Below are 72,089 nucleotides of genomic sequence, written 5' to 3'. Positions count from 1 at the left end.
CCAATTTGAGGCCCATAGACACTCCTGTTTGCAGGAAATGCAGGAATCGACCGAGTTGAAATTTCTTCGTGGGGCCTTCCTGGCCTCACACCACGCAACATATTTTCGCCACATGTGGTGATAATGTTGTGCGGTCACCTCCTTTCTGGCTTTGACCAGGGTAGGAATGACCTCTTCCTGAATGCCTTTTCCCTTAGGATCCGGCGTTCCACCGCCATGCCGTCAAACGCAGCTGCGGTAAGTCTTGGAACAGACATGGTACTTGCTGAAACAAGTCCCTTCTTAGCGGCAGAGGCCATAAGTCCTCTGTAAGCATCTCTTGAAGTTCCGGGTACCAAGTCCTTCTTGGCCAATCCGGAGCCATGAGTATAGTTCTTACTCCTCTACGTCTTATAATTCTCAGTACCTTAGGTATGAAAAGCAGAGGATGGAACACATACACCGACTGGTACACCCACGGTGTTACCAGAACGTCCACAGCTATTGCCTGAGGGTCTCTTAACCTGGCGCAATACCTGTCCCGTTTTTTGTTCAGACGGGACGCCATCATGTCCACCTTTGGTAATTCCCAACGGTTTACAATCATGTGGAAAACTTCCCCATGAAGTTCCCACTCTGCCGGGCGGAGGTCGTGCCTACTGAGGAAGTCTGCTTTCCAGTTTCCATTCCCGGAATGAAACACTGCTGACAGTGCTATCACATGATTCTCCGCCCAGCGAAAAGTCCTTGCAGTTTTTGCCACTGCCCTCCTGCTTCTTGTGCCGCCCTGTCTATTTACGTGGGCGACTGCCGTGATGTTTTATCCCACTGGATCAATACCGGCTGACCTTGAAGCAGAGGTCTTGCTAAGCTTAGAGCATTATAAATTTACCCTTAGCTATATTTATGTGGAGAAAAGTCTCCAGACTTGATCACACTCCCTGGAAATTTTTTCCTTGTGTGACTGCTCCCCAGCCTCTCGGGCTGGCCTCCGTGGTCACCAACATCCAAAACTGAATGCCGAATCTGCGGCCCTCTAGAAGATGAGCACTCTGTAACCACCACAGGAGAGACACCCTTGTCCTTGGATATAGGGTTATCCGCTGATGCATCTGAAGATGCGATCCGGACCATTTGTCCAGCAGATCCCACTGAAAAGTTCTTGCATGAAATCTGCCGACTGGAATTGCTTCGAAGGAAGTCACCATTTTTTTACCATGGCCCTTGTGCAATGATGCACTGATTTTAGGAGGTTCCTGACTAGCTCGGATAACTCCCTGGCTTTCTCTTCCGGGAGAAACACCTTTTTCTGGACTGTGTCCAGAATCATCCCTAAGCACAGGAGACTTGTTGTCAGGATCAGCTGCGATTTTGGAATATTTAGAATCCACCCCTGCTGTTGTAACAGTATCCGAGATAGTGCTACTCCGACCTCCAACTGTTCCCTGGACTTTGCCCTTATCAGGAGATCGTCCAAGTAAGGGATAATTAAGACGCCTTTTCTTCGAAGAAGAACCATCATTTCGGCCATTACCTTGGTAAAGACCCGGGGTGCCGTGGACAATCCAAACGGCAGCGTCTGAAACTGATAGTGACAGTTCTGTACCACGAACCTGAGGTACCCTTAGTGATAAGGGCAAATTTGGGACATGGAGGTAAGCATCCCTGATGTCTCGGGACACCATATAGTCCCCTTCTTCCCGGTTCGTTATCACTGCTCTTAGTGACTCCATCTTGATTTGAACCTTTGTAAGTGTTCAAATTTTTTTAGATTTAGAATAGGTCTCACCTAGCCTTCTGGCTTCAGTACCACAATATAGTGTGGAATAATACCCCTTTTCTTGTTGTAGGAGGGGTAATTTAAATATCACCTGCTGGGAATACAGCTCGTGAATTGTTTCCCATACTGCCTCCTTGTCGGAGGGAGACCTTGGTAAAGCAGACTTCAGGAGCCTGCGCAGGGGAAACGTCTCGACATTCCAATCTGTACCCCTGGGATACTACTTGTAGGATCCAGGGGTCCTGTACGGTCTCAGCGTCATGCTGAGAGCTTGTCAGAAGCGGTGGAACGCTTCTGTTCCTGGGAATGGGCTGCCTGCTGCAGTCTTCTTCCCTTTCCTCTATCCCTGGGCAGATATGACTCTTATAGGGACGAAAGGACTGAAGCTGAAAAGACGGTGTCTTTTTCTGCAGAGATGTGACTTAGGGTAAAAACGGTGGATTTTCCAGCAGTTGCCGTGGCCACCAGGTCCGATGGACCGACCCCAAATAACTCCTCTTCCTTTATACGGCAATACACCTTTGTGCCGTTTGGAATCTGCATCACCTGACCACTGTCGTGTCCATAAACAATCTTCTGGCAGATATGGACATCGCACTTACTCTTGATGCCAGAGTGCAAATATCCCTCTGTGCATCTCGCATATATAGAAATGCATCCTTTAAATGCTCTATAGTCAATAAAATAAGATTTTACTTACCGATAAATCTATTTCTCGGAGTCCGTAGTGGATGCTGGGGTTCCTGAAAGGACCATGGGGAATAGCGGCTCCGCAGGAGACAGGGCACAAAAAGTAAAGCTTTTCCAGATCAGGTGGTGTGCACTGGCTCCTCCCCCTATGACCCTCCTCCAGACTCCAGTTAGGTACTGTGCCCGGACGAGCGTACACAATAAGGGAGGATTTTGAATCCCGGGTAAGACTCATACCAGCCACACCAATCACACCGTACAACCTGTGATCTAAACCCAGTTAACAGTATGATAACAGCGGAGCCTCTGAAAGATGGCTTCCTTCAACAATAACCCGAATTAGTTAACAATAACTATGTACAAATTATGCAGATAATCCGCACTTGGGATGGGCGCCCAGCATCCACTACGGACTCCGAGAAATAGATTTATCGGTAAGTAAAATCTTATTTTCTCTATCGTCCTAGTGGATGCTGGGGTTCCTGAAAGGACCATGGGGATTATACCAAAGCTCCCAAACGGGCGGGAGAGTGCGGATGACTCTGCAGCACCGAATGAGAGAACTCCAGGTCCTCCTTAGCCAGAGTATCAAATTTGTAAAATTTTACAAACGTGTTCTCCCCTGACCACGTAGCTGCTCGGCAAAGTTGTAATGCCGAGACCCCTCGGGCAGCCGCCCAAGATGAGCCCACCTTCCTTGTGGAGTGGGCCTTTACAGATTTAGGCTGTGGCAGGCCTGCCACAGAATGTGCAAGTTGGATTGTGCTACAGATCCAACGAGCAATCGTCTGCTTAGACGCAGGAGCACCCATCTTGTTGGGTGCATACAATATAAACAACGAGTCAGATTTTCTGACTCCAGCTGTCCTTGCAATATATATTTTTAATGCTCTGACAACGTCCAGTAACTTGGAGTCCTCCAAGTCACTTGTAGCCGCAGGCACTACAATAGGCTGGTTCAGATGAAAGGCTGACACCACCTTAGGGAGAAAATGCGGACGAGTCCGCAGTTCTGCCCTGTCCGAATGGAAAATCAGATATGGGCTTTTGTAAGATAAAGCTGCCAATTCTGATACTCTCCTGGCAGAAGCCAGGGCTAGAAGCATGGTCACTTTCCAAGTGAGATATTTCAAATCCACCTTTTTTAGTGGTTCAAACCAATGAGATTTTAGAAAGTCCAAAACCACATTGAGATCCCACGGTGCCACTGGAGGCACCACAGGAGGCTGTATATGCAGCACTCCCTTAACAAAGGTCTGGACTTCAGGGACTGAAGCCAATTCTTTTTGAAAGAAAATCGACAGGGCCGAAATTTGAACCTTAATAGATCCCAATTTGAGACCCATAGACAATCCTGATTGCAGGAAATGTAGGAATCGACCCAGTTGAAATTCCTCCGTCGGAGCACTCCGATCTTCGCACCACGCAACATATTTTCGCCAAATTCGGTGATAATGTTGCACGGTTACTTCCTTCCTTGCTTTAATCAAAGTAGGAATGACTTCTTCCGGCATGCCTTTTTCCTTTAGGATCCGGCGTTCAACCGCCATGCCGTCAAACGCAGCCGCGGTAAGTCTTGAAACAGACAGGGACCCTGCTGAAGCAAGTCCCTCCTTAGAGGTAGAGGCCACGGATCTTCCGTGATCATCTCTTGAAGTTCCGGGTACCAAGTCCTTCTTGGCCAATCCGGAACCACTAGTATCGTTCTTACGCCTCTTTGCCGTATAATTCTCAATACTTTTGGTATGAGAGGCAGAGGAGGAAACACATACACCGACTGGTACACCCAAGGCGTTACCAGCGCGTCCACAGCTATTGCCTGCGGATCTCTTGACCTGGCGCAATACCTGTCCAGTTTTTTGTTGAGGCGAGACGCCATCATGTCCACCATTGGTCTTTCCCAACGGGTTACCAGCATGTGGAAGACTTCTGGATGAAGTCCCCACTCTCCCGGGTGAAGATCGTGTCTGCTGAGGAAGTCTGCTTCCCAGTTGTCCACTCCCGGGATGAACACTGCTGACAGTGCTATCACATGATTCTCTGCCCAGCGAAGAATCCTTGCAGCTTCTGCCATTGCACTCCTGCTTCTTGTGCCGCCCTGTCTGTTCACATGGGCGACTGCCGTGATGTTGTCCGACTGGATCAACACCGGTTTTCCCTGAAGCAGAGGTTCTGCCTGGCTTAGAGCATTGTATATTGCTCTTAGTTCCAGAATGTTTATGTGAAGAGACGTTTCCAGGCTCGTCCATACTCCCTGGAAGTTTCTTCCTTGTGTGACTGCTCCCCAGCCTCTCAGGCTGGCGTCCGTGGTCACCAGGATCCAATCCTGTATGCCGAATCTGCGGCCCTCCAATAGATGAGGACTCTGCAACCACCACAGAAGAGACACCCTTGTCCTTGGAGACAGGGTTATCCGTAGGTGCATCTGAAGATGCGACCCTGACCATTTGTCCAACAGATCCCTTTGGAAAATTCTTGCGTGGAATCTGCCGAATGGAATTGCTTCGTAAGAAGCCACCATTTTTCCCAGGACTCTTGTGCATTGATGTACAGACACCTTTCCTGGTTTTAGGAGGTTCCTGACAAGCTCGGATAACTCCTTGGCTTTTTCTTCCGGGAGAAAAACCTTTTTCTGAACCGTGTCCAGAATCATCCCTAGGAACAGCAGGCGAGTTGTCGGCATTAACTGGGATTTTGGAATATTCAGAATCCACCCGTGCTGTTTTAGCACTTCTTGAGACAGTGCTAATCCCATCTCCAGCTGTTCTCTGGACCTTGCCCTTATTAGGAGATCGTCCAAGTATGGGATAATTAATATGCCTTTTCTTCGAAGAAGAATCATCATCTCGGCCATTACCTTTGTAAAGACCCGAGGTGCCGTGGACAATCCGAACGGCAGCGTCTGAAACTGATAGTGACAGTTTTGTACAACGAACCTGAGGTACCCCTGGTGTGAGTGGTAAATTGGAACGTGGAGATACGCATCCTTGATGTCCAAGGATACCATAAAGTCCCCCTCTTCCAGGTTCGCTATCACTGCTCTGAGTGACTCCATCTTGAACTTGAACTTCTTTATGTACAGGTTCAAGGACTTCAGATTTAGAATAGGCCTTACCGAGCCATCCGGCTTCGGTACCACAAAAAGAGTGGAATAATACCCCTTCCCTTGTTGTAGAAGAGGTACCTTGACTATCACCTGCTGAGAGTACAGCTTGTGAATGGCTTCCAAAACCGTCTCCCTTTCGGAGGGGGACGTTGGTAAAGCAGACTTCAGGAAACGGCGAGGTGGATCTGTCTCTAATTCCAACCTGTACCCTTGAGATATTATCTGCAGGATCCAGGGATCTACCTGCGAGTGAGCCCACTGCGCGCTGTAATTTTTGAGACGACCGCCCACCGTCCCCGAGTCTGCTTGAGAAGCCCCAGCGTCATGCTGAGGCTTTTGTAGAAGCCGGGGAGGGCTTCTGTTCCTGGGAAGGAGCTGCGTGTTGCTGTCTCTTCCCTCGACCTCTGCCTCGTGGCAGATATGAATAGCCCTTTGCTCTCTTATTTTTAAAGGAACGAAAGGGCTGCGGTTGAAAAGTCGGTGCCTTTTTCTGTTGGGGAGTGACTTGAGGTAGAAAAGTGGATTTCCCGGCTGTAGCCGTGGCCACCAAATCTGATAGACCGACTCCAAATAACTCCTCCCCTTTATACGGCAAAACTTCCATATGCCGTTTTGAATCCGCATCGCCTGTCCACTGTCGCGTCCATAAAGCTCTTCTGGCCGAAATGGACATAGCACTTACCCGTGATGCCAGTGTGCAGATATCCCTCTGTGCATCACGCATATAAAGAAATGCATCCTTTATTTGTTCTAACGACAGTAAAATATTGTCCCTGTCCAGGGTATCAATATTTTCAATCAGGGACTCTGACCAAACTACCCCAGCACTGCACATCCAGGCAGTCGCTACAGCTGGTCGTAGTATAACACCTGCATGTGTGTATATACTTTTTTGGATATTTTCCATCCTCCTATCTGATGGATCTTTAAGTGCGGCCGTCTCAGGAGAGGGTAACGCCACTTGTTTAGATAAGCGTGTTAGCGCCTTGTCCACCCTAGGAGGTGTTTCCCAGCGCTCCCTAACCTCTGGCGGGAAAGGGTATAATGCCAATAATTTCTTTGAAATTATCAGCTTTTTATCAGGGGCAACCCACGCTTCATTACACACGTCATTTAATTCTTCTGATTCAGGAAAAACTATAGGTAGTTTTTTCACACCCCACATAATACCCTGTTTAGTGGTACCTGTAGTATCAGCTAAATGTAACGCCTCCTTCATTGCCAAAATCATATAACGTGTGGCCCTACTGGAAAATACGGTTGATTCGTCACCGTCACCACTGGAGTCAGTGCCTGTGTCTGTGTCGACCGACTGAGGCAAAGGGCGTTTCACAGCCCCTGACGGTGTTTGAGTCGCCTGGACAGGCACTAATTGATTGTCCGGCCGCCTCATGACGTCAAACGACTGCTTTAGCGTGTTGACACTATCCCGTAGTTCCATAAATAAAGGCATCCATTCTGGTGTCGACTCCCTAGGGGGTGACATCCTCATATTTGGCAATTGCTCCGCCTCCACACCAATATCGTCCTCATACATGTCGACACACACGTACCGACACACAGGGAATGCTCCTAACGAAGACAGGACCCACTAGCCCTTTGGGGAGACAGAGGGAGAGTTTGCCAGCACACACCAAAAGCGCTATATATATATCAGGGATAGCCTTATAATAAGTGCTCCCTTATAGCTGCTTTGTTATATCAAAATATCGCCATAAATTTGCCCCCCCCTCTCTGTTTTACCCTGTTTCTGTAGTGCAGTGCAGGGGAGAGACTTGGGAGCCGTCCTGACCAGCGGAGCTGTGAGAGGAAATGGCGCCGTGTGCTGAGGAGATAGGCCCCGCCCCTTTTCCGGCGGGCTCGTCTCCCGCTATTTAGAGAAATCAGGCAGGGGTTAAATATCTCCATATAGCCTCTGGGGGCTATATGTGAGGTATTTTTAGCCTTTATATAGGTTACATTTGCCTCCCAGGGCGCCCCCCCCCAGCGCCCTGCACCCTCAGTGACCGCGTGTGAAGTGTGCTGAGAGGAAAATGGCGCACAGCTGCAGTGCTGTGCGCTACCTTTAGAAGACTGCAGGAGTCTTCAGCCGCCGATTCTGGACCTCTTCTGACTTCAGCATCTGCAAGGGGGCCGGCGGCGCGGCTCCGGTGACCATCCAGGCTGTACCTGTGATCGTCCCTCTGGAGCTTGATGTCCAGTAGCCAAGAAGCCAATCCATCCTGCACGCAGGTGAGTTGACTCCTTCTCCCCTCAGTCCCTCGCTGCAGTGATCCTGTTGCCAGCAGGAATCACTGTAAAATAAAAAACCTAGCTAAACTTTTTCTAAGCAGCTCTTTAGGAGAGCCACCTAGATTGCACCCTTCTCGGCCGGGCACAAAAATCTAACTGGAGTCTGGAGGAGGGTCATAGGGGGAGGAGCCAGTGCACACCACCTGATCTGGAAAAGCTTTACTTTTTGTGCCCTGTCTCCTGCGGAGCCGCTATTCCCCATGGTCCTTTCAGGAACCCCAGCATCCACTAGGACGATAGAGAAAATACTGTCCCTGTCAAGGGTATCAATATTTTTAGTCAGGGAATCCGACCAAGCCACCCCAGCTCTGCACATCCAGGCTGAGGCGATCGCTGGTCGCAGTATAACACCAGTATGTGTGTATATACTTTTTATGATATTTTCCAGCCTCCTGTCAGCTGGCTCCTTGAGGACGGCCCTATCTATAGACGGTACCGCCACTTGTTTTGATAAGCGTGTGAGCGCCTTATCCACCCTAAGGGGTGTTTCCCAACGCGCCCTAACTTCTGGCGGGAAAGGGTATACCGCCCATATTTTCTATCGGGGGGAACCCACGCATCATCACACACTTCATTTAATTTATCTGATTCAGGAAAAACTACGGTAGTTTTTTCACATCCCACATAATACCCTCTTTTGTGGTACTTGTAGTATCAGAAATATGTAACACCTCCTTCATTGCCCTTAACGTGTGGCCCTAATAAGGAATACGTTTGTTTATTCACCGTCGACACTGGATTCAGTGTCCCTGTCTGTGTCGACCGACTAAAGTAAACGGGCGTTTTAAAACCCCTGACGGTGTTTTTGAGACGTCTGGACCGGTACTAATTGTTTGTCGGCCGTCTCATGTCGTCAACCGACCTTGGCGCGTGTTGACATTATCACGTAATTCCCTAAATAAGCCATCCATTCCGGTGTCGACTCCCTAGAGAGTGACATCACCATTACAGGCAATTGCTCCGCCTCCTCACCAACATCGTCCTCATACATGTCGACACACACGTACCGACACACAGCACACACACAGGGAATGCTCTGATAGAGGACAGGACCTACTAGCCCTTTGGAGAGACAGAGGGAGAGTTTGCCAGCACACACCAAAAACGCTATAATTATATAGGGACAACCTTATATAAGTGTTTTCCCTTATAGCATCTTTTTTATATATTTCTAACGCCAAATTAGTGCCCCCCCCTCTCTGTTTTAACCCTGTTTCTGTAGTGCAGTGCAGGGGAGAGCCTGGGAGCCTTCCCTCCAGCCTTTCTGTGAGGGAAAATGGCGCTGTGTGCTGAGGAGATAGGCCCCGCCCCTTTTTCGGCGGCCTCGTCTCCCGCTCTTAACGGATTCTGGCAGGGGTTAAATATCTCCATATAGCCCCCGGAGGCTATATGTGAGGTATTTTTAGCCAAAAATAGGTTTTCATTGCCTCCCAGGGCGCCCCCCTCCCAGCGCCCTGCACCCTCAGTGACTGCCGTGTGAAGTGTGCTGAGAGGAAATGGCGCACAGCTGCAGTGCTGTGCGCTACCTTAAGAAGACTGAGGAGTCTTCATGCCGCCGATTCTGGACCTTCTTCTTGTTTCAGCATCTGCAAGGGGGCCGGCGGCGAGGCTCCGGTGACCATCCAGGCTGTACCTGTGATCGTCCCTCTGGAGCTAATGTCCAGTAGCCAAAGAAGCCAATCCATCCTGCACGCAGGTGAGTTCACTTCTTCTCCCCTAAGTCCCTCGTAGCAGTGATCCTGTTGCCAGCAGGACTCACTGTAAAATAAAAAAACCTAAGCTAAACTTTTCTAAGCAGCTCTTTAGGAGAGCCACCTAGATTGCACCCTTCTCGGCCGGGCACAAAAATCTAACTGAGGCTTGGAGGAGGGTCATAGGGGGAGGAGCCAGTGCACACCACCTGATCCTAAAGCTTTACTTTTTGTGCCCTGTCTCCTGCGGAGCCGCTATTCCCCATGGTCCTTTCAGGAACCCCAGCATCCACTAGGACGATAGAGAAATGTGTAAAACATTTTTCATTGCCTCAATCATATAACGAGTGGCCCTATTGGACATTACATTAGTCTCTTCGTCGTCGACACTGGTATCAGTATCCATGTCGACATCTGTGTCTGCCATCTGAGGTAGCGGGCGTTTTAGAGCCCCTGATGACTTTTGAGACATCTGGGCAGGCACGGGCTGAGAAGCCGGCTGCCCCGCATTTGGCATGTCGTCAAATTTTTTATGTAAGGAATCGACACTTTCGCGTAATTCCTTCCACAAGTCCATCCACTCCGGTGTCTGCCCCGCAGGGGGTGACAACACATTTATAGGCACCTGCTCCTCCTTCACATAAGTCTCCTCATCAAACATGTCGACACAGCCGTACCGACACACCGCACGCACACACACAGGGAATGCTCTGACAGAAGACAGGACCCCACAAAGCCCTTTGGGGAGAGAGAGTATGCCAACACACACCAGAGCGCTATATAAATCAGGGATTAACTAAATGATATCCCCTTATAGCTGCTATATGTATATTGCGCCTAAATTTAGTGTCCCCCCTCTCTTTTTTACCCTTTTCTGTAGTGTAGACTGCAGGGGAGAGCCAGGGAGCTTCCTTCCAGCGGAGCTGTGAGGGAGAAATGGCGCCAGTGTGCTGAGGGAGATAGCTCCGCCCCTTTTTCAGCAGACTTTTCTCCCGCTTTTTTATGGATTCTGGCAGGGGTATTTATCACATATATAGCCTCTGGGGCTATATATTGTGATATATTTGCCAGCCAAGGTGTATTTATTGCTTCTTAGGGCGCCCCCCAGCGCCCTGCACCCTCAGTGACTGGAGTGTGAAGTGTGTATGAGGAGCAATGGCGCACAGCTGCAGTGCTGTGCGCTACCTTGGTGAAGACTGATGTCTTCTGCCGCCGATTTTCCGGATTCTTCTGGCTCTGTAAGGGGGCCGGCGGCGCGGCTCCGGGACCGAACACCAATGGCCGGTTCCATGCGGTCGATCCCTCTGGCGCTAATGGTGTCCAGTAGCCTGAGAAGCCCAAGCTACCACCAGTTAGGTAGGTTCGCTTCTTCTCCCCTTAGTCCCTCGCTGCAGTGAGTCTGTTGCCAGCAGATCTCACTGTAAAATAAAAAACCTAAAATATACTCTCTCTAGGAGCTCAGGAGAGCCCCTAGTGTGCATCCAGCTCAGCCGGGCACAGGATTCTAACTGAAGTCTGGAGGAGGGTCATAGTGGGAGGAGCCAGTGCACACCAGGTAGTCCTAAATCTTTCTTAGCTGTGCCCAGTCTCCTGCGGAGCCGCTATTCCCCATGGTCCTTACGGAGTCCCCAGCATCCACTAGGACGTCAGAGAAAATGATATGCGGCATGCCTATATTCTGTGTGTAGCATTTCATATGCAGATACAGCCACAGCCTCACACAGTATATAGGCATGCTGCATATCATTTTAATCAGCAGAAGCTGCTTGTGCATCCTAGCCACATAGCAATGCAAATAAGATGAATTTTCATTAAAAAAAAAAATGTGCCTGACGTTAGCATGGAGGCAAGATTTATGAGGACACATCTGTATCCAAGCAGAGGCAGAGGTCACAGTGTTAGTAGCAGTGCGAGTGCTGTGTGCATGCGAGTGGGCTGGTTGTGCAGTAGTGTTCAGAATATGTGTAAGGAGCATTATGTGTGTCATGTAAAAATGCATTAATGTGCAACATATGTGTAAGGGGCACTGTGTGTGTCATTATGTGTATAAGGGCATTAATAATGTGCGGCATATGTGTTACAGAATACTACTGTATGTGTCATTATGTGTAAAGGGGCACTAATAATGTGCAGCAAATGTGTAGGTGGCACTATGTGTATAAGGGCATTAATAAAGTGCAGCATATGTGTAAGGGACATTATGTGTAAAAGGGCATTCATAAAGGTTGTCATAATGTGTAAAGGTGCATTATGTTTATAAGGACACTAATAAGGTGTCTCATGTGTAAGGGGGCATTACTGTGTGGAATTATGTGTATAAATGCATTACTAATGTCTGGCATTATGTGTATAAGGTGCTCTATGTGGCGTTGCGTATAGAAAGGGCACTACTGTGTTGTCTAATGTGAATAAAGAGCAATAGGGTGTGGTGTAATGTGAATAACGAGCAATTCAGTGTGATGTAATGTGAATAAGGGGCTCTACTGTGGAGGAGTAACGTTTATAAGGTAAAGTGATACTACTGTGGGATGTAATATGAATTATGGACACTATCACACGATAAAATGTGAATAAAGTTGCAGTACTGTGTGGCGGAATTGGGGTTACTATTGTGTGGCCATGCCCATTGCCAGCAAAAACACACCCCTTTTTGGGCTGTGCACCAAATGTGCGAGCTGTTCCTATTTAAAATATAGGGGGTATAAACACCAAAATAAAGGACAGCTATGGGTGAGGGGTGAAGGTGCTGGGAAAGAGGTGCAAGGTCAGAGGCCGAACCAGCGGTGGTGTTAGGGGGCACCAACTAAAATCTTGCCTAGGGCATCATATTGGTTAGGGCTGGCTCTAGTGGCAGAGCTGCCAGTCGGTGAGTGTAAGTAAGAAAAAGAAATTCTTCAGAGAAGACCCAAGTGAACCAGCTCCCTTGGGCACAAATTAAAGACTGGCTTGGAGGGGGGGACATAGTAGGGGGAAGAGCTAGCCAGTGTTAGAATTTTTAAAGTGCCAGCTCCCAATTACTGCCTACTATTTCCCCATTGTAACTGTGCTCCAGTGGCCCCTAGTTGATGAAGGAGAAAGACAGTGTTTGTCAACTCGCAGTTCTGAGCATTATAGAATGCCCCCAAACCTGCAGCTCTTTATATTAGACATATTTCACCATTTTACTGTGCCCCCCCCCCATTTTGTACCCTGATACATTCAGCAGTGTGAGGAAGGACCAGTGTACAAAGAGAGAAAATGGCACTGGCTGTGTGAGCTGTGAGGGCTAAGCCCCATCCCCACAATGGCACGCTTCAGTCCCACTATTTTAGCTAAAACTTTTATACTGGTGGGGGTTAGGACAGTGCCCTAGCACCTATGTCCCCTATTGCCAGTCTCATAATTGAGGTGTATATGCTGCCCAGGGCACCCCCCACCCCCCCACCCCCCTGCACCCTGCACCCTGGAGTGCCTCTGTGTGGGAACATGACGCGCAGCGTGCAATCGCTGTGCGGTACCTCAAAAGCTAGTGAACGATCTAGCATGTACACACGGAATAATATTATTGTTCAACGACCTATCTAGCCAAAATAGTTGGCTAGATCGTCCCATGTGTACCAAGCTTTAGAGTTGGGAGTTCTGTTCACACCCATGGCAGCATTTATAATACAAAATGTTGTCAATCTGAAAAAAGTGTTGATTTGGTGTGGAATAAATCTTTATTGAAATGCAATGTACAAACCATACAGAGAACATATTGTAGTCTTACTTGACTGAAGATATTGAGGGACAGCTATGAAAAAACACCTCTGCAGAGAGCAGTGTAGTACAAAAGGTATAGCCCATACGGGATGCGGTCAAGATCCCGCCAGACAGAAACCCGGCGGTCAAAATACCCGACCGGCACAATCCCAACATTATCCCTCTGTGGGTGTCCACGACACCCATAAAGGGAGAGTAAGTTAGTGTGGCGAGCCTGCAAGGGGCTGCGTTGCACTCACCCCCCTGTCGGGATTGTGCCAGTCAGGATCCCGGTGTCTGTATTCCAACTGCCGGAATCCCTTCTGGCGGGATTTTGTACTGATCCCACCCATACCAACCATTTATTAACTATTGTACTATGGTTTCTAAGAGATGTGAAAGTAGACACCTGATTAGCAATTATGAGCCACATCACATTTTCTGCAGTTGTAAGGGAAAGTTTTCAAAAAGTACCAGATAGGTATTTTTATTTTAAAATCTCCAAATTGCAGAAACAGACTAGTTTATAACAATGCGGTTTTATTATCACTTAATATACTTATGTTAAAATAAATAACTTCTATTAAAAAAAAAGGACATTTAGTATGCTGAACAATGAAGACCTACAAGAAATTTACAAATGACTAAATAAAAGGTTGTACCATAACTACTTTCTTTTAGTAACCGTTAAGGGATTCCAAAATGGATGGCATTGGCAGAAATAGGGGGCTATTTAATTAGCCTCAATAAGCTGGCACAAGCCACAGCTTCAGGGATTTTGATTCACCTGCCTCCGGTATGCTAAACCAAATCCCAGAAAACAGACCCTTTTTTGGCCGAAAACAGACATTTCTAGCTAAAACACACAGGTTTCATCACAATCTGCTCACCTATGTGTTTTCAGGAGAATTTTTCCCTCTCCAGGCTACCAAATTGGTCCCCCCCCCCCCCCCAAAAAAAAAAATTAAAACAAAAACAAAAAAAACACACCACAAGTGAGAGATATGAGCAGGGAGGAAAATTGCCAAGATCAATTTTTTTGCACCTAATTGAAATCCCCATAGATTTATGCACCAAATTATTTTTGTTTATGGAAAGTTTTTTTATAAGAACTCAAGGAAGGAGATTTTTTTGGGGCAATATGCCAGTTTACTTTAAATGTTACGAATACTGTGGTAGCATTAAATATGCATGGGTTGTTTTTACAGCAGGTTCTGAAACTACTTTTTCCTAGCTAACAAGAAGCTGCAGTGATGCAGGTTGGTCGGTCCACAGTTTAGCAGAACTTAAATTATGACAAAAAATTCATCTTGGTCAGAATTCTGTCATAGTTGGAGAAATGCGGTAGCTGTAACATTTTGGGGGTGTCGCATTGGCATAGGAAAGAAATACAATACTTTAGAATCTTGGACTAAAACGATCTTAATACATCACTCTACAGTGTGCACTACAGTTAATCCAAGGCCAATGTATTACATATGTATTCCGTTTTATTCTTTACATATGACATAATATTGAAACCATCTATAACCCAAGCACCAGAACACCCTACAGATCTCACGTTTTCCAGTTGTTCTAAATTTGAGTGTTTAGTTTACAGGACATACAAGCATGTGGACTGAAAAATCAAGTTGTCTGTCTGGTGCCTGCACTAATCATCCATAGGCTACATCCAGTATAATATTTTACCACCACAGCAAATAAACAAGACATGATGGAAAAGAGCTATTTGTTCCAATAACAGAAGACAAATTGACATTTATTGTACATTAGAACCACTTCTGGGTTCATGGCCACATAACTTTCACTTTTTTCCTCGCTTAGCTGTGGGCTTTCCTCCTTTTTTGGGTTTATTGATGCAGTACTTTGCTTCCAACTGTGCCATGAAACCATCAAGTTCCTTTTCTCGATCTTTTTGTCTATTCTATAAAAAGATTTAAAAAGTAATTATATATTAATAATATGGAAGGAAATAATACAGCTCCAGAGTTTGAGATGTGATCATTCTTACTTGAATCAAAGCTTTTAAGTCGTTTTCTCCATCACCAAGCCCCCTTTCCTTCATCAATTCTTCAGCTTCTTTAGCTTCTTCATGAGCCTAAAACAGACAATTTACCCAGATTCATTGCAAATTCTGCTTTTAAATTTCATGAAGATCTGCATAACGAAAAAAAATACTCGGATATAATGCAAATAATTTATTTTATTTTTTTTTAAAAACTCTCAAGCCTTCAATTTACTACAAACACTATGGAGTATATGCAATTGCGGTCGAATTCCCGAAATTGTCAAAAAACGGGACTTTCGCCAAAAAAAAAAAAAAATTCGACAATGCAATTCAGTACTTTGTAAAAAAAAAAAAAAAAAAAAAAAAAAAAAAAAAAAATCGGACTTTCAAAATTAGACTTTTTGAAATTCGACATTTGTCAAATTCAACTTTTCTGCAATGGTACAAATGCGGCAATTCGACAAAAGTATATTCAATTGAAGTTTGGAAATTTGACAACAGTGCTTTTTAGACAGTAAATTCGTCATTTTCAATACGCCACACTTTGGTGGGTGAATCTAATAAAAAAAAATGTAAAACATTTTTTTTTTTTTTTTTTTTTTTATTGGTAATAGCATATCTATTTATATTAGAAGGGATTAGGTACTTTGTCTGTCTTTTTGGGAGGCACAAGTATTAATTATATATTTAAAAAAAAATATATATATATTTTTTTTAGATGGAATGGTAAAATCCCGGAAAAAATTGGCGTGGGGTCCCCCCTCCAAAGCATAACCAGCCTCGGGCTCTTCGAGCCGGTCCTGGTTCTAAAAATCCGGGGGAAAAATGGACAGGGGATCCCCGTATTTTTAAAACCAGCACCGGGCTCTGCGCCTGGTGCAAAAAATACGGGGGACAAAAAGAGTAGGGGTCCCCCGTTTTTTTTTTACACCAACATCGGGCTCCACTAGCTGGACAGCTAATGCCACAGCCAGGGGTCACTTTTATACAGCGCCCTGCGGCCGTGGCATTAAATATCCAACTAGTCACCCCTGGCCGGGGTACCCTGGGGGAGTGGGGACCCCTTCAATCAAGGGGTCCCCCCCAGCCACCCAAGGGCGAAGCCCGAGGCTGTCCCCCCCATCCAAGGGCTGCGGATGGGGGTCTGATAGCCTTGGTTTTTCCTGTAGTACTACAAGTCCCAGCAAGCCTCCCCCGCAAGCTGGTACTTGGAGAACCACAAGTACCAGCATGCGGGAGAAAAACGGGCCCGCTGGTGCCTGTAGTACTACTGGAAAAAAAATACCCAAATAAAAACAGGACACACACCTTGAGTGTAAAACTTTATTTCACACCTGCCGACACACATACTTACCTATGTTGACCTGCCGACTGCCACGTCTCCTGATCCGACGATCCGGGGTACCTGTGAATAAAATTGTACTCTCCTCAATCCAGTGTCCAGATATAAATCCTCGTACTTGGCAAAACAAATAAACGAACACCCGACCAAGCCGGACTGAAAGGGGTCCCATGTTTACACATGGAACCCCTTTCCCCGAATGCAGAGACCCCCCCCCGTGACTGCTGTCACAGAAAGGTCTCTTAAGCCAATCAGCGAGCGCAATGTCCTGCTCCGTTATACTCAATGGTGGGAACTTTGCGGGTAACGGTGAGGTCACCCGCAGTCAGCGGCTGACCGCGGGTAACCCCACCGCTGACGGCAAAGTTCCCACCATTGAAAGTAATGGAGGGAGCTGTGCGATGCGCTGTCTGAGCTCACACGCGCATACAGCCAATCAGGTGAGTGCAACGAAGTAGCGCTTCCTGATTGGCTGAAGGGACCTCTGTGACAGCAGTCACGTGGGGTCCCGGCATTCGGGGAAAGGGGTCCCATGTGAAAACATGGGACCCCTTTCAGTCCGCTGGTCCGGGTGTTCGTTTATTTGTTTTGCCAAGTACGAGGATTTATATCTGGACACTGGATTGAGGAGAGTACAATTTTATTCACAGGTACCCCGGATCGTCGGATCAGGAGACGTGGCAGTCGGCGGGTCAACATACGTAAGTATGTGTGTGTCGGCAGGTGTGCAATAAAGTTTTACTCTCAAGGTGTGTGTCTCCTGTTTTTATTTGGGTATTTTTTTTCCAGTAGTACTACAGGTACCAGCGGGCCAGTTTTTCTCCCGCATGCTGGTACTTGTGGTTCTCCAAGTACCAGCTTGCGGGGGAGGCTTGCTGGGACTTGTACTACTACAGGAAAAAACAATATTCTTGACATTTTCTCAAGGCTATCAGCCCCCCATCCGCAGCCCTTGGATTGGGGGGGGGGGGACCACAGCCTCAGGCTTCACCCCTGGCCCTTGGGTGGCTGGGGGGGGGACCCCTTGATTGAAGGGGTCCCCACTCCCCCAGGGTACCCTGGCCAGGGGTGACTAGTTGGATATTTAATGCCACGGCCGCTGTATAAAAGTGACCCCCGGCTGTGGCATTATCTGTCCAGCTAGTGGAGCCCGATGCTGGTGTAAAAAATACGGGGGACCAGCACCAGGCGCAGAGCCCGGTGCTGGTTTTAAAAATACGGGGATCCCCTGTCCATTTTCCCCCCGGATTTTTAGAACCAGGACCAGCTCGAAGAGCCCGAGGCTGGTTATGCTTTGGAGGGGGGACCCCACGCCATTTTTTTTCGTGTTTTTTCCCGTTTTTAAAAATAATCGGAACAAAATCCGTCAAATCGTCCGTTTTTCGTCAGCGGGACTGTCGAATCCGTTTTTTTATTGAATATGGTCAATTTCAGCACCCACTTGCCGAAATTAGACGGTCGAATTGTGTCTTATTAAAAAACGGCCGAAAAATTGCCGCGATTCGCCGCTAATTGCTTATACCCCTATGTACTGACATTTCTTTGCTATCATACCAGGTTTGCATTCAAAAGAGGTCCGGATGACCACTATGTTGTGTGCTAATTGTGTCCAATGTCTTCAGCTGGATCTTTCCATTTGTGGTTGTCTTTGTACTCTAATAACTAGATATCCCACCTACTGTACAGTCTATGTACTATGTATTTCCTGGCTTTTCAGAGTAATCCCATTGAGATGGGGCCTTTCACTTCAAGAATGAAGACATTTTAAACACCTCTAATGCAGTAATAAAGTTGGGTACACGCCTATACAATCCATGGCCGAACACCCATCACTGGGTGAATGGGCCAATGTTTTATAGGTGTGTATTGCAGGACCTTAGCGTTAACCGATAAACTGCTTTTCTCTGACGTCCTAAGTGGATGCTGGGACTCCGTAAGGACCATGGGGATTAGCGGCTCCGCAGGAGACTGGGCACAACTAAAGAAAGCTTTAGGACTACCTGGTGTGCACTGGCTCCTCCCACCAAGACCCTCCTCCAGACCTCAGTTAGATTCTTGTGCCCGGCTGAGCTGGATGCACACTAGGGGCTCTCCTGAGCTCCTAGAAAGAAAGTATATTTAGGTTTTTTATTTTACAGTGAGATCTGCTGGCAACAGACTCACTGCAGCGAGGGACTAAGGGGAGAAGAAGCGAACCTACCTAACAGGTGGTAGTTTGGGCTTCTTAGGCTACTGGACACCAATAGCTCCAGAGGGATCGACCGCAGGACCCGACCTTGGTGTTCGTTCCCGGAGCCGCGCCGCCGTCCCCCTTACAGAGCCAGAAGCATGAAGAGTCCGGAAAATCGGCGGCAGAAGACTTCGGTCTTCACCAAGGTAGCGCACAGCACTGCAGCTGTGCGCCATTGCTCCTCATGTACACCTCACACTCCGGTCACTGATGGGTGCAGGGCGCTGCGGGGGGCGTCCGGAGGGCAATATATGACACCTTGGCTGGCAAATCTACATCATATATAGTCCTAGAGGCTATATAGATGTAAAATTACCCCTGCCAGTATTCCAGAAAAAGCGGGAGAAGGCGGTTGAAAAAGGGGTGGGGCTTCTCCCTCAGCACACTGGCGCCATTTTCTCTTCACAGTGCAGCTGGAAGACAGCTCCCCAGGCTCTCCCCTGTAGTTTTCAGGCTCAAAGGGTTAAAAAGAGAGGGGGGCACTAAATTTAGGCGCAATATATGTATACAAGCAGCTATTTGGGGAAAAATCACTCAGTTATAGTGTTAATCCCTGCATTATATAGCGCTCGTGTGTGCTGGCATACTCTGTCTCCCCAAAGGACTTTGTGGGGTCCTGTCCTCAGTCAGAGCATTCCCTGTGTGTGTGCGGTGTGTCGGTACAGCTGTGTCGACATGTTGGATGAGGAAGGTTACGTGGAGGCGGAGCAGAGGCCGATAAATGGGATGTCGCCCCCTGTGGGGCCGACACCAGAGTGGATGGATAGGTGGAAGGTATTAACCGACAATGTCAACTCCTTACATAAAAGGCTGGATGACGCAACAGCTGTGGGACAGCCGGCTTCTCAGCCCGCGCCTGCCCAGGTGTCTCAAAGGCCATCAGGGGCTCAAAAAAAACACCCGTTACCTCAGATGGCAGACACAGATGTCGACACGGAGTCTGACTCCAGTGGCGACGAGGTTGAGACATATACACAATCCACTAGGAACATCCGTTACATGATCTCGGCAATGAAAAATGTGTTACGCATTTTCTGACATGAACCCAAGTACCACATAAAAGGGGTTTTATTTTTGGGGAGAAAAAGCAGCCAGTGTTTTGTTCCCCCATCAGATGAATGAATGAAGTGTGTAAAGAAGCGTGGTTTCCCCCGATGAGAAACTGGTAATTTCTAAAAAGTTACTGATGGTGTACCCTTTCCCGCCAGAGGATAGGTCACGTTGGGAGATATCCCTTAGGGTGGATAAGGCGCTCACACATTTGTCAAAAAGGTGGCACTGCCGTCTTAGGATACGGCCACCTTGAAGGAACCTGCTGATAAAAAGCAGGAGGCGATCCTGAAGTCTGTATTTACACACTCAGGTTATATACTGAGACCTGCAATTGCCTCAGCATAAATAGGGCTGCTGCAGCGTGGTCTGATACGCTAAGACAGGGATAATATTTTGCCAACATTGAGCATATTTAAGACGTTGTCTTACATATAAAGGATGCACAGAGGGATATTTGCCGGCTGGCATCCAGAATTAATGCAATGTCCATTCTGCCAGGAGGGTATTAGAAACCCGGCAGTGGACAGGTGATGCTGCCTGTAAAAGGCACATGGAGATTCTGCCTTATAAGGGTGAGGAATTGTTTGGGGATGGTCTCTGGGATCTCGTATCCACAGCAACAGCTGGGAAGAAAAAAATGTTACCTCAGGTTTCCTCACAGCCTAAGAAAGCACCGTATTTTCAGGTACAGTCCTTTCGGCTTCAGAAAAGCAAGCGGGTCAAAGGCGCTTCCTTTCTGCACAGAGACAAGGGAAGAAGGAAAAAAGCTGCACAAGCAGCCAGTTCCCAGGATCAAAAATCTTCCCCCGCTTCCTCTGAGTCCACCGCATGAGGCTGGGGCTCCACAGGTGGAAACAGGTGCGGTAGGGGCGCGTCTCGGGAACTTCAGGGACCAGTGGGCTTGCCCACAGGCGGATCTCTAGGTTCTGCAAATAGTATCACAGGGATACAGGCTGGAGTTCGAGGCGACTCCCCCTCGCCGTTACCACACATCAGCCTTGCCGGCTGCCCTTGGAGAAAGGTAGTACTGGCGGCAATTCACAAGCTGTACTTCCAGCAGGTGAAAGCAAGGTACCCCTCCTTCAACAAGGCCGGGGTTACTATTCCAAAATGTTGTGGTACCGAAACCAGACGGTTCGGTGAGACCCATTCTAAAATTGAAAGCCTTGAACACTTATATACGAAGGTTCAAGTTCAAAATGGAATCGCTCAGGGCGATTATTGCAAGCCTGGAGAATTTCATGGTATCACTGGACATCAAGGATGCTTACCTGCATGTCCCTATTTACCCTCTTCACCAGGAGTACCTCAATATTGTGGTACAGGATTGTCATTACCAATTCCAGACGTTGCCGTTGGTCTGTCCCCGGCACCGAGGTATTTACCAAGGTAATGGCCGAAATAATTATCCCGTACTTGGACGATCTCCTTATAAAGGCGAGGTCCAGGGAGCAGTTGTTCGTCGGAGTAGCACTATCTCGGGAAGTGCTACAACAGCACGGCTGGATTCTGAATATTCCAAAGTCGCAGCTGGTTCCTACGACGCGTCTACTGTTCCTAGGTATGGTTCTGGACACAACAGGATAAAAAGGGTTTCTCCCGGAGAAGTCCAAGGAGTTGTCTCTAGACAGAGACCTCCTAATACGTATACAGGTGTCGGTGCATCAATGCACGCGAGCCCTGGGAAAGATGGTAGCTTAAGAAATTCCATTCGCCAGGTCCCATGCAAGGATTTTCCAGTGGGATCTGTTGGACAAGTGGTCCGGGTCGCATCTTCAGATGCATCGGCGGATAACCCTGTCTCCAAGGGTCAGGGTGTCGCTGTTGTGGTGGCTGCAGAGTGCTCATCTTCTAGGGGGCCGCAGATTCGGCATACAGGACTGGGTCCTGGTGACCACGGATGCCAGCCTTAGAGGCTGGGGGGGCAGTCACACAGGGAAGAAACTTCCAAGGCTATGGAAAAGTCAGGAGACTTCCCTACACATAAATATTCTGGAACTGAGGGCCATTTACAATGCCCTAAGTCAGGCTAGACCCCTGCTTCAACACCGGCCGGTGCTGATCCAGTCAGACAGCATCACGGCGGTCGCTCATGTAAACCGGCACAAGAAGCAGGATGGCGATGGCAGAAGCCACAAGGATTCTCCGATGGGCGGAAAATCGTGTGTTAGCACTGTCAGCAGTGTTCATTCCCGGAGTGGACAACTAAGAAACCTCCACCCGGGAGAGTGGGGACTTCATCCAGAAGTCTTCCAAATGATTGTACACCGTTGGGAAAGGCCACAGGTGGACATGATGGCGTCCCGCCTCAACTAAAAGTTACAAAGATATTGCGCCAGGTCAAGGACCCTCAGGCGATAGCTGTGGACGCTCTGGTAACACCGTGGGTGTACCAGTCGGTGTATGTGTTCCCTTCTCTGCCTCTCTTACCCAGGGTAATGAGAATAATAAGAAGGAGAGGAGTAAGAACTATACTCATTGTTCCGGGTTGGCCAAGAAGAGCTTGGTAACCAGAACTCCAAGAAATGATCTCAGAGGACCCATGGCCTCTGCCGCTCAGACAGGACCTGCTGCAGCAGGGGGCCTGTCTGTTCCAAGACGTACCGCGGCTGCGTTGACGGCATGGCGGTTGAACGCCGGATCCTGAAGGAAAAGGGAATTCCGGAGGAAGTTATCCCTACGCTATTTGAAGCTAGGAAAAGTGAACGCAAACCATTATCACCGCATATGGCGGAAATATGTTGCGTACTGTGAGGCCAGGAAGGCCCCAAAGGAGAAATTTCAGCTAGGTCGATTTCTGCACTTCCTACAGTCAGAGGTGACTATGGGCCTAAAATTGGGTTCCATTAAGGTCCAGATTTCGGCTCTATCGATTTTCTTCCAAAATTGAACTGGCTTCACTGCCTGAAGTTCAGACTTTTGTTAAGGGAGTGCTGCATAGTCAGCCCCCCGTTTGTGCCTCCAGTGGCACAGTGGGATCTCAACGTGGTGTTGGATTTCCTGAAGTCGCATTGGGTTGAGCCACTTAAATCCGTGGAGCTATAATACCTCACGTGGAAAGTGGTCATTCTGTGGGCCTTGGCGTCGGCCAGGCGTGTATCAGAATTGGCGGCTTTGTCATACAAGAGCCCTTATCTGTATTTTATATGGATAAGGCGGAATTGAGGACTCGTTCCCAATTCCTTCCTAAGGTGGTATAATTTTTTAATGTGAACCAACCTATTGTGGTGCCTGCGGCTACTTGGGACTTGGAGGATTCCAAGTTACTGGATGTAGTCAGGGCCCTGAAAAGTATATGTTTCCAGGACAGCTGGAGTCAGGAAAACTGATACGCTATTTCTCCTGTATGCACCCAACAAGCTGGGTGCTCCTGCTTCTAAGCAGACGATTGCTCGCTGGATCTGTAGCACGATTCAACTTGCACATTCTGCGGCTGGACTGCCGCACCCTAATTCTGTAAAAGCCCATTCCACGAGAAAAGTGGGCTCTTCTTGGGCGGCTGCCGGAGGGGTCTCGGCTTTACAACTTTGCCGAGCTGTTACTTGGTCGGGTTAAAACATTTTTGTAAGAGTCTACAAGTTTGATACCCTGGCTGAGGAGGACCTAGAGTTTGCTCATTCGGTGCTGCAGAGTCATCCGCACTCTCCCACCCGTTTGGGAGCTTTGGTATAATCCCCATGGTCCTTACAGAGTCCCCAGCATCCACTTAGGACGTCAGAGAAAATAAGATTTTACTCACCGGTAAATCTATTTCTCGTAGTCCGTAGTGGATGCTGGGCGCCCATCCCAAGTGCGGATTGTCTGCAATACTTGTTTATAGTTATTGCCTAACTAAAGGGTTATTGTTGAGCCATCTGTTGAGAGGCTCAGTTATATTTCATACTGTTAACTGGGTATAGTATCACGAGTTATACGGTGTGATTGGTGTGGCTGGTATGAGTCTTACCCGGGATTCAAAATCCTTCCTTATTGTGTCAGCTCTTCCGGGCACAGTATCCTAACCGAGGTCTGGAGGAGGGTCTTGGTGGGAGGAGCCAGTGCACACCAGGTAGTCCTAAAGCTTTCTTTAGTTGTGCCCAGTCTCCTGCGGAGCCACTAATCCCCATGGTCCTTACGGAGTCCCAGCATCCACTACGGACTACGAGAAATAGATTTACCGGTGAGTAAAATCTTATTATAACGCTCATGCAACAGATCAGAAGGTCGCATCTAAAATGCTGTTTAATATTTGTCAGGCCGACCTCCCAATCCCACAGAAGCCTGTACACACTGAGCTATTTCAAGCACAGTGTGTATGGGGCTGCGAGAAAGCAGACTGCATTCCAGAGCATTAACCTGATCAGCAGAGTGATCGTAAAAGTGTGTACCGGCATAAATCTCTGAACACCCCCTTACAATGAAGGCAGTAGGATTGACAGGTTGTCTTGACATCCAAACTCCGGAAGGCTCATTAAAATAATACCACTATAAAATTGTGTAATATCCAAGTACAATACACATACAATAAAAGGTTTTTGTAAATCCCTACACGATTAGTGCATTGTTTAATAAAATAAAAAAATAAAAAATTAGTCTTGTTGATACAAAACCATTTTCCCTGCTTTTAATGGGCACATTTCAATCTGATGACAGTTGAATAGCGCCGGGAATTGGCTCCCAGTGCTATTCAAGAGTAGTATGAGCAGAAATTCGACAAAAGTGCCGGCGCGATGCAGATTTCTGCCCTTAGCTTTGCGGAAATAGTGTTGCGCCGGGCACTTAAGCTGGACAATGCCCGTTTTTCAAAAAAAAAATAAAAATAAATTCTGTTTAGTCCAGGAGAATGAGTATTCTCCGACTTACCGCTGCGCTGTGTAAACTTTCACCGGAGCCAATTCCCGGCGCTATTAAACAGTCATCGAATTGAACCGTGCCCAATGTTTGAAATCCCATGACTATTAATAAAAAAGCAACAGCTATTGGATACTAATAGATTTTTCATGTCATGATCCTTAGCTCATGAGTGTTATACAGCTACAGTAGCTATGGGATAAAAATCACAAACTTTCAACTTAAACCTACCAAAAACCAGGAGGATTTTGAGAATGGACCCATCAGAATCCACATATGGTAAAAATAGGATTTTAATTACCTACCGGTAAATCCTTTTCTCGTAGTCCGTAGAGGATGCTGGGGTCCACATTAGTACCATGGGGTATAGACGGGTCCCATGGGAACTTTAAGAGTTTAATAGTGTGGGCTGGCTCCTCCCTCTATGCCCCTCCCAACAGACTGTCTAGAAAACTGCCTGAGGAGACGGACATACTTCGAGAGAAGGAAATACAGATATTAGTGGTGAGATTCACACCAGCTCACACATAACAGAAGACCAAGCTAACCAGCTTGAATCAAGTCAGCAATGGCTTAACAATATTACTTAACCAAGTAACAACGCAGTACTTAACAAAAGGAACAAGGCAGTACTGAACAAAGTAACAACTGCATGAAAACAAAGCGCTAGGCGGGCGCCCAGCATCCTTCTTTATGGAGAAAAGGATTTACCGGTAGGTAACTCAAATCCTATTTTCTTTTATGTCCCAGAGGATGCTGGGGACTCCATAAGGACCATTATTATATACAATCCCTGCCAGGTTTTTTGTATTTTGAGCGGGACCGAAGCCAGCCGCTGAGGGGGCGGAGCTTGATCCCACAGCACTAACCGGCGCCATTTTCTCCACAGCACGCTGCTAAGCTGGCTCCCCGGACTCTCCCCTGCTGAACACGGTGACAGAGGGCTTTGAAGGGGGGGGGGACCGGGACCCAATTTTGGCGCAATATATATATATATATATATATATATATATATATATATATAAAAATATAGGAGGACACAAGCGCCCAGATGTGTTTTAAATATAAACAAAAAGATGAAGAAGCATGTATATGGGATGATCAGATTTGACTGGATCACTTATCTGGTCTAGGTAGACATTGATCCGTCAGCCATCATTTGGGATTCAGTACATGAAAATAAAGAAACAGCAAAACAGTGTGTACCATTCATAGACCAGTTATTTAACACTGTATGTGAACTGCATTTTTAGGGAACTAGCATATTCCCATTTATAATCAATTGGCAGCCTCAACAGTAGATACATTTGTAAAAAAGACAAATTTAATAAAACATAAATGGCTGAATGACACATACAAGAGTTAAAAACATTATAAGATTTTAAACCTACCGGTAAATCTATTTCTCCTAGTCCGTAGAGGATGCTGGGGACTCCGTAAGGACCATGGGGTATAGACTGGCTCCGCAGGAGATAGGGCACCTAAAAAGAACTTTGACTATGGGTGAGCACTGGCTCCTCCCTCTATGCCCCTCCTCCAGAACTCAGTTAGAGAACGGAGCCCAGAGGAGATGGACAATACAAGGCAGGATTTAGCAATCCAAGGGCAAGATTCATACCAGCCCACACCAATCATACCATGTAACCTCAAACATACATAACCAGTTAACAGTATGAACAAACTACAGTAACAGTCCAAGACCGATGTCAACTGTAACATAACCCTTATGTAAGCAACAACTATATACAAGTCTTGCAGAGTTTCCGTACTGGGACGGGCGCCCAGCATCCTCTACGGACTAGGACAAATAGATTTACCGGTAGGTTTAAAATCTTATTTTCTCTTACGTCCTAGAGGATGCTGGGGACTCCGTAAGGACCATGGGGTTTATACCAAAGCATCCAATCGGGCGGGAGAGTGCATATGACTCTGCAGCACCGACTGAGCAAACGCTAGGTCCTCATCAGCCAGGGTATCAAACTTGTAGAATTTAGCAAAAGTGTTTGACCCCGACCAAGTCGCCGCTCGGCAAAGTTGTAAAGCCGAGACACCTCGGGCAGCCTCCCAAGAAGAGCCCACCTTCCTAGTGGAATGGGCCTTAACCGAATTTGGTACCGGCAATCCAGCTGTAGAGTGAGCCTGCTGAATCGTATTACAGATCCAGCGAGCAATAGTCTGCTTCGAAGCAGGAGCGCCAATCTTATTGGCCGCATACAGGACAAACAGAGCCTCTGTTTTCCTAATTCTAGCCGTCCAGGCTACATAAATTTTTAAGGCCCTGACTACGTCCAGGGATCTCGAATCCTCCAGGTCACTTGTAGCCACAGGCACCACAATAGGTTGATTCATATGGAACGAAGAAACCACTTTAGGCAAAAATTGCGGACGTGTCCTCAATTCAGCTAGATCCACATGAAAAATCAAGTAGGGGCTCTTGTGTGACAAAGCCGCCAATTCTGACACTCGCCTTGCTGATGCTAAGGCCAACAACATGACAACCTTCCAGGTAAGAAATTTCAACTCAACCTTGTTAAGCGGTTCAAACCAGTGTGATTTTAGGAACTGCAACACCACGCTCAGGTCCCATGGTGCCACTGGAGGCACAAAAGGGGGCTGGATGTGCAGCACTCCCTTTACAAACGTCTGGACTTCTGGAAGAGAAGCCAATTTCTTCTGAAAGAAAATCGAGAGGGCCGAAATCTGAACCTTAACAGAGCCTAATTTCAGGCCCATATCCACTCCTGTCTGTAGGAAGTGGAGAAAACGACCCAGATGAAAATCTTCCGTAGGTGCATTCTTGGTCTCACACCAAGACACATACTTTCGCCAGATACGGTGATAATGTTTTATCGTCACCTCCTTCCTAGCCTTTATTAACGTAGGGATGACCTCTTCCGGAATCCCCTTTTTCGCTAGGATTCAGCGCTCAATCGCCATGCCATCAAACGTAACCGCGGTAAGTCTTGAAATACACAGGGCCCCTGCTGCAACAGGTCTTCCCTGAGAGGAAGAAGCCAGGGATCTCCTGTGAGCATCTCTTGTAGATCCGAGTACAAGGCCCTTCGAGGCCAGTCTGGGACAACGAGTATCGTTCGTACTCCTCTTCGTCTTATGATCCTCAACACTTTTGTGATGAGAGGAAGAGGAGGAAACAAGTAGACCGATTTGAACACCCACGGTATTACCAGAGGGTCCCGAGACCTGGCGCAGTACCTCTGAAGTTTTTTGTTGAGGCGTGACGCCATCATGTCTATTTGAGGAGTTCCCCAAAGACGTGTTACTTCTGCAAAGACTTCTTGATGAAGTCCCCACTCTCCTGGATGGAGATAGTGTCTGCTGGGGAAGTCTGCTTCCCAGTTGTCCACTCCCGGAATGAAGACAGCTGACAGAGCGCTTACAAGATTTTCCGCCCAGCGAAGGATCCTTGTGGCTTCCGCCATCGCGACTCTGCTTTTTGTCCCACCTTGTCTTCTGCCTTCTCATACTCGCCCGGCTTCTATCTTCGGCATCTGTGAGGAGGACGGCGGCGCGGCTCCGGGACGAACCCCAGGTGAGACCTGTGTTCCGACTCCCTCTGGAGCTAATGGTGTCCAGTAGCCTTAGAAGCAGTGCCCAACTTGACAAGCCAGCTCTGCTGCTCTCTCCTCGGTCCCACGATGCAGGGAGCCCGTTGCCAACAGGACTCCCTGAAAATAAAAAAACCTAACAAAATTATTTTTCCACAGAAAACTCTGGAGAGCTCTCTGCAGTGCACCCAGTCTCCTCTGGGCACAAGATCTAACTGAGGTCTGGAGGAGGGGCATAGAGGGAGGAGCCAGTGCACACCCATAGTTAAAGTTCTTTTTAGGTGCCCTATCTCCTGCGGAGCCCATCTATACCCCATGGTCCTTACAGAGTCCCCAGCATCCTCTAGGACGTAAGAGAAATAGAGCTTATCTGTCCATATGAGAGGTATCAGCAAAGCATCCCATATAGGAGGTATCAGCAAAATGCTCAACGCGTTTCGTCAGTCAGTATCTGGTTTACAGCTCACCTGCCAACAGACTACTGGCTTTCGAAACATTTTGCTGATACCTCCTATATGGGACGCTTTGTCGATACCTCTCATATGGACAGATAAGCTCTATATGTTTTTAACTCTTGTATGTGTGTCATTCAGCCATTTCTATGTTATTTTATTAAATGTATGTCTTTTTAAAAATGTATCTACTGCTGAGGCTGCCAATTGATTATAAATGGGAATATGCTAGTTCCCTAAAAATGCAGTTCACATACAGACAGTGTTAAATAACTTGTCTATGAATGGTACACACTATGTTTTGCCGTTTTATTTTCATGTACTGAATCCCAAATGATGGCTGACAGATCAATGTCTACCTAGACCAGATAAGTGATCCAGTCAAATCTTATCCCATATACCTGCTTCTTCACCTTTTGTATATATTTAAAAACACATCTGGGCGCTTGTGTCCTATTTCCTATATCCACTGCATGTGTCTAACAAACACACAGTTTTCTTTTTCACAAGCTGCCACTCATGAAAAATATGAGGAGTGTTATTTTAGCTTCAGGTGTATACACGTGTTAATTTAAGTATAGTACCACGAATAGTACCTTAGCGCCGGTTCCTCTGTATTGTATAATATATCTATCTGGGAATTGGGTTTCCAGGGTCATTGGCACTGGGTGTGTGCTGGCATACTCTCCGTCTCTCCAACGGGCCTTGTTGGGGACCCGTCTCCAGATTATACATTTCCCTGAGTGTGTGGGGTGTCGGTACGTGTGTGTCGGCATGTCTGAAGCAGAAGGCTCATCTAGGGAGGAGGTGGAGCAAATGTGTGGTGTCTCTGTTGGCAACGCAGACACCCGTTTGGGTGGATATGTGGAATGTTTTAAAATGCAAATGTGAATTTATTACACAAAAGGTTGGACAAAGCGGAGGCCAGGGAAAGTACAGGGAGTCAATCCCTGCCTTTCACTATGTCACAGGGCCCTTCTGGGTCTCAGAAGCACCCACTATCCCAAGTAGTAGACACTGATACCGACACGGATTCGGACGCCAGTGTCGACTACGATGATGCGAGGTTGCAGCCAAAATTGGCAAAAAGTATTCATTATATGATTATTGCAATAAAAGATGTGTTGCATATCACAGACGACCCCTCTGTACCTGACACGAGGGTCCACATGTTTAAAGAAAAGAAACCCGATGTTACTTTCTCCCCTTCACATGAGCTAAATGAGTTGTTTGAAAGGGCTTGGGAAACTCCAGACAAGAAACTGCAGATTCCCAAAAGGATTCTTATGGCGTATCCTTTCCCGGCTAAGGACAGGATACGGTGGGAATCCTCCCCCATGGTGGACAAAGCATTGACGCGCTTATCCAAAAAGGTGGCGCTGCCGACTCAAGATACCGCAACCCTCAAGGATCCTGCTGATCGCAGGCAGGAGACTACCTGGACGTCGATTTACATGCATACTGGTACATTACTCAGACCAGCAATAGCGTCGGCTTGGGTTTGTAGCGCTGTAGCAGCGTGGACAGATACCTTGTCTGCTGAAATTGAGACACTGGATAAGGATACCATTTTATTGACCTTGGGTCATATTAAGGATGCTGTCCTATATATCTATCTATTTATGTATGAGAGATGCTCAGAGAGACGTTGGCCTACTGGGTTCCAGAGCCTACGCCATGGCGATTTCTGCTAGGCGAGCCCTGTGGACCCGCCAATGGACGGGTGATGCCGACTCAAAGAGGCATATGGAGGTTTTGCCTTACAAGGGTGAGAACTTATTTGGGGGAAGGTCTCACAGATCTGGTTTCTACAGCTACTGCAGGTAAATCCACCTTTTTACCTTATGTTTCCTCACAGCTAAAGAAAACGCCACATTATCAGATGCAGACCTTTCGGTCGCATAAATCCATAGAGAGTACGGGGTTCTTCCTTTCCCGCCAGAGGTAAGGGTTGAGGGAAAAAGCTGCCAACTACAGCTAGTTCCCAGGAGCAGAAGTCCTCCCTGGCTTCTACAAAATCCACCGCATGACGCTGGGGCTCCGCTGAGGGAGTCCGCCCCAGTGGGGGCACGTCTTCGACTTTTCAGCCACGTCTGGGTTCAATCACAGGTGGATCCCTGGGCAATAGACATTGTTTCCCAGGGTTACAAGCTGGAATTCGAAGAGGTGCCTCCTCGACGGTTTTTCAAATCGGCCCTACCAGCTTCTTCCCCAGAGAGGGAGGTAGTTTTAAATGCAATTCAAAAACTGTGTCTTCAACAAGTGGTGGTCAAAGTTCCCCTGCTTCAACAGGAGACTGGGTACTACTCAACCCTGCTTGTGGTCCCGAAACCGGACGGTTCGGCCAGACCCATTCTGAATTTAAAATCCTTAAACCTATACTTGAAAAGGTTCAAATTCAAGATGGAATCGATCAGAGCGGTCATCGCCAGCCTGGAGGGGGGGGGGGGGGGGGGGGGAGATTATATGGTGTCCCTGGACATAAAAGATACATCTCTTCATGTCCCCATATATCCTCATCAGGCGTTCCTGAGATTTGCTGTACATGACTGTCATTACCAATTTCAGACGTTGCCGTTTGGGCTTTCCACGGCCCCGAGGATTTTCACCAAAATAATGGCAGAAATGATGGTGCTCCTGCGTACTTGGACGATCTCCTGATAAAAGAGAGATCGAGAGAACAGTTGCTGAACAGCATATCACTCTCCCTGAGGGTGTTGCAGCAGCACAGCTGGATTCTCAATCTACCAAAGTCACAGTTGGTTCCAACAACCCGATTGCCTGATTCTGGACACAGGAACAAAAAAGGGTTTTTCTCCCGCTGGAAAAAGGCCCAGGAACTCCAGAACTTGGTCAGGGACCTGTTAAAGCCAAAAAGGGTGTCGGTCCATCAATGCACTCGAGTTCTGGGAAAGATGGTGGCGTCTTACGAGGCCATTCCCTACGGCAGGTTCCATGTGAGGACATTTCAGTGGGACCTTCTGGACAAGTGGTCCGGGTCACATCTACAGATTCATCAGATAATCAGCCTGTCCCCCAGGGCCAGGGTCTCTCTCTCTCGTGGTGGCTGCAGAGTGCTCACCTTCTAGAGGGTCGCAAGTTTGGCATTCAAGACTGGGTTCTGGGGACCACGGACGCGAGCCTCAGAGGATGGGGAGCAGTCACCCAGGGAAGAAACTTCCAGGGACTGTGGTCAAGCCAGGAGGCTTGTCTACACATAAACGTACTGGAATTGAGGGCCATATACAACGGCCTGCGTCAAGCGGAGAATGTTCTTCGCGACTTACCGGTTCTGATTCAGTCAGACAACGTCACAGCAGTGGCTCATGTAAACTGCCAAGGCGGAACAAAGAGCAGAGTGGCAATGGCAGAAGCCACCAGAATTCTTCGCTGGGCGGAAAATTATGTAAGCGCTCTGACAGCAGTCTTCATTCCGGGAGTGGACAACTGGGAAGCAGACTTCCTCAGCAGACACGATCTCCATCCAGGAGAGTGGGGACTTCATCAAGACGTCTTTACAGAGATTGCAAGTCAGTGGGGACTGCCTCAAACAGACATGAAGGTGTCACGCCTCAACAAGAAGCTTCCGAGGTATTGTGCAAGGTCAAGGGACCCTCAGGCGGCAACTGTGGACGCCCTGGTGACACCGTGGGTGTTTCAGTCGGTCTATGTGTTCCCTCCTCTTCCTCTCAAAAAATAAGATTTTAAACCTACCGGTAAATCTTTTTCTCATAGTCCGTAGAGGATGCTGGGGACTCCTTAAGGACCATGGGGATAGACTGGCTCCGCAGGAGACATGGGCACTTTAAGAAAGACTTTGACTCTGGGTGTGCACTGGCTCCTCCCTCTATGCCCCTCCTCCAGACCTCAGAGAAACTGTGCCCAGAGGAGACGGACAGTACAAGGAAAGGATTTTTGTAATCCAAGGGCAAGATTCATACCAGCCACACCAATCACACCGTATAACTTGTGATATACTATCTAGTTAACAGTATGAACATATCGGCCCAAAACCAATGAAACCATAACATAACCCTTATGTAAGCAATAACTATATACAAGTCTTGAAGAAGTAGTCCGCACTTGGGACGGGCGCCCAGCATCCTCTACGGACTACTAGAAAAAGATTTACCGGTAGGTTTAAAATCTTATTTTCTCTAACGTCCTAGAGGATGCTGGGACTCCGTAAGGACCATGGGGATTATACCAAAGCTCCCAAACAGGGGGGTGAGTGCGGATGACTCTGCAGCACCGATTGAGCAAACAGGAGGTCCTCCTCAGCCAGGGTATCAAACTTATAGAACTTTGCAAAGGTGTTTTACCCCGACCAAGTAGCAGCTCGGCACAGCTGTAGTGCCGAGACCCCTCGGGCAGCCGCCCAAGACGAGCCCACCTTCCTAGTGGAATGGGCCTTAGCCGATTTCAGTAACGGCAATCCTGCCATAGAATGCGCCTGCTAAATAGTGTTACAGATCCAGCGAGCAATAGTCTGCTTTGAAGCAGGGCCGCCAACCTTGTTGGCTGCATACAGGACAAACAGTGCTTCTGTTCTTCTGATCCTAGCCGTTCTGGCCACGTAAATTTTCAAAGCCCTGACCACATCAAGGGACTCTGAATCCTCCAAGTCACGTGTAGCCACAGGCACGACAATAGGTTGGTTCATATGAAAGGATGAGGCCACCTTAGGTAGGAATTGAGGACAGGTCCGCAACTCCGCTCTATCCATATGGAAAACAAGATGGCGGCTTTATCACATAAAAGCCCCTAATTCCGAAACTCGCCTAGCCGAAGCCAAGGCTAACATGACCACCTTCAAAGTGAGATATTTCAACTCCACCGTTTTAAGTGGTTCAAACCAATGTGACTTAAGGAAACTTAACACCACGTTAAGGTCCCAAGGCGCCACTGGAGGTACAAAAGGAGGCTGAATATGCAGTACTCCCTTCACAAAAGTCTGTACTTCAGGTAAAGAGGCCAATTCCTTTTGAAAGAAAATGGATAGGGCCGAAATCTGAACCTTAATAGATCCTAATTTTAGGCCCAAATTCACTCCAGTTGTAGGAAGTGAAGAAAACGGCCTAGATGGAATTCTTCCGTAGGAGCATTCCTTGCCTCACACCAAGAAACATTTTCGCCATATTCGGTGATGATGTTTAGACGTCACGTCCTTCCTAGCCTTTATTAGCGTAGGAATGACCTAATCCGGAATACCTTTTTCCGCTAGGATCCGGCGTTCAACCGCCCTGCCGTCAAACGCAGCCGCGGTAAGTCTTGGAACAGACAGGGACCTTGTTGTAACAGGTCCTGCCTTAGAGGAAGAGGCCACGGATCTTCTGTGAGCATTTCTTGCAGATCTGGATACCAGGTCCTTCTGGAACAATGAGAATTGTTCTCACTCCTCTTTCTTATTATCCTCAACACCTTGGGTATGAGAGGAAGAGGAGGAAACACAGACTGGAACACCCACGGTGTCACTAGGGCGTCCACAGCTACCGCCTGAGGGTCTCTTGACCTGGCGCAATACCTTTGTAGCTTTTTGTCGAGACGGGATGCCATCATGTCTATTTGGGGTAGTCCCCACCGACTCGCAATCTGCGCGAAGACTTCCTGATGAAGTCCCCACTCTCCCGTGTGCAGATAGTGTCTGCTGAGGAAGTCTGCTTCCCAGTTGTCCACTCCCGGAATGAACACTGCTGACAGAGCGCTTACATAATTCTCCGCCCAGCGAAGAATTCTGGTGGCTTCCGCCATTGCCACTCTGCTCCTTGTGTTGCCTTAGCGGTTTACATGAGCTACTGCGGTGATGTCTGACTGGATCAGAACTGGTCGATTGCGAAGTAAGATCTCCGCTTGACGTAGGGCGTTGTATATGGCCCTTAGTTCCAGGATGTTGATGTGAAGACAAGTCTCTTGACTTGACCAAAGTCCTTGGAAATTTCTTCCCTGTGTGACTGCTCCCCAACCTCGGAGGCTCGCGTCCGTGGTCACCAGGATCCAGTCCTGAATGCCGAACCTGCGGCCCTCTAGAAGGCGAGCACTGTTTAGCCACCACAGGAGAGATACTCTGGCCCTGGGGGACAGGGTGATCCGCTGATGCAATTGCAGATGCGACCCGGACCATTTGTCCAACAGGTCCCATTTGAAGGTCCTTGCATGGAATCTGCCGTATGGAATGCCTTCGTATGTTGACACCATCTTTCCCAGAACTTGAGTGCAATGATGTACGGACACTTGTTTTGGTTTCAACAGGTTCATGACTAGAGTCATGAGTTCCTGCGCTTTTTCCGTCGGAAGAAAAACCCTTTTCTGGTCTGTGTCCAGAATCATGCCCAAGAAGGGCAGACGAGTTGTAGGATTCAGCTGCGACTTTGGAATATTGAGAATCCAGCCGTGTCGCTGTAACACATTCAGTGAAAGTGATACGCTGTTCAGCAACTTCTCCCGTGATCTCGCTTTTATGAGGAGATCGTTCAAGTATGGGATAATTGTGACACCCTGCTTGCGCAGGAGCACCATCATTTCCGCCATTACCTTGGTGAAAATTCTCGGGGCCGTGGAAAGCCCAAACGGCAACGTCTGAAATTGGTAATGACAATCCTGTATCGCAAATCTCAGGTACGCCTGATGAGGATATATGGGGACATGCAGGTTTTATGTCCAGAGATACCAAAAAATCTCCCCCTTCTAGGCTGGCGATGACCGCCCTGAGAGATTTTATTTTGAACTTGAACCGTTTTAAGTAAAGGTTCAGGGATTTTAAATTTAAAATGGGTCTGATCGAACCGTCCTGTTTCGGAACCACAAACAGTTTAGTACCCCTGCCCTCTTTGAAGCAGGGGAACCTCTACCACCACTTAAAGACAATTTGTGAATCGCATGTAACACTATCTCCCTTTCCAGGGGTTGTTTCGGTAGGGCCGATTTGAAAAACCAGCGAGGAGGCACTTCGAATTCCAGCTTGTAACCCTGGGAAACTATTTCTATTGCCCATGGATCCACCTGTGAGTGAACCCAGATGTGGCTGAACAGTCGAAGACGTGCTCCCACAGGAGCCGACTCCATCAGGGGAGCCCCAGCGTCATGCGGTGGATTTTGCAGAGGCCGGGGAGGACTTCTGTTCCTGGGAACTAACTGTGTTATGCAGCTTTTTCCCTCTGCCCTTACCTCTGGCAAGAAAGGACGATCCACGTGCTCTCTTGCTTTTATTGGAACAAAAGGACTGCATTTGATAATGAGGCGCTTTCTTAGATTGGGAGGGAATATATGGCAAAAAATTTGATTTACCTGCCGTAGTGACGAGGTCAGAGAGTCCCTCTCCAAACAATTCCTCACCCTTGTAAGGCAACAACTCCATATGTCTCTTGGAGTCGTCATCACCAGTCCACTGTCAGGTCCATAAGACACGCCTACCAGAAATAGACATAGCGTTTATCCTGGAACCCAGTAAACTAATGTCTCTTTGAGCAGCCCTCATATACAAGACCGCATCTTTTATATGCCCTAGGGTCAATAAAATGGTATCCTTATCAAAAGTCTCAATATCCATTGATAAGGAATCTGTCCATGCTGCTACAGCACTACAAACCCAGGCCGACGCAATAGCCGGTCTGAGTAACGTACCAGAATGTGTGTAAATGGACTTCAGGGTAACCTCCTGCTTGCGGTCAACAGGATCCTTGAGGGTAGCCGTATCTTGGTATGGAAGCGCTATCTTTTTTGATAAGCGCGTCAAGGCCTTGTCCACCCTAGGGGAGGATTCCCACCGTATCCTGTCCTGCGACGGGAAAGGGTACGCTGATAGGATCCTTTTGGGAATCTGCAGTTTTTTGTCTGGAGTTTCCCACGCTTTTTCACATACTTCGTTCAGCTCATGTGAGGAGGGAAAGGAGACCTCAGGTTTCTTTATATATGTGTACCCTCGTGTCAGGGACAGGGGGTTCCTCAGTGATATGCAACACATCTTTTATTGCGATAATCATATCGAATACCTTTAGCCACCTTTGGCTGTAATTTTGTATCATCGTAATAGACACTGGAGTCTGAATCCGTGTCGGTACCCGTGTCAACTATTTGGGATAGTGGGCGCTTCTGAGACCCCGAAGGTCCCGGCGACATAGGGACAGGCATGGGTTGACTCCCTGACTGTGCCCCAGCTTCGGCTTGGTCTAGCCTTTTGTGCAATAAATTAACATTTGCACTTAAAACATTCCACATATCCATCCAGTCCGGCGTCGGCACCACCGACGGAGACCTAACATTCATAAACTCCCCCTCCTCCTTAGGTGAGCACTCAACCTCAGACATGTCGACACCACACATACACAGGGAAGCTCTTTTCTGAAGACAGGTTCCCCACCAGGCCCTTTGGAGGGGAGGGAGAGGGGGGGGGGGGGGGGGGGGGGGGAAAGAGAGAAAGAGAAAGAATGCCAGCACACACCCCAGCGCTATATGACCCAGGAATAACAGTAAATTAATGTTTACCCAGCAGCGCTGTTTTATGCATCTGCACCAATTATGTGCCCCCCCTCTACTTTAAAACCCTCTGTCAAGCAGGGGAGAGTCCGGAGAGCTTCCTCTCAGCGGTGCTGTGGAGAAAAACGGCGCTGGTGAGTGCTGAGGGAGAAGCCCCGGCCCCTCGGCGGCGGGCTTCTGTCCCGCTCAATTTTTTCAATAAATGGCCAGGGCTCTCTTTATACATGTACAGTGCCCAGCTGTACATGTATATATACATCTGTGCCATAAGAGGTTTACATTGCTGCCCAGGGCGCCACCCCTGCGCACTGCACCCTTACAGTGACTGGAGTGTGTTAGGTGAAGGGGAGCAATGGCGCACAGCTGCAGTGCTGTGCGTTACCTCAGTGAACATCCAAGTGTCTTCTGCCGCCTCAGATGGGTCTTTTCCTCACATACTCACCCGGCTTCTTCCTTCCGGCTCTGCGAGGACGACGGCGGCGCGGCTCTGGGACGGATGGCGAGGGTGAGACCGGCGTACCGATCCCTCTGGAGCTAATGGTGTCCAGTAGCCTAAGAAACAGAGCCCTGAACTCAGAGAAGTGGGTCTCTTTCGCTCAGTCCCTCGATGCAGGGAGTCTGTTGCCAGCAGGCTCCCTGAAAATAAAATAAGTAAAAACCTAGCAAAAATGCTTTCTTACAGGAAACTCAGGAGAGCTCCTGAAATGCACCCAGTCTCCACTGGGCACAGTATCAAACTGCGGTCTGGAGGAGGGGCATAGAGGGAGGAGCCAGTGCACACCCAGAGTCAGTCTTTCTTAAAGTTCCCATGTCTCCTGCGGAGCCCGTCTATCCCCATGGTCCTTACGGAGTCCCAGCATCCTCTAGGACGTTCGAAAAATATTGATAATCAGACGAAAAAGGTGTACAGACAATTCTCATTGTTACAGATTGGCCTCGAAGGGCCTGGTATCCGGATCTGCAGGAAATGCTCACAGAAGATCCGTGGCCTCTTCCTCTCAGAGAAGACCTGTTGCAACAGGGGCCCTGTCTGTTCCAAGACTTACCGCGGCTGCGTTTGATAGCATAACGGTTGAACGCCGGATCCTAGCTGGAAAGGGCATTCCGGATTAGGTCATTCCTACTATGATAAAGGCTAGGAAGGAGGTGACAGCGAAACATCACCACCGTATCTGGAGGAAGTATGTCTTGGTGTGAGACCAAGAATGCTCCTCCGGAAGAATTCCATCTGGGCCGTTTTCTCCACTTCCTACAGACTGGAGTGAATTTGGGCCGAAAATTAGGCTCCATTAAGGTACAGATTTCGGCCCTGTCCATTTTCTTTCAGATGAAATTGGCTTCTCTCCCAGAAGTCCAGACTTTTGTGAAGGGAGTGCTGCATATCCAGCCTCCTTTTGTGCCCCCAGTGGCACCTTAACGTGGTGTTACAGTTCCTTCAGTCTCACTGGTTTGAGCCTCTTAAAACCGTGGAATTAAAGTATCTCACTTGGAAAGTGGTTATGTTGTTGGCCTTGGCATCTGCAAGGCGAGTGTCTGAGTTGGCGGCTTTGTCTCACAAAAGCCCCTATCTGATTTTCCATGTGGATAGAGCCGAGTTGCGGACTAGTCCTCAATTTTTGCCTAAGGTGGTTTCCTCTTTTCATATGAACCAACCTATTGTGGTGCCTGTGGCTACAAGGGACCTGGTGGATTCCGAGTCCCTTGATGTGGTCAGGGCTTTAAAAATGTATGTAGTCAGAACGGCTAGGGTTAGGAAAACAGAGGCCCTGTTTGTCCTGTATGCAGTCAACAAGGTTGGCGCTCCTGCATCTAAGCAGACTATTGTTCGCTGGATCTGTAACACGATTCAGCAGGCTCATTCTACGGCTGGATTGCAGTTACCTAATTCGGTAAAGCCCCATTCCACTAGGAAGGTGGGCTCTTCTTGGGCGGCTGCCCGAGGCGTCTCGGCATTACAGATTTGCCGAGCGGCGACTTGGTCAGGTTCAAACACTTTTGCTAAATTCTACAAGTTTGATACCCTGGCTGATGAGGACCTAATGTTTGCTCAATCGGTGCTGCAGAGTCATCCGCACTCTCCTGCCCGTTTTGGAGCTTTGGTATAATCCCCAGCATCCTCTAGGACGTAAGAGAAAATAAGATTTTAAACCTACCGGTAAATATTTTTCTCCTAGTCCGTAGAGGATGCTGGGCGCCCGTCCCAGTGCGGAAGACATTCTGCAAGACTTGTATATAGTTATTGCTTGCATAAGGGTTATGTTACAGGTTTGTTCAGTCTTTGACTGATGCTGTTCTGTTTCATACTGTTGACTGGTTCGTATATTCCAGGTTATACGGTGTGGATGGTGTGGGCTGGTGTGAATCTTGCCCTTGGATTAACAAAATCTTTCCTCGTACTGTCAGTCTCCTCTGGGCAGTTTCTCTAACTGAGGTCTGGAGGAGGGGCATAGAGGGAGGAGCCAGTGCACACCCATTTTAAAGTTCTTTATAGTGCCAATGTCTCCTGCGGAGCCCGTCTATATCCCATGGTCCTTACGGAGTCCCCAGCATCCTCTACGGACTAGGAGAAATAGATTTACCGGTAGGTTTAAAATCTTATTTTCTCTTACGTCCTAGAGGATGCTGGGGTCCACATTAGTACCTTGGGGATGTACCAGAGCTCCCAAGTACGGGAGGGAGAGCGCAGGAGCTCCCGCAGAACCGATTGACCAAACTTGTAGAACTTAACAAAAGTGTTAGACCCTGACAAAGTTGCTGCTCGGCAAAGTTGTAAAGCAGAGACATCTCGGCCAGCCACCCAGGAAGAACCCACTTTACGAGTAGAGTGGCCCTTAACGGATTATGGACACTGCAATCCTGCCGTACAATAAGCATGCTGGATAGTAATCCTGATCCAGCAAGAAATGGTCTGCTTAGAAGCAGGACACCCAACCTTGTTGAGATCATAATGGACAAAAAAAAAAAAAAAAAAAAAAAGCGTCCGACTTTCTGTGAAGAGAAGTTCTCTCGTCACATAAATCTTCAAAGCCCTCACAACATCCAAGGACTTTGATGTAATTGAGTCAGTAGCCACTGGCATCACAATAGGCTCGTTGATATGAAAAGCAGACAACCTTCGGAAGAAATTGCCGACGCGTCCTGAGCTCAGCTCTATCTTCATGAAAAATCCAGTAAGGGCTCTTGTAGGACAATGCCCCCAATTCCGACACATCTAGCAGATGCCAATGCCAACAGTGTGACAGTCTTCCAAGTAAGAAACTTGACCTCAACCTCCTGCTAAGGCTCGAACCAATCCGACTGCACGAACTGCAGCACAACGTCAAAGGTCCCCAGGTGCCGTAGGAGGCACAAAGGAAGGTTGCATGTGCAGAACCCCTTTCAAGAAAGTCTGAACCTCAGGGAGGGCAGCCAATTGTTTCTGGAAGAAAATGGACAAGGCTGAAATCTGGGACTTTTATGCAGCCCAGGCGCAGGCCCACATCCACACCTGCTTGCAGGAAGAGGAGAAACCATCCAAGTTGAAACTCCACCGTAGGAAACTTCTTGGATTCGCACCAAGACACGTACTTTTTCCAAATCAGATGGTAATGTTTTGACGTTACTCTTTTACTAGCCTGTATCAGGGTACGAATAAACTTTGATAAGCGAACAGCACCTGTTGCAGAAGGTCCTCTCGAAGAGGAAGAGGCCTCAGATCTTCCAGCAGTAACTCCAGAAGATCCCCATACCAAGCCCTTCTTGGCTAGTCTGGAGCAGTGAGGATTGCCTGAACTCTTGTTCTTTTGATTATTTTGAGAAACCTTGGGATGAGTGGAAGTGGAGGGAACACGTACACTGACTTCAACACCCACGGAGTCACCAGGGCGTCCACCACTGCCTGCGGGTCCCTCGACCTGGAATACCACCTCCAAAGCTTGTTGAGGCGTGAGGCCATCATGTCTATTTGAGGTACGCACCAAAGACTTGTCACCTCTGGGTGGAGGCCCCACTCTCCTGGATGGAGATAATGTCTGCTGAGGAAGTCCGCTTTTAGATCTTTTAGAAGATGAGCCGCTTCTAGAAGACCGTTGTACACGGCCCTTAGTTCCAGAACATTTAATCGGAAGGATGGATTCCAGACTTGACCACCTTCCTTGGAAGTCCCATCCACACCCCCCCCCCCCCCCCCCCCCCCCACTCTAGTAGGTGAGAAGTTTGCAGCCATCAGGGGAACGATATTCTGGCTTTCGGTGACAGACATATCCTCTTGTGCATGTGAGGATGAGATCCCGACCATTTGTCTAGGAGATCCAGTTGGAAAGACAGTGCATGGAATCTTCCGTACTGGAGAACCTCGTAGAGGCAACCATCTTCCCCAGAAGGCGAATGCACTGATGAACAGATATCCGGGCTGGCTTCAGAACATCCCGGACCATTGTTTGCATCACCAACACTTTCTCCTCTGGCAGAAACACCCTCTGTACTTCCATGTCGAGGATCATCCCCAAGAAGGAGTCTCCTTGTCAGATCTAAATGCAACTTTGGAAGATTCAGGATCAGTCCATGATCCCGGAGTAGTTGAGTCGCGAAAGCAATGACGTAACAGATTCTCCCTGGAAAATTTGCGCAGCCAGAGTCTCCTGCGTGCCCAGACAGCCATGGAAAAATCTCTTGCGTTCAGTTGTCCAAGGTCTTTCATGGCTTCCACCATGAAACCTGCAGAATCCTGTATGCGACATAAAAATAAATCAATGTCACTTCTATCCATAGAATCCAAGTCCTCTAGTAAAGTGCCTGACCACTTTACAATGGCTTTAGAAATCCATGCACAAGCAATAGTAGACCTTAAAGCTACGCCATTTGCGGTATATAAAGATTTGAGCGTAGTCTCAATCTTGCAGTCGGCTGGCTCTTTTAAAGCGGTGGACCCAGGTCCAGGTAAAACTACTTTTTTAGACAACCTAGAAACATAAGAGTCTACCACCGGCGGGTTTTCACACTTTTTTCTATCCTCCTCAGGGAAAGGAAAGCAATGAGAACCATTTTAGGGATTTAAAATTTCTCTCTCCGGGTTTTCCCAGGATTTTCAAACAATGCGTTCAATTCTTTAGACGCAGGGAATAAGGGAGGCTTTCTTATTGTCAGTAAAGTAAGCCTCCTCCACCTGCTCAGGAACCTTATCAGTAACGTGTAAAACATCCCTAATAGCCTCAAACATGAGTTGCACTCCCTTAGCAAGGGATGCCTTGGACATCTGAACTCTAAAAAAAAAAAAAAAAAAAAAATTTACTCACTGGTAATTCTATTTCTCGTAGTCCGTAGTGGATGCTGGGAACTCCGTAAGGACCATGGAGACTGGGCACTCTAAAGAAAAGATTAGGTACTATCTGGTGTGCACTGGCTCCTCCCTCTATGCCCCTCCTCCAGACCTCAGTTAGGGAAACTGTGCCCGGAAGAGCTGACATTACAAGGAAAGGATTTTTGGAATCCAGGGTAAGACTCATACCAGCCACACCGTACAACTTGTGATAACTGGGTAAGGTTAACAGTATGAACAACAACTGAGCCTCACTCAACGGATGGCTCATAACAATAACCCTTCTTTAAGCAATAACTATATACACGTATTGCAGAAAGTCCGCACTTGGGACGGGCGCCCAGCATCCACTACGGACTACGAGAAATAGAATTACCGGTGAATAAATTCTTATTTTCTGACGTCCTAGTGGATGCTGGGAACTCCGTAAGGACCATGGGGATTATACCAATGCTCCCAAAACGGGCAGGAGAGAGTGCGGATGACTCTGCAGCACCGAATGAGCAAACACAAGGTCCTCCTCAGCCAGGGTATCAAACTTGTAGAACTTTGCAAAGGTGTTTGAACCCGACCAAGTAGCCGCTTGGCAAAGCTGTAAAGCCGAGACCCCTCGGGCAGCCGCCCAAGAAGAGCCCACCTTCCTTGTGGAATGGGCTTTTACCGATTTTGGATGTGGCAATCCAGACGCAGAATGGGCCAGCTGAATCATGCTACAGATCCAGCGAGCAATAGTTTGCTTTGAAGCAGGAGCACCCAGCTTGTTGGGTGCATACAGGATAAACAGCGAGTCATTCTTCCGTCCTGGCTACATAGATCTTCAAAGCCCTGACTACATCAAGCAACTTGGAATCCTCCAAGTCACGAGTAGCCGCAGGCACCACAATAGGTTGGTTCAAATGAATCGATGATACCACCTTTGGGAGAAATTGGGGACGAGTCCTCAATTCTGCCCTGTCCATATGGAAGATCAGATAAGGGCTTTTACATGACAGCCACCAATTCCGACACACGCCTAGCCGATGCTAAGGCCAACAACATGACCACTTTCCACGTGAGATACTTTAGTTTCACGGTCTTAAGTGGCTAAAACCAGTGGGATTTCAGGAAATCCAACACAACGTTAAGATCCCAGGGTGCCACTGGTGGCACAAAAAGGGGGCTGAATATGCAGCACTCCCTTAACAAACGTCTGAACTTCAGGCAGTGAAGCCAGTTCTTTTTGAAAGAAAATGGATAGGGCCGAAATCTGGACCTTTATGGACCCCAATTTTAGGCCCATAGTCACCCCTGACTGTAGGAAGTGCAGGAAACGACCCAGCTGGAATTCCTCTGTAGGGGCCTTCCTGGCCTCACACCAAGCAACATATTTTCGCCATATACGGTGATAATGCTTTGCTGTCACGTCTTTCCTAGCCTTTATCAGCGTAGGAATAACTTCATCCGGAATGCCGTTTTCCGCTAGGATCCGGCGTTCAACCGCCATGCCGTCAAACGCAGCCGCGGTAAGTCTTGGAACAGACAGGGCCCTTGTTGCAGCAGGTCCTGTCTGAGAGGCAGAGGCCATGGGTCCTCTGCGCATTTCTTGCAGTTCCGGGTACCAAGTCCTTCTTGGCCAATCCGGAACAATGAGTATTGTTCTTATTCCTCTCTTTCTTACTATTCTCAATACCTTGGGTATGAGAGGAAGAGGAGGAAACACATACCGACTGGTACACCCACGGTGTCACTAGGGCGATCGCCTGAGGTTCCCTTGACCTGGCGCAATATCTTTTTAGCTTTTTGTTGAGGCGGGACACCATCATGCCCACCTGTGGCAGTTCCCATCGCTTTGCAATCTGTGTGAAGACTTCTTGATGAAGTCCCCACTCTCCCGGGTGGAGGTTGTGTCTGCTGAGGAAGTCTGCTTCCCAGTTGTCCACTCCTGGAATGAACACTGCTAACAGTGCTTACACGTGATTCTCCGCCCACCGAAGAATCTTTGTGGCTTCCGCCATTGCCATCCTGCTTCTTGTGCCGCCCTGGCGGTTTACATGGGCGACCGCCATGATGTTGTCTGACTGAATCAGCACTGGTCGGTTTCGAAGCAGGGGCTCTGCTTGACTCAGGGCGTTGTAAATGGCCCTTAGTTCCAGTATATTTATGTGTAGAGAAGTCTCCAGACTTGACCACAGCCCTTGGAAGTTTCTTCCCTGAGTGACTGCCCCCCATCCTCGGAGGCTTGCATCCGTGGTCACCAGGACCCAGTCCTGTATGCCGAACCTGCGGCCCTCGAGAAGGTGAGCACTCTGCAGCCACCACAGAAGAGACACCCTGGCCCTTGGACAGGGTGATCAGCCGATGCATCTGAAGATGCTATTCGGACCACTTGTCCAACAGATCCCTCTGAAAGATCCTTGCATGGAACCTGCCGAAGGGAATGGCTTCGTATGAAGCCACCATCTTTCCCAGGACTCGCGTGCAGTGATGCTCCGATACCCGTTTTGGTTTCAGGAGGTCCCTGACCAGAGATGCTAATTCCTGGGCCTTCTCCACCGGGAGAAACACCTTCTGTTCTGTGTCCAGAATCATGCCCAGGAAAAATAGGGGCACTGGAGTACTCTTGGGATATGGACGGCGTAGCAGAAACAAAGGCACTGAATATTTAAATTTAGAACTCTCCACCCCTCCATATCCCAGAGTACCTCAGTGTACGACCTCAGTGTTTTTACTGAGCGAACTACTAATTCCTATAACATAACGGACAACAACAAAGTTGACCCATAACGTTACTGTCAACTAAACAGTTGACACCATAACCGATAGACCTTTATAATTTGAACCAATCGGTGAAAATGTGTTACCATAAGCTCCTCTGAGCTTAATACAACCCAGGTAAAACTGCTCTGGGTGGGCGTCCAGTGCCCCCTATGGATTCAAAGAAAAGGATTTACCTGGTAAGTACCAAAATCCTATTTTCTTTTTCATCCACTAGGGGTCACTGGAGTACTCTTGGGACGTACCAAAGCTTCCCTCGTGGGCGGGAGAGCTGTTTGACACTTGTAACAGTAGGCAGCCAAAGCTAGATGCTGATGCCGCAACCGTTTCATAACGTGTAAACGCGCACAAACGTGTGCACTGAAGGCTATGTAGCCGCGTCGTAGACGCTCCACGACCAGCTGGTCCTGACATTCCCACCGAACCTGTGGGATGAGCTATTACTGACGTAGGCGACTGTAACTTAGTCTTAAAAGTAAGCCTGACTTGTAGTCATTTTTATCCAACTGGATAATGTCTGCTGAGAAACTGGCTAACCCCAGTTGGCAGCATTATAGAGAACAAAACGTATCCGTATTACGTACTGTAGACGTTCGGGACATATAGACGCGTAAAGCGTGTACCACATTCAGAATTCTAGAATGTGCCCACTATTGGTGTATTGATGTGAAGAATAAGAAATCGGAATTCGTCCGAAGTTCTGCTTTGTCATGAGAAAACTCAAATACGGTGGCTTGGAATACAAGGCACCCAAACATGAAAACAAAACCCTTGCCGAAGCTAAGGCTAGAAGAAAAACGTTTTCCAAGTGAGAAACTTAATCCCCATTTGTTGTAAGGGTTCAAAATATGAAAACTGTAAGAAATCTGAACCCAACCTCAAGTCGCCTGGCGCTGTAGGTGGGATAAATGGAGGCTGCACTTTGATGACACCTTGTAGAAAGGTGTGTACCGACGCAAGAGTCAAACGTCTTTGAAAATAACTTGACCACACAGATACCTGCACCTTCAGTGCAAATAAACGCAGTTCTCCATCCCCCACCCCGTCTGTAAAATAACAGAATACGGGTAACTTGAAAGATGTCGGAAACTTCCGAGCTTCACCACCTATATAGGCACACCAAATTTTGTAATAATGAGCTGCCGTAAGCGGCTTCCTAGCTCGTAACATGGTTGGTATAACCGATACTGTAATGCCCTATTTCTTTTCTTAAGAGGGCGGTCTGAACCCCCACCCCGTCAACCGCAGCCGCGGTACATAGGTAACTAGGGGTAAAAGAACGGTCCCTGTTGTAACAGGTTGGATGTATTATGAGCGGGCCAAGATCGTGTGCCAGTATTCCTTGGAGATTCGAGAAGCAAGCTCTCCGAAACCCATGAGATATCACTAGTATGACTCTGACGAACTGTCTTATGATCCGTTTTAGCAACGGAGAGAGCAGCGGAAAATGGTGGAGCCAGATACACGAGGCTGAATAACCACACGAATGTGAGAACCTCCACCGCCCTTGTGATCTGTCGTTCTGTACACATACTGAGCGTTTGTAATTGTGGCGAGATGCCATCATGTATACCTGAGGGTAACCCCTCCTGTGGATTCACATATGAAAAACCTCTGGATTTAATGCCCAGTTTTCAGGATATAAATCCAGACGGTTGAGATTATCTGTCTAACATATGTCCACTTCCGGAATGAACCTCGTCGACAACATCACCTAATGGTGTTCTGGCAATTGAGGATTCAAGCTACCTGCCGCATTGCCATGCGGCTTCTTGGTCCTCCCTGGTTGTTGTGTATGCAACTCCCGTTGAGTTGTCTGACTGTACTTGGACAGACTGAAAGCGAAGTATGTAGTGCATTGTAAATTGCACGGAGTTCCAGGACATTTATAGACAGCAATCTGTCGTGATCCGTTTTAGAACCCCTGTCGCTGATCTTTTTTAACTACAACTCCTCAACCTCTGAGACTCTCGTCCAGAGTATATACACCCTCGCCCCCCTGTGGGAAACGCGAGAGAAGCCCGGCGAACTAAAGCGCTTTGAAAAACACATCATTGTTCCTAATAGGCGAATACACCAATGTACCGCTAGTGTGCGTGGCTTTTGCACTAATTGTACTAGATGGTATATTTGTTCTTGCTGGTGTAGTAGGTAAATGTCTTTGATTTACCGTATTTATAATCATACCTAGGAATTGAAGTCGTTCAGACGGAATTAGATGCGATTGCTTTTTGAACTTGACCTGCCACCGTGCGTTAGTAGCGCCAGTAAGAAGAACCTCTGTTGAGACAGAGTTCTTATGAGCAGATCGTCTAAGTATGGAACGATTGTCACTGGCAGGGCTCTGAGATGAGCTATCACCAACATCACTTTGGTAAATACCAGAGGCGTTGTCAAGAAGCCAAACGGTAGATGAAATGGTTAATGGTTGTGGCGTTTTGCAAAACGCTAGAACCTGTGATGCGGTGACCAAACTGGAATGGGTATTGAAGATCAAGCGCATTATGCAATTTTGTGGCTCCAAATATGCAAATACTAACCGCAGAAATTCCATTTTCAAACTGCAGTAATTGACTTGCTGATTGAGACTGCGACGGAGCCCTCTGGTTTCGTTACGCCAAACAGAGGGGAAATAAGTAACCCTGACTGTTGGTGTACTTGGAAATAAAAACAGCTGAAACCAGCAGAGACTGAATGACAACCTGCCAAACCGTTCGACAGAGGCAGTCTTGTCCTTTAATCTATAAATAGCGGAGACATCCATGAGTTGATGTCTGGAAACCCCGCCAATGTAACATCTAAAGACGCGCTTCCACAATTGGAAAATGGAGATGGCCTAAGAAGTCGTCAAGCCACTGGCTTGTTGACTGTAGCGTCCTGTCGTTACAAGGCGTGACTGTTTTTGTACCACCGCCTTGAAAAGACTGTAGTCTAAAGGGATTAAACGCCAGAACAAAGTATTTCCGTTTTGATACTGGAGGCGGCAATGGCTGAATATCAAATTTAGGACCAAACAACCTCTGGCCTTGTCGTGCTGAAACTAGCGACGATGAAAAGTGAGAATCGACGTAACCGGCGTTAGCAGAAGCTTTACAGATATACTCTGCAGCTTCTCATTAACCGTGATCGTCATTGTTTCCATACATAGAGTCTAGTGACCGAAATGTATCTTGGGTTTTTATAATGTTTGACACAGACGAGTTCACCAATGGCGGATCGTCCCATTTAGATGGGGAAACGGTTAAATAGTGTTTAGAGTCTACTTAGTCTCTGTAAAAATTGAGACATTGACTCACTGGGTCTTAGCAATGCATGTTGTCAAAAACCCCGCACTATCTGAGTGCTGGTCTAATGTACCGTTCTCACTTGTAGTTATCGCTGTGAGATTTGACATAGAATCGTCCGACTGCATTAAATTATAAGACCAGTTAAATAAACACCCTGGTACCCAAAGGGAAATTGGCCCTTTGGAAAGACTGTCCTTCGTTAGAGCTGGCGGAGTAACTTCCGAGACTCCGATGTTACCGCTCCTGTCGAGCGGAGTTTAATTTGAATTGCCAATGCTTAACATAGGATCTTTAAAATTATTTTTAGTCTGCGCTGGAGCCTTACTCGCTATGCAGACAGACACCACAATAGGCAACGGACAGACACTTGCACGACTTATTGAAGTTATTATGTGTCATATATATATTTTTATTGCTGAAAAGCATATCTCTGAAAAGCAGTTCACATGGGCAGCCTATGTGAAACCCGAACCAAATTCCCACTAACACCCCTGCGCCTCTGGTGGCTTAGAGATGTAGGGCAGGAATGTTCCAGAATCACAAACTGGAAAACAGGAAGCATGGTTAAAATGGCCCCTTTGCCATGCTGACCCTGATAATCACAGAACAAATTACAATTGTTTCAGTGTTAATATAGCCTATTATACAGTGATAATCACAGGCAGGGTACAACACATGCTCTATGAATATAATTACAGACATTAATATAGGCTCAATAGCCTATTATACAGCAATAATATAGGCTCACTAGCCTATTATACAGTGATAATAACAGACATTAATATATAGGCTCAATAACCTATTATACAGTGATAATCACAGACATTAATATAGGCTCAATAGCCTATTATACAGTGAAACTCACAGGACAGGTTACAATACATTATAAATACCTGTCACATATATATAGCTGCATATACATACACTGTTGCTGTTCATATAGGTATTTTACATACCCTTGCCGCTGTGATCCGCCAGATTCCACCGCCCCTCTTCCCCCCTGTAACGCTGTGTCTCCGCGGGAAGCCCGGGAAGACTTGCAGGGAGGCCTTCTTGCAGCCTCTTAGCGCTGGCACTGATCTGCGGGTGGATGGTGCTGGGCGGCCGGACGGAGCGGCGGCCCGGTTATCACCCTTAGTGCTGAGAACTGAGGGAGCGTCTGCGGCCGTATGGCGCTGGGCGGCCGGACGGAGCGGCTGGGACGGGCGGACGTAGCGCTGCTGTATGGAGCGAATGGGCTGGCAGACGTAGCGGCTAGGCGCTGTGGCGGGCGGATGAGCGGCGGAAGCGGCATATCAAAACCCCCATAGCGGGGCGGCAGCCTGCGCTGACCGTCCCCGTTCCCCAGCCTACCTTGCTCTTGTATCTCTGATCATGGCTGCGACGGGGCTTCTTATGTGTAAGCTCCGTCCAGCTCTCCAGTCATGGCTGCGACGGGGCTTCTATGTGTAAGCTCCGTCCAGCTCTCCAGTCATGGCTGCGACGGGGCTTCTATGTGTAAGCTCCGTCCAGCTTTCTCATCTTAGTCATGGCTGCGACGGGGCTTCTATGTATAAGCTCCGTCCAGCTGTTGCAGGAGCAGTGGGCTGCCTGTGGCTGCTCTTTGTGAGGACCGACACGCCATGCGCTGTCCGTGCAGCGGCACTATCCCGGACCCATGGTTTTTCCTGAAACTGGGAAAGGATGTGCTATTGAAAAAAGTAAAAATAAAAAGTAAACATGAAAAATTAATAAAATCTCCCACAAGCCGATGTTAGTGCTTTGAGCACAGAAAAAACACTGAGGTCGTACACTGAGGTACTCTGGGATATGGAGGGGTGGAGAGTTCTAAATTTAAATATTCAGTGCCTTTGTTTCTGCTACGCCGTCCATATCCCAAGAGTACTCCAGTGACTCCTAGTGGATGAAAAAGAAAGCAGACGCGTCGTAGGAATCAGCTGCGACTTTGGAACATTCAGAATCCAGCGGTGCTGTTGCAACACTTCCTGAGAGAGTGCTACGCTGATCAACAACTGCTCCCTGGACCTCGCCTTTATGAGATGATCGTCCAAGTACGGGATAATTATAACTCCCTTCTTCCAAAGGAGTATCATCATTTCGGCCATTACCTTGGTAAAATATCCTCGGTGCCGTGGACAGGCCAAACGGCAACATCTGGAACTGGTAATGACAGTCCTGTACCACAAACCTGAGGTACTCCTGGTGAGGTGGGTAAATGGGGACATGCAAGTAAGCATCCTTGATGTCCAGCGACACCATAAAATCCCCCTCTTCCAGGCTTGCAATAACCGCTCTGAGCGATTCCATTTTGAACTTGAATTTCTTTATATAAGTGTTCAAGGATTTTAAATTCAGAATGGGTCTCACCGAACCGTCTGGTTTCGGTACCACAAACATTGTGGAATAGTAACCCCTTCCCTGTTGAAGGAGGGGGACCCTGATAATCACTTGCTGGAGGTACAGCTTGTGAATTGCCGCCAGTACTACCTCCCCTTCCATGGGGGAAGCAGGCAAGGCTGATTTGAGGTAACGGCGGGGGGGGGGGGGGGGGGGGGGGGGGGGGGGAGTCGCTTCGGATTCCAGCTTGTATCCCTGAGATACAATTTGTACAGCCCAGAGATCCACCTGTGAGCGAACCCACTGGTTGCTGAAGTTTCGGAGACGTGCCCCCACCGCACCTGGCTCCGCCTGTGGAGCCCCAACGTCATGCGGTGGACTTAGTGGAAGCAGGGGAGGACTTGTTCCTGGGAACTGGCTGCATGGTGCAGCTTCTTACCTCTACCCCTGCCTCTGGCAAGAAAGGATGCGCCCCTGACCCTCTTGCCTTTTTGAGAACGAAAGGACTGCATTTGATAATACGGTGCTCTCTTAGGCTGTGAGGAAACCTGAGGCAAGAAAGTCAACTTTCCAGCTGTCGCTGTGGACACGAGGTCCGATAGACCGTCCCCAAACAATTCCTCACCCTTATAAGGCAAAACCTCCATGTGTTTTTTAGAATCAGCATCTCCTGTCCATTGCAGAGTCCATAAGACCCTCCTGGCAGAAATGGACATAGCATTAATTCAAGAGCCCAGCAGGCAAATGTCCCTCTGAGCATCCCGCATATATAAGACGTCTTTTATATGGCCCAGGGTTAGCAAAACAGTATCCCTGTCGAGGGAATCTATGTCGTCCGACAGTATCTGTCCATGCTGCTACAGCACTACACATCCAGGCTGAAGCAATAGCAGGTCTCAGTAGAGTACCAGAGTGTGTATACACTGACTTCAGGATAGCTTCCTGCTTTCTATCCGCAGGCTCCTTTAGGGCGGCCGTATCCTGAGACGGCAGGGCCACCTTTTTAGATAAGCGTGTCAGCGCCTTGTCCACCCTAGGGGATGTTTCCCAACGTAACCTGTCCGTTGGCGGGAAAGGGTACGCCATCAGTAACCTCTTAGAAATCACTAGTTTCTTATCAGGGGAACTCCACGCTTCTTCACATAATTCATTTAATTCATCAGATGGGGAAAAAGTCACTGGCTGCTTTTTCTCCCCAAACATATAAACCCTCTTGGTATTAACAGGGTTAATCTCAGAAATGTGTAATACATATTTCATTGCAATAATCATGTATCGGATGGCCTTGGTCATTTTAGACTGTAAACGTGCCTCATCGTCGACACTGGAGTCGGACTCCGTGTCAACATCTGTGTCAACCATCTGAAATAGAGGGCGTTTATGAGCCCCTGACGGTTTCTGAGTCGCCTGGGCAGGCGCGGGCTGAGACCCCGGCTGTCCCAGGGCTGCAGCGTCAAACCTTTTATGTAAGGAGCTTACATTGTCGTTTAAGACCTTCTACATATACATCCAATCAGGTGTCGGCCCCGACGGGGGCGACACCACACTTACCTGCCCTTGCTCCGCCTCCACGTAACCCTCCTCAAACATGTCGACACAGCCGTACCGACACCGCACACACACAGGGAATGCTCAGACTGAGGACAGGACCCCACAAAGTCCTTTGGGGAGAGAGAGAGAGAGAGAGAGAGTATGCCAGCACACACCACAGCGCTATACAACACAGGGATTTTCACTTATAATAAGTGATTACCCAATAGCTGCCTTATGTTTTATTTGTGCCTAAATGTATGTGCCCCCCCTCTCTTTTTAACCCTTCTTGTACCTGGATACTGCAGCGGAGAGCCTGGGGAGCTGCTTCCAGCGGAGCTGTGAAGAGAAAATGGCGCTGGTGTGCTGAGGAAGAAGGCCCCGCCCCCTCAGTGGCGGGCTTCTGTCCCGCTTTCTGTGTAAAAAAATGGCGGGGTTTTTTACATATATACAGTGCCAGACTGTATATATGTATTTTTATTGCAAAAAGGTACTTCAATTGCTGCCCAGAGCGCCCCCCCGCCAGCGCCCTGCACCCTACAGTGACCGGAGTATGTAAGTGTGCTGGGAGCAATGGCGCACAGCTGCGGTGCTGTGCGCTACCTTCAATGAAGACAGGAGTCTTCTGCCGCCGATTTCGTCGTCTTCAAGCTTCTGTTCTTCTGGCTCTGCGAGGGGGACGGCGGCGCGGCTCCGGGAACGGACGATCGAGGACAGGTGCCTGTGTTCGAACCCTCTGGAGCTAATGGTGTCCAGTAGCCTAAGAAGCACAAGCTAGCTGCAAGCAGGTAGGTTTGCTTCTCTCCCCTTAGTCCCACGTAGCAGTGAGTCTTGCCAGCAGAAGCTCACTGAAAATAAAAAAACCTAATAAATACTTTCTTTACTAGTAAGCTCAGGAGAGCCCACTAGGAGCACCCAGCTCTGGCCGGGCACAGATTCTAACTGAGGTCTGGAGGAGGGGCATAGAGGGAGGAGCCAGTGCACACCAGATAGTACCTAATCTTTTCTTTAGAGTGCCCAGTCTCCTGCGGAGCCCGTCTATTCCCCATGGTCCTCACGGAGTTCCCAGCATCCACTAGGATGTTAGAGATATAAATAAATAATAATAAAACAAAAAGGAAGAACTCCTAGGAGCTCACCTAGTTGTGACCGGCTCCACTGGGCACATTTTCTAAACTGAGTCTGGTAGGAGGGGCATAGAGGGAGAAGCCAGCCCACACTATTAAACTCTTAAAGTGCCCATGGATCCCAAGGGACCAGTCTATACCCCATGGTACTAATGTGGACCCCAGCATCCTCTAGGACGCAAGAGAAAATAAGAATTTACTTACCGATAATTCTATTTCTCGTAGTCCGTAGTGGATGCTGGGAACTCCGTAAGGACCATGGGGAACAGCGGCTCCGCAGGAGACTGGGCACAAAAGTAAAGCTTTAGGACCACCTGGTGTGTACTGGCTCCTCCCCCCATGACCCCCCCCCCCCCCCAAGCCTCAGTCAGGACACTGTGCCCGGACGAGCGTACACAATAAGGAAGGATTTTGAATCCCGGGAAAGACTCATACCAGCCACACCAATCACACCGTATAACTTGTGATCTAAACCCAGTTAACATAACAGTATGATAACAGAGGAGCCTCTAGAAAAGATGGCTCACTACAACAATAACCCGATTTAGTTAACAATAACTATGTACAAGTATTGCAGACAATCCGCACTTGGGATGGGCGCCCAGCATCCACTACGGACTACGAGAAATAGAATTATCGGTAAGTAAATTCTTATTTTCTCCGACGTCCTAGTGGATGCTGGGAACTCCGTAAGGACCATGGGGATTATACCAAAGCTCCCAAACGGGCGGGAGAGTGCGGATGACTCTGCAGCACCGAAAGAGAACTCCAGGTCCTCCTCAGCCAGGGTATCAAATTTGTAGAATTTAGCAAAACGTGTTTGCCCCTGACCAAGTAGCTGCTCGGCAAAGTTGTAAAGCCGAGACCCCTCGGGCAGCCGCCCAAGATGAGCCCACTTTCCGTGTGGAATGGGCTTTTACAGATTTTGGCTGTGTCAGGCCTGCCACAGAATGTGCAAGCTGAATTGTACTACAAATCCAACGAGCAATAGTCTGCTTAGAAGCAGAAGCACCCAGCTTGTTGGGTGCATACAGGATAAACAGCGAGTCAGATTTCCTGACTCCAGCCGTCCTGGAAACATATTTTCAGGGCCCTGACAACGTCTAGCAACCTGGAGTCCTCCAAGTCCCTAGTAGCCGCAGACGCCACAATAGGTTGGTTCAGGTGAAACGCTGAAACCACCTTAGGGAGAAACCGAGGACGAGTCCTCAATTCCGCCCTGTCCGTATGGAAAATCAGATAAGGGCTTTTACAGAATAAAGCCGCCAATTCTGACACACGCCTGGCCCAGGCCAGGGCCAACATCTTTAAGTGGTTCAAACCAATGTGACTTTTGGAACCCAAAAACTACATTGAGATCCCAAGGTGCCACTGGAGGCACAAAAGGAGGCTGTATATGCAGTACCCCTTTTACAAACGTCTGCACTTCAGGGACTGAAGCTAGTTCTTTCTGGAAAAAAATTGACAGGGCCGAAATTTTAACCTTAAATGGACCCCAATTTCAGGCCCATAGACACTCCTGTTTGCAGGAAATGTAGGAATCGATCCAGTTGAATTTCCTCCGTCGGGCCTTACTGGCCTCGCACCACGCAACATATTTTCGCCAAATGCGGTGATAATGTTTTGCAGTTACATCCTTCCTGGCTTTGATCAGGATAGGGATGACTTCATCCGGAATGCCTTTTTTCTTCAGGATCCGGCATTCAACCGCCATGCCGTCAAACGCAGCCGCGGTAAGTCTTGGAACAGACAGGGTCCTTGCTGGAGCAGGTCCCTTCTTAGAGGTAGAGGCCACGAATCCTCCGTGAGCCTCTCTTGAAGTTCCAGGTACCAAGTCCTTCTTGGCCAATCCGGAGCCACGAATATAGTGCTTACTCCTCTCCATCTTATAATTCTCAGTACCTTGGGTATGAGAGGCAGAGGGAAAACATACACTGACTGGTACACCCACGGTGTTACCAGAGCGTCTACAGCTATTGCCCGAGGGTCCCTTGACCTGGCGCAATACCTGTCGAGTTTTTTGTTGAGGCGGGACGCCATCATGTCCACCTTTGGTTTTACCCAACGGTTTATAATCATGTGGAAGACTTCTGGGTGAAGTCCCCATTCTCCCGGGTGGAGGTCGTGTCTGCTGAGGAAGTCTGCTTCCCAGTTGTCCACTCCCGGAATGAATACTGCTGACAGTGCTATCACATGATTTTCCGCCCAGCGAAGAATCCTTGCAGCTTCTGCCATTGACTGCTTCTTGTGCCACCCTGTCTGTTTACGTGGGTGACTGCCGTGATGTTGTCCGACTGGATCAACCCGGCTGACCTTGAAGCAGAGGTCTTGCTAAGCTTAGAGCATTGTAAATGGCTCTTAGCACCAGGATATTTATGTGAAGTGATGTCTCCAGGCTTGACCATAAGCCCTGGAAATTTCTTCCCTGTGTGATTGCTCCCCAGCCTCGCAGGCTGGCATCCGTGGTCACCAGGACCCAGTCCTGAATGCCGAATCTGCGGCCCTCTAGAAGAAGATGAGCACTCTGCAACCACCACAGGAGGGACACCCTTGTCCTTGGTGACCGGGTTATCCGCTGATGCATCCGAAGATGCAACCCCGATCATTTGTCCAGCAGGTCCCACTGGAAAGTTCTTGCGTGGAATCTGCCGAATGGGCTTGCTTCGTAGGAAGCCACCATTTTTCCCAGAACCTTTGTGCATTGATGCACGGAGACTTGGCTCGGTTTTAGGAGGTTTCTGACTAGCTCGGATAACTCCCTGGCTTTCTCCTCCGGGAGAAACACCTTTTTCTGGACTGTGTCCAGAATCATCCCTAGGAACAGAAAACGAGTAGTCGGAACCAGCTGCGATTTTGGAATATTGAGAATCCAACCGTGCTGTCGCAACACTACTTGAGATAGTGCTACACCGACCTCCAACTGTTCCCAGGATCTTACCCTTATCAGGAGATCGCCCAAGTAAGGGATAACTAAAACTCCCTTCCTTCGAAGGAGTATCATCATTTCGGCCATTACCTTGGTAAAGACCCGGGGTGCCGTGGACCATCCAACGGCAGCGTCTGAAACGGATAGTGACAGTTCTGTACCACAAACCTGAGGTACCCTTGGTGAGAAGGGTAAATTGGGACATGAAGGTAAGCATCCTTGATGTCCAGAGACACCATGTAGTCCCCTTCTCTTGAATTTGAACCTCTGTATGTAAGTGTTCAAAGATTTTACATTTAAAATCGGTCTCACCGAGCCGTCCGGCTTCGGTACCACAACAGTGTGGAATAATACCCCTTTTCCTGTTGCAGGAGGGGTACCTTGATTATCACCTGCTGGGAATACAGCTTGTGAATGGCTTCCAAAACTGCCTCCCTGTCTGCTTGTAAAGCCCCAGCGTCATGCTGAGGGCTTGGCAGAGGCGGGAGAGGGCTTCTGTTCCTGGGAACTGGCTGATTTCTGCAGCCTTTTTCCTCTCCCTCTGTCACGGGGCAGAAATGAGGAACCTTTTGCCCACTTGCCCTTATGGGAACGAAAGGACTGCGCCTGATAATACGGCGTCTTCTTATGTTGAGAGGTGACCTGGGGTAAAAACGTGGATTTCCCAGCTGTTGCCGTGGCCACCAGGTCTGAAAGACCGACCCCAAATAACTCCTCCCCTTTATAAGGCAATACTTCCATATGCCATTTGGAATCCGCATCACCTGACCACTGTCGTGTCCATAACCCTCTTCTGGCAGAAATGGACAGCGCACTTACTCTTGATGCCAGTCGACAAATATCCCGCTGTGCATCACACATATATAGAAATGCATCTTTTAAATGCTCTATAGGCAATAATATACTGTCCCTATCTAGGGTATCAATATTTTCAGTCAGGGAATCCGACCACGCCAAACCAGCACTGCACATCCAGGCTGAGGCGATTGCTGGTCGCAGTATAACACCAGTATGTTGTGTATATACATTTTAGGATACCCTCCTGCTTTCTATCAGCAGGATCCTTAAGGGCGGCCATCTCAGGAGAGGGTAGAGCCCCTGTTTTGACAAGCGTGTGAGCGCTTTATCCACCCTAGGGGGTGTTTCCCAACGCACCCTAACCTCTGGCGGGAAAGGATATAATGCCAATAACTGTTTAGAAATCAGTTTTTTTTTGTTTGTTTTTTAGTTTTTTTTTTTATCGGGGGAAACCCACGCTTCATCCCACACCTCATTTAATTTCTCAGATTCAGGAAAACTACAGGTAGTTTTTCCTCACCGAACATAATACCCCTATTGGTGGTACTCGTATTATCAGAAATGTGTAAAACATTTTTCATTGCCTCAATCATGTAACGTGTGGCCCTACTGGAAGTCATATTTGTCTCTTCACCGTCGACACTGGAGTCAGTATCCGTGTCGGCGTCTGTATTTGCCATCTGAGGTAACGGGCGCTTTAGAGCCCCTGACGGCCTATGAGACGTCTGGACAGGCACAAGCTGAGTAGCCGGCTGTCTCATGTCAATCACTGTCTTTTGTAAAGAGCTGACACTGTCATGTAATTCCTTCCAACAGTTCATCCACTCAGGTGTCGACCCCCTAGGGGGTGACATCCCTATTACAGGCAATTTGCTCCGCCTCCACATCATTATCCTCCTCATACATGTCGACACAAACGTACCGACACAGCACACACACAGGGAATGCTCTGAGGACAGGACCCCACTAGCCCTTTGGGGAGACAGAGGGAGAGTTTGCCAGCACACACCAGAGCGCTAGAGATATAGATATAGATATATACACACATACATACACAGGGATAACCTTATATAAGTGTTTTTCCCCTTATAGCTGCTGTATTGTTTATACTGCGCCTAATTAGTGCCCCTCTCTTTTTTAACCCTTTCTGTAGTGTAGTGACTGCAGGGGAGAGCCAGGGAGCTTCCCTCCAACGGAGCTGTGAGGGAAAATGGCGCCAGTGTGCTGAGGAGATAGGCTCCGCCCCTTTCTCGGCAGCCTTTTCTCCCGCTTTTCAGTGTAATCTGGCAGGGGTTAAAATTCATCCATATAGCCCTGGGGGCTATATGTGATGTATTTTCGCCAGCCAAGGTGTTTTTATTGCTGCTCTGGGCCCCACCCCCCTATCGCCCTGCACCCTCAGTGACCGAAGTGTGAAGTGTGCTGAGGAGCAATGGCGCACAGCTGCAGTGCTGTGCGCTACCTTGGTGAAGACAGGATGTCTTCTGCCGCCGATTTTCCGGACCTCTTCTTGCTTCTGGCTCTGTAAGGGGGCCGGCGGCGCGGCTCTGGGACCGGACTCCATGGCTGGGCCTGTGTTCGATCCCTCTGGAGCTAATGGTGTCCAGTAGCCTAAGAAGCCCAATCCACTCTGCACGCAGGTGAGTTCGCTTCTTCTCCCCTTAGTCCCTCGATGCAGTGAGCCTGTTGCCAGCAGGTCTCACTGAAAATAAAAAACCTAAAACTAAACTTTTCACTAAGCAGCTCAGGAGAGCCCCTAGTGTGTACCCTTCTCGTTCGGGCACAAAAATCTAACTGAGGCTTGGGGGGGGGGGGGGGGGGGGGGGGGTCATGGGGGGAGGAGCCAGTGCACACCGGGTGGTCCTAAAGCTTTACTTTTGTGCCCAGTCTCCTGCGGAGCCGCTGTTCCCCATGGTCCTTACGGAGTTCCCAGCATCCACTAGGACGTCAGAGAAAATTGCATTTGTAGCTTAGGACTATAGCCGAGGAGACCTTTTGTAGTACTTACCCTTTTCAGGCGCCGTTCGCGTTTCTTCTTGGACTCCTTCACAAAAGCATCATAAGCTTGTACCTCCTTTTTTTTAATGGCTGTCTGAATAAGTTCTCTGATCCTTGGTTCATCCTCAAAAGTAGCAAGTGGTATTTGCACCATTATGCCATCCATGTCTCCTTCATAGTCTAAATAGGCTTGTATGATATCTGCCTTCTCCTCGTCTGATCCTTTGTACTTTTCTTCATATGCTTTTATATCTTCCACAGTTATCTAAAACAAAAATATATATGTAACAACCCGAGATACGCTTTTATGAGCTTTAGTTTGACAGAAGCTTCCCAGCACCATGCTTTGCTCTGTTTGTATGCTAGGATGTTGTAGCTACTACAACTTCAGGCTTGCGCAGTACATGAGGCGGTATTCAAATGATATATCACGACCAATCTCCTTTCTAAAATGATCCCTATTATAACGCATATTGCGCCAATAGTAATCAGGTTTAGCTGTGTAAATGGTTGCATGCTTCGCTACCCCAGGTGTAGCGAGCTGAAATTATGATGCCACACCCTCGAGGGCAGAAACAGAGCAGGTGCGGAAGGGGGTGAAAAGAATTGAATATCGCCCATGGACTGAGCAGTAGTAGACCCAAGCACTTTCATGACCCCTTGCTTAATTATGCCTTTGTTCACTTTTTTCCGTCACATTTTAATACAAACCTCATGTTTCAATCACCCATAAGCTTCTATCTGCACCCAAATATTGTACACATTTTCTCTGTGCATCACCCATCACCTCTATACCTGTCTGCAAAATTTAACACTGTGGGTTTTCTCCAGTCTGTCACTTACTTTAGTCAGGCTTCTATTTGAGTCTTATGCTCTCCTTTTCATTAATTATACACCTGTCGTTACACTATATTGCAGCTATTGTAAGAAACAACTATTGATGATATTAAACAGATGTTAACTGCACATTAGATACATAAAATACATATTAGAACTAATTGTCCCCCAGCACTAGGACCTGTGCCTCTACCTTTTGATGCATTTGCTTACACTTATATTTTGTAATCTGGACAATCCTGGGAGGCAGAAAGATGGTTTGTCTAGAAAATTAAAAGTAGTCTGCCACTGGGAGATTTAAGGTAGGTAGGCTGTTATTGCGCACCCCCATTATTTACAGATCCACAAGATTAATGACTACCCTCTAACGTTTTTGACAGAAATTCTCCACTTATAAATATATAGCTAATACAATTACCTTCTTAAACAGTAAGCCCCAATACTCTTCCCAGTTACGGTCTTGACAGACAGTATCGGACTCCTCATCAACAATTCCCTGCTCATCATACAAAGCTCGCTGGTCCTTGTCATTGAGAATGGAATAAACTTTCCCAAGTATCTATGGGGGGAAAAAAAAGAAAATAAACACTACAGAGGGAGTAAAGCACAGAAGGTAACGGATCCTTGTGCTATGCTCTGACAGCTCTCACGTGGATTTTATTACCAAATTTTGGGAGTCTAAAGCCTTGGAGAGAGATGAAGTCCCAGCCAATCATCTCCTGTCATGTTTCTGGATGTATTGAGAAATTAAGTTAGGAGCAGATTGGCTGGTACTTTCTCTCCACGGCTTAATAAATAGATCCCTTAGTGTGGACAAGTTGTAAGTATAGACATTGGTGTCATGCCAAACACTTTCAGACCTGGACTTATTTATATTTTGGAGAGGTAGGTTTCACTGGGGTTATGGAGATACAGTACAGTGCCTAAAACTTTTACGCAGTACTGTATATAGATATATAACTCAAGCATATATGCAAAAATAAATTAAAGACATACATAAGCATGCAGTGTCGATGTTGCTCGTTTTCCCCCTTCCTGAGGTCGGCAAGTGTGTATGCTGCAGCGACAACTGATGCACGGCCCTGCAACAATCGTCGTTGTCGGCAGTGCATGCATGCTCAATCTGGATTGTCATCCAAGAGCTGCATGCACGGCCAGCCGCTGCATGATGTCAATGAGCGATATGAATGGTCTTATCGCTCAGTGTGGCCCGGGAAGGGAAACACTAGACGACGTCGCTCATAGAGCAACGTCATCCAGTGCGTATGGACCTTTAGTGAGCTGAATTATAGCAGCATGGATTGTGTCGCTACACTTCCTGCTTTGCTGAGGCGAAGCAGGGAGCTACATTGACAAGATGTATTAACACCACCGGTGCCAAAGAAGGTGAAAATTCCCCCCCTCCGGTGATCCCCGACAGATCCACAGCAATTAAGCTTAATGTGGTCTCTCACCCAGCCAGCTCCTGTAGGCATGCACGAGATTTCTTTAGCATCGAGAGATCGGCCATACAGGCCAAAGCCGGCTAGCACTACACCACTGCAGCTCTTTAAATAGCTGCAGGTGTCAGAACGGTTTACACACAGCACGCTGATACACTGGGCAGTCTTTTAGATCGCGCCGATTTAGACAGGGGTGCTATGCCCATCACGCACCGACAGTAATACATAGCAGGAGGCGGTATCAGCACACTGGGGGAGAGATGTATTAACCAGGAGAAAGCATAAGGAAGTGATAAACCAGTGATACATGCAAGGTGATAAACGCAGCAGCCAATCAGCTCCAATACGCAAATTGACAGTTAGGAGCTGACTGGCTGCTGCGTTTGTCACCTTGCACATATCACAGGTTTATCACTTCCTTATGCCTTCTCCAGGGTAATACCCCCGCACCGACCATTCATGCATCTACCCAATCTACAGGTGTTTGTGTGGCGCGGGGACAGGGGTAGCTGCACACCAGTAGCCCTTTCCCGCCCCCTGCCAGGCGGTGACGCGTGGTAGCGGGGAACATAGACACAACCGTGACGCACGCACACTGCAGTGGTGGGAAACAGGTATATAGCGACATGTAGCACACTCGCCGCCGGTACCTGGAACTTTAGCGTGGCCTCCGCCTTCTCACTTTCCGGGACCCGGTCGGGATGCACCTGCAGAGAGGTCTTGTGGTAGCCGCGGCGTATCTCTGGTTCCCGGGCAGTCTTGCGTACTCCCAACACCGTGTAGAGGTCAGAGCTGCCGAAGTGGCGCTCGCAGCTCTCCAACAGGCCGGCCATTGTGCGCCACTGAGCGGGAGATGAGGGCAATGTGGCCGCTCACTAATAACAACAATCGCCAGCTGCTGATGACAGGATTTGGCGGGTTTTCAGGGGAAACATCGCTATTGGCTGGTAATTATACGTCACTTCCGCCCGCTCCTCACACAGCTTTATTTGCAACAGCACCACTAGCACAAACAGACAACACGCGCTGATACAGTGGTGTAATTATGCCAGGCTGTGATAGCAATACCGAAACCAGAGACTGCAGTGTACTGCGCTCTCCCACAGCCCCGGCCAGTAATTATGTGGTGAATGTATCAAGGTTGGGATCGATATGCCGGCATCCCAATGGCCAGAATCCTGTCAGAGCCCTAACCCTCCATACCTAATCCATACCCTCCAACGTGACCCGCCCCACTAGGTACAAAATGCTCTGTTTCTGGACTTCCCTCTTAATTTTTTATTGCCATCACCTGTGAAGAAACAGCTTTCCTATCATTCAACTAGTTCAACACAGGTGATGGAAATCATAAATTAAGAGGGAAGTCCAGAAACAGAGCATTTTGTACCTAGTGGGGCGGGTCATGTTGGAGGGTCTGCCTAATCCCCCCTGCAGCCTAACACCATACTTGCCTACTTTTGAAAATGCCTGTCAGGGAGATTGTGACAGTAACACCTGTCAGCGCGAACGTGGACCACTACACCTGAGAGGGGTGTCATAAACATGATTTACATCCAAATGAGCCCTAAAGTTAGTAAGATCTACTTGTTGAAGAAAAGACACTGATATTTTTCAGGATTTGTTGGTGTATTGTGTTTTGCAAGAGGTTCCATATACTGTAAGTGTCCACGAGAAACCTTATGTAAAAGGTATGTGGCCATAGGGATCATTGTGCCTTATAACTAACCAGTGCAGGAAAATGGCACTGATGAGCCCATTTAAATGTATGTATCTCTGATTTCTCTGACGTCCTAGTGGATGCTGGGAACTCCGTAAGGACCATGGGGAATAGACGGGCTCCGCAGGAGACTGGGCACTCTAAAAGAAAGATTAGGTACTATCTGGTGTGCGCTGGCTCCTCCCACTATGACCCTCCTCCAGACCTCAGTTAGATTTCTGTGCCCGGCCGAGCTGGATGCACACTAGGGGCTCTCCTGAGCTCCTAGAAAGAAAGTTTATTTTAGGTTTTTTATTTTACAGTGAGACCTGCTGGCAACAGGCTCACAGCATCGAGGGACTAAGGGGAGAAGAAGCGAACCTACCTGCTTGCAGCTAGCTTGGGCTTCTTAGGCTACTGGACACCATTAGCTCCAGAGGGATCGACCGCATGGAACTGGCCTTGGTGTTCGTTCCCGGAGCCGCGCCGCCGTCCCCCTTACAGAGCCAGAAGCAAGAAGAGGTCCGGAAAATCGTCGGCAGAAGACATCAGTCTTCACCAAGGTAGCGCACAGCACTGCAGCTGTGCGCCATTGCTCCTCATACACACTTCACACTCCGGTCACTGAGGGTGCAGGGCGCTGGGGGGGGGCGCCCTGAGCAGCAATAAAAACACCTTGGCTGGCAAATATATCACAATATATAGCCCCAGAGGCTATATATGTGATAAATACCCCTGCCAGAATCCATCAAAAAGCGGGAGAAAAGTCAGCGAAAAAGGTGCGGAGCTATCTCCCTCAGCACACTGGCGCCATTTTCTCTTCACAGTGCAGCTGGAAGACAGCTCCCCAGGCTCTCCCCTGTAGTTTGCAGGCTCAAAGGGTTAAAAAGAGAGGGGGGGCACTAAATTTAGGCGCAATATTGTATATACAAGCAGCTATTGGGAAAAATTCACTCAATATAGTGTTAATCCCTAAATTATATAGCGCTCTGGTGTGTGCTGGCATACTCTCTCTCTGTCTCCCCAAAGGGCTGTGTGGGGTCCTGTCCTCAGTCAGAGCATTCACTGTGTGTGTGCGGTGTGTCGGTACGGCTATCTCGACACGTTTGATGAGGAGGCTTATGTGGTGGCAGAGCAGATGCCGATAAATGTGATGTCGCCCCCTGTGGGGCCGACACCGGAGTGGATGGATAGGTGGAAGGTATAAACCGACAGTGTCAACTCCTTACATAAAAGGCTGGATGACGTAACAGCTGTGGGACAGCCGGCTTCTCAGCCCGCGCCTGCCCATGCGCCTCAAAGGCCATCAGGGGCTCAAAAACGCCCGCTCCCTCAGATGGCAGACACAGATGTCGACACGGAGTCTGACTCCAGTGTCGACGAGGTTGAGACATATACACAATCCACTAGGAATATCCGTTACATGATCCCGGCAATAAAAAATGTGTTACACATTTCTGACATTAACCCAAGTACCACTAAAAAAGGGTTTTATGTTTGGGGAGAAAAAGCAGGCAGTGTTTTGTTCCCCCATCAAATGAGTGAATGAAGTGTGAAAAAGCGTGGGTTCCCCCGATAAGAAACTGGTAATTTTGAAAAAGTTACTGATGGCGTACCCTTTCCCGCCAGAGGATAAGTTACGCTGGGAGATACCCCTAGGGTGGATAAGGCGCTCACACGTTTGTCAAAAAAGGTGGCACTGCCTTTTTAGGATACGGCCACTTCGAAGGTACCTGCTGATAAAAAGCAGGAGGCTATCCTGAAGTCTGTATTTACACACTCAGGTACTAGACTGAGACCTGCAGATACTGCTGCTGCAGAGTGGTCTGTGACCCTGTCAAACAGGGATACTATTTTGCGAACATAAGAGCATATTAAAGACGTCGTCTTATATATGAGGGATGCACAGAGGGATATTTTGCCGGCTGGCATCCAAAATTAATGCAATGTCCATTCTGTCAGGAGGGTATTAGAGATCCAACACTGGACAGGTGATGCTGACTTTAAAAGGCACATAGAGCCTTATAAGGGTGAGGAATTGTTTGGGGATGGTCTCTGGGACCTCGTATCCACAGCAACAGCTGGGAAGAAAACATTTTACCTCAGGTTTCCTCACAGCCTAAGAAAGCACTGTATTATCAGGTACAGTCCTTTCGGCTTCAGAAAAGCAAGCGGGTCAAAGGCGCTTCCTTTCTGCACAGAGACGAGGGAAGAGGGAAAAAGCTGCACCAGTCAGCCAGTTCCCAGAATCAAAATTCTTCCACCGCTTCCTCTGAGTCCACCACATGACGCGGGGGCTCCACAGGCGTAGCCAGGTACGGTGGGGGGCCGCCTCAAAAATTTCAGCGATCAGTGGGCTCGCTCACAGGTGGATCCCTGGATCCTTCAAGTAGTATCTCAGGGGTACAAGCTGGAATTCGAGGCGTCTCCCCCCCCCGCCGTTTCCTCAAATCTGCCTTGCCGACAACTCCCTCAGGCAGGGAGGCTGTGCTAGAGGCAATTCACAAGCTGTATTCCCAGCAGGTGATAGTCAAGGTGCCCCTACTTCAACAAGGACGGGGTTACTATTCCACACTGTTTGTGGTACCGAAACCGGACGGTTCGGTGAGACCCATTTTAAATTTGAAATCCTTGAACACATACATAAAAAGATTCAAGTTCAAGATGGAATCGCTCAGGGCGGTTATTGCAAGCCTGGAGGAGGGGGATTACATGGTATCCCTGGACATCAAGGATGCTTACCTACATGTCCCCATTTACCATCCTCACCAGGAGTACCTCAGATTTGTGGTACAGGATTGCCATTACCAATTCCAAACACTGCCGTTTGGACTGTCCACGGCACCGAGGGTCTTTACCAAGGTAATGGCAGAAATGATGATACTCCTTCGTAAAAAAAAGGGAGTTTTAATTGTCCCGTACTTGGACAATCTCCTTATAAAGGCGAGGTCCAAGGAGCAGTTGTTGGTCGGAGTAGCACTATCTCGGGAAGTGCTACAACAGCACGGATGGATTCTATACATTCCAAAGTCACAGCTGGTTCCTACCACACGCCTACTGTTCCTGGGGATGGTTCTGGACACAGAACAGAAAAAAGTGTTTCTCCCGCAGGAGAAAGCCAAGGAGCTGTCATCTCTAGTCAGAGACCTCCTGAAACCAAAACAGGTATCGGTGCATCACTGCACACGAGTCCTGGGAAAAATGGTAGCTTCTTACGAAGCAAAATTCCATTTGGCAGGTTCCATGCAAGAACCTTTCAGTGAGACCTCTTGGACAAGTGGTCGGGATCGCATCTTCAGATGCATCGGCTGATAACCCTGTCTCCAAGGACCAGGGTATCTCTACTGTGGTGGCTGCAGAGTGCTCATCTTCAAGAGGGCCGCAGATTCGGCATACAGGACTGGGTCCTGGTAACCACGGATGCCAGCCTCCGAGGCTGGGGGGCAGTCACACAGGGAAGAAATTTCCAAGGACTTTGGTCAAGTCAGGAGTCGTCCCTACACATAAATATTCTGGAACTGAGGGCCATTTACAATGCCCTAAGTCTGGCAAGGCCTCTGCTTCAAAACCAGCCGGTACTGATCCAATCAGACAACATCACGGCAGTCGCCCATGTAAACCGACAGGGCGGCACAAGAAGCAGGATGGCGATGGCAGAAGCCACAAGGATTCTCCGATGGGCGGAAAATCACGTCTTAGCACTGTCAGCAGTGTTCATTCCGGGAGTGGACAACTGGGAAGCAGACTTCCTCAGCAGACACGACCTACACCCGGGAGAGTGGGGACTTCATCCAGAAGTCTTCCAACTGTTGGTAAACCGTTGGGAAAGGACACAGGTGGACATGATGGCGTCCCGCCTAAACAAAAAACTAGATATTGCGCCAGGTCAAGGGACCTTCAGGCAATAGCTGTGGACGCTCTAGTGACACCGTGGGTGTACCAGTCAGTTTATGTATTCCCTCCTCTGCCTCTCATACCAAAGGTACTGAGAATAATAAGAAAACGAGGAGTAAGAACGATACTCGTGGTTCCGGATGGGCCAAGAAGAGCTTGGTACCCAGAACTTCAAGAAATGATATCAGAGGACCCATGGCCTCTACCGCTCAGACAGGATCTGCTACAGCAGGGGCCCTGTCTGTTCCAAGACTTACCGCGGCTGCGTTTGACGGCATGGCGGTTGAATTCCGGATCCTAAAGGAAAAGGGCATTCCGGAGGAAGTCATTCCTACGCTGATAAAAGCCAGGAAAGAAGTAACCGCAAACCATTATCACCGTATTTGGCGAAAATATGTTGCGTGGTGTGAGGCCAGGAAGGCCCCAACAGAGGAATTTCAGCTGGGTCGTTTTCTGCACTTCCTACAGTCAGGAGTGACTATGGGCCTAAACTTGGGTTCCATTAAGGTCCAGATTTCGGCTCTGTCGATTTTCTTCCAGAAAGAACTGGCTTCACTGCCTGGAATTCAGACATTTGTAAAGGGAGTGCTACATATTCAGCCCCCTTTTGTGCCTCCTGTGGCACCTTGGGATCTCAACGTGGTGTTGAGTTTCCTAAAATCACATTGGTTTGAGCCACTTAAAACTGTGGATTTGAAATATCTCACGTGGAAAGTGGTCATGTTATTGGCCTTGGCTTCGGCCAGGCGTGTGTCAGAATTGGCGGCTTTGTCATGTAAAAGCCCTTATCTGATTTTCCATATGGATAGGGCAGAATTGAGGACTCGTCCCCAGTTTCTCCCTAAGGTGGTATCAGCTTTTCACTTGAACCAACATATTGTAGTGCCTGCGGCTACTATGGACTTGGAAGATTCCAAGTTACTGGACGTAGGCAGGGCCTTAAAAATTTATATTTCCAGGACGGCTGGAGTCAGGAAAACTGACTCGCTTTTTATCCTGTAGGCACCCAACAAAATAGGTGCTCCTGCTTCTAAGCAGACTATTGCTCGCTGAATTTGTAGCACAATTCAGCTGGAGCATTCTGCGGCTGGATTGCCGCATCCTAAAGCAGTAAAAGCCCATTCCACGAGGAAAGTGGGCTCATCTTGGGCGGCTGCCCGAGGGGTCTCTGCTTTACAACTTTGCCGAGCTGCAACTTGGTCAGGGGCAAACACGTTTGCTAAATTCTACAAATTTGATACCCTGGCTGAGGAGGACCTTGAGTTCTCTCATTCGGTGCTGCAGAGTCATCCGCACTCTCCCGCCCGTTTGGGAGCTTTGGTATAATCCCCATGGTCCTTACGGAGTTCCCAGCATCCACTAGGACGTCAGAGAAAATAAGATTTTACTCACCGGTAAATCTATTTCTCGTAGTCCGTAGTGGATGCTGGGCGCCCATCCCAAGTGCGGATTGTCTGCAATACTTGTATGTAGTTATTGCCTAACTAAGGGTTATTGTTGAGCCATCTGTTGAGAGGCTCAGTTATATTTCATACTGTTAACTGGGTATAGTATCACGAGTTATACGGTGTGATTGGTGTGGCTGGTATGAGTCTTACCCGGGATTCAAAATCCTTCCTTATTGTGTCAGCTCTTCCGGGCACAGTATCCTAACTGAGGTCTGGAGGAGGGTCATAGTGGGAGGAGCCAGTGCACACCAGATAGTACCTAATCTTTCTTTTAGAGTGCCCAGTCTCCTGCGGAGCCCGTCTATTCCCCATGGTCCTTACGGAGTGCCCAGCATCCACTACGGACTACGAGAAATAGATTTACCGGTGAGTAAAATCTTATTTTCTCTTCTTCCCCAAGTATGTAACAGCTGCATAATGGGAGTAAGATGCAATCAGGGAGATTGATGGACTATTCAGGGAGTCAGGGAGATTGCTACTATTTCAGGGAGTCTCCTGCAGAATGAGGGAGGGTAGGCAACTATGCATAACACTAACCCTAAAGCATACTTGCCTACCTGACCCTCTCCAGGAGGGAGAAAATGCTCTGTTCCTGGACTTTCCTGGTAATGTATGATTGCCATCACCTGTGGTGAGCTATTTAATTGATAAGAAAGGTGTTTCACCACAGGTGATGGCAATCATACATTACCAGGGAAGTCCAGGAACAGAGCATTTTCTCCCTCATGGAGAGGGTCAGGTAGGCAAGTATGACATGGGGGGGTCATTCCGAGTTGATCGCAGCTGTGCTAAATTTAGCACAGCTACGATCATTCACACTGACATGCTGGGGGACGCCCAGCACAGGGCTATCCCGTCCCGCATGTCAGTGCCGGCCCGCCCGCAGAAGTGCAATGGCATCGCACAGCAGAGATGCCTTTTCACTTTAAGAGTAGCTCCCGACTAGCGCAGCTTTAGCGTGCTGGCCGGGAGCTACTCGTCGCTCCCCAGCCCGCAACGGCTACGTGTGATGTCACGCAGCCGCCGCTGCACGCCCCCGCAACGGTCCGGCCATGCCTGTGTTTGCCGGACCGCTCCCCCTAAACGGCGGCTTAACGTCGCCTTCCTGCCCCCTCCCGCCCAGCGACCGCCTCTGTCTTAGAGGCGATCGCTAGGCAACGACGGCTGCCATGCGCAGTTCTGACCTGATCCCTGCACTGCGACAAACTGCAGCGAGCGATCGAGTCGGAATGACCCCCATGGTGCGTTATGGACTATATAGTTCATATCGCACCGTGTGTATAAGCTTGCGATGCCGATACGCGGTCCCGCTGGATCGGCAACGCAAGAAAATATAGTGGGTGCATGCAGGGTCAAAACTGACTACATGCGTCCGGGCACAATATAGTCAGTATTGTCCGCGACACCCCGTCGCACCTTTAGGCCTACCCACGGTGCAATATTTCTCTAACGTCCTAGTGGATGCGGGGGACTCCGTAAGGACCATGGGGAATAGACGGGCTCCGCAGGAGGCAGGGCACTCTAAGAAAGAATTAGGACTACTGGTGTGCACTGGCTCCTCCCTCTATGTCCCTCCTCCAGACCTCAGTTAGAATCTGTGCCCGGTCAGAGCTGGGTGCACTTTAGTGAGCTCTCCTGAGCTTGCTAATAAGAAAGTATTTTATTAGGATTTTTTTATTTTCAGAGAGATCTGCTGGCAACAGGCTCTCTGCTACGTGGGACTGAGGGGAGAGAAGCAAACTAACTGCGGATAGGTTGCGCTTCTTAGGCTACTGGACACCATTAGCTCCAGAGGGATCGAACACAGGAACTCACCCTTGGTCGTCCGATCCCGGAGCCGCGCCGCCGTCCCCCTCGCAGAGCCAGAAGACAGAATCCGGCGAGAGAAGCAAGAAGACTTCAAAATCGGCGGCAGAAGACTCCTGTCTTCATATGAGGTAGCGCACAGCACTGCAGCTGTGCGCCATTGCTCCCACATTTCTCTGACGTCCTAGTGGATGCTGGGTACTCCGTAAGGACCATGGGGCATAGACGGGCTCCGCAGGAGACTGGGCACTCTTAAAAGAAAGATTAGGTACTATATCTGGTGTGCACTGGCTCCTCCCTCTATGCCCCTCCTCCAGACCTCAGTTAGTATCTGTGCCCGGCCAGAGCTGGATGCACCCTAGGGGCTCTCCTGAGCTTCCTAGAAAAGAAAGTATTTGTTAGGTTTTTTATTTTCAGTGAGATCTGCTGGCAACAGACTCACTGCTACGTGGGACTTAGGGGAGAGAAGCGAACCTACCTGCTTGCAGCTAGCTTGGGCTTCTAAGGCTACTGGACACCATTAGCTCCAGAGGGATCGAACACAGGCCCAGTCCTCGGTCGTCCGGTCCCGGAGCCGCGCCGCCGTCCCCCTTGCAGAGCCAGAAGAACGAAGAGAAGTTGAAAATCGGCGGCTGAAGACTCCGGTCTTCATTAAGGTAGCGCACAGCACTGCAGCTGTGCGCCATTGCTCCCTTAGCACACCACACACTCCGGTCACTGATGGGTGCAGGGCGCTGGGGGGGGGCGCCCTGGGCAGCAATTAGATTACCTTACTTGGCGAAAAGCACATAATACAGTCTGATAAACTGTATATGTGCATTAACCCCCGCCATTAAAGTACATAAAAGGACAGAAGCCCGCCGCTGAGGGGGCCGGGCCTTCTTCCTCAGCACACCGGCGCCATTTTCTCTTCACAGCTCAGCTGGAAGGAAGCTGCCCAGGCTCTCCCCTGCAGTATCCTGGTACACAAAGGGTAAAAAAGAGAGGGGGGGCACATAAATTTAGGCGCAAAACTGTGTATATAAGCTGCTATAGGGGAAAAATCACTCAGTATAGTGTACATCCCTGGGTTATATAGCGCTGTGGTGTGTGCTGGCATACTCTCTATCTCTCCAAAGGGCCTGGTGGGGGAACTGTCTTCAAATAGAGCATCCCCTGTGTGTGTGGTGTGTCGGTACGCGTGTGTCGACATGTCTGAGGTAAAAGGCTCCTCTAAGGAGGTGATAGAGCGGATATGTGTGTGGGAGGGTGTCTCTGTCGACAACGCCGACACCTGTTTGGATATGTATAAGTGCTGAGGTAAAATTATTGCACAAAAGGTTAGGGAATAGAAAGGAAATCTACCCTGGTCTGTCCCTATGTCACAGAGTCCTTCAGAGTTTAACTCCACTGTCGACTACGATAATGCAAAGTTACAGCCAAGAGGGCTAAAAGATATTCAATATATGATTATTGGAATAAAAGATGATTTGCATATCACTGATGATTCATCTGTCCCTGACACGAGAGTACACATGTTAAGGGGAAGAATGCTGAGGTAAATTTCCCTCCTCTCATGAGGAAAAAGAGCGGGAATCTCCAGACAAGAGACGGCAGCTTTCCACAAGAGAATTCTCAGGCTGTATCCTTTCCCCACTAGGGCCAGGATGTGTTGAGAATCTTTCCCTTGGGTGTCCTGTTTGCACTAGCTATTCTCAGGGAT

At 48.4% G+C, this 72,089-nt stretch overlaps 1 protein-coding gene across 1 annotated transcript; it reads right to left on the bottom strand.

Annotated features, from left to right (window-relative positions):
- Positions 1–13,217: 13,217 nt before the first annotated feature.
- DNAJC9 (DnaJ heat shock protein family (Hsp40) member C9) lies at positions 13,218–62,504 on the bottom strand. The gene is made up of 5 exons (XM_063961469.1): positions 62,194–62,504; positions 60,520–60,660; positions 59,275–59,529; positions 15,270–15,356; positions 13,218–15,182 (listed from the first exon to the last, which is right to left on the bottom strand). The coding sequence occupies exons 1-5, from the start codon at positions 62,374–62,376 to the stop codon at positions 15,063–15,065; spliced, it is 786 nt and encodes a 261-aa protein (XP_063817539.1). The 5' UTR covers positions 62,377–62,504; the 3' UTR covers positions 13,218–15,062.
- Between the last annotated feature and the right edge of the window lie 9,585 nt (positions 62,505–72,089).

Source organism: Pseudophryne corroboree, chromosome 3 (genome assembly GCF_028390025.1).
Source record: "Pseudophryne corroboree isolate aPseCor3 chromosome 3, aPseCor3.hap2, whole genome shotgun sequence".
Taxonomy (NCBI): Eukaryota; Metazoa; Chordata; class Amphibia; order Anura; family Myobatrachidae; genus Pseudophryne; species Pseudophryne corroboree.
This window is presented reverse-complemented; position numbering and strand designations above follow the sequence as displayed.

Excerpts from the sequence above, each read along its gene's own strand:
- DNAJC9 (XM_063961469.1), bottom strand. The coding sequence starts at position 62,376 with ATGGCCGGCCTGTTGGAGAGCTGCGAGCGCCACTTCGGCAGCTCTGAC. Across the intron at positions 59,530-60,519 it reads GGGGCTTACTGTTTAAGAAG|ATAACTGTGGAAGATATAAA; the intron begins GTAATTGTATTA and ends TTTTTGTTTTAG. Across the intron at positions 15,183-15,269 it reads ACTTAAAAGCTTTGATTCAA|AATAGACAAAAAGATCGAGA; the intron begins GTAAGAATGATC and ends ATCTTTTTATAG.